This window comes from Lissotriton helveticus, chromosome 7, assembly GCF_964261635.1.
Source record: "Lissotriton helveticus chromosome 7, aLisHel1.1, whole genome shotgun sequence".
NCBI lineage: Eukaryota > Metazoa > Chordata > Amphibia > Caudata > Salamandridae > Lissotriton > Lissotriton helveticus.
Window position 1 is genome coordinate 853,186,775 of NC_136068.1, and position 72,089 is coordinate 853,258,863.

Sequence of the window (72,089 nt, forward strand, 5' to 3'; positions counted from 1 at the left end):
GCACAAGGAGGGGTGCAAGCAGTTGTTGACCCTGAAATTGCATTGAATCAGTGTGGGGGACTGGCGGTAGGAGACCAGCTATGGTTACCACACAGGGAACATCACTTTGCAGGGCGAGCAGGGTCTTGCACGAGTAAACTAACCTGTGGGGGGGCAATCGGGCAGAGTGCCTGGCTCCTGGTGACGTCCAGCCACAGATGGGCACATGAAGTACCTGGGGGGGCACAACTGGCTCCTCCCAGGCACGATTCCGTTGGTGGAAATGAGCCAATTGGAGCACAACACCGCCGTGAGTTAAAACAGCAGAGAAAGTTAAAAAACAGTCACAGTGGTTTCTAAAAATACAAAGGGAGTGACCAATTCATTGTCCTTTATGGATGAGGAGTTTTAAGAGGAAGAGTCCCTAACCAGTCATGATCTCACTCGGAATGCTTACGCGTTTTCTTGTTGCATAAGACCAAACCTAGTAATGGTTAGATAAATCCCATCTACTGGAGTCTCTGTTAAGGCTAGGTCATGATTCTGTAAACAAGATGTAATTAATGTGGGTTACTGTGCAATAATGTTTGAAATTGTGTTTTGTATAAATGTTTAATAAAGACGGCCTGGGGTCTTACAACCCCTATCCCAAAGGAGAGCTCGACTGTGCCTCTTGTCATTCAAGTAGGTATGTTGGGTCTCTTCAGGTAATCGGCGACTAACTGCCATATAAAATATCCCAAAAGGAAAGATATGAAGGGTATTAGGAAATATAGCACAATATAAGTCGAATGGTATCAGGCTCAAAAAAGAAAATGAGTTCAAGAGGGAATTTAGGCGTCATGCCAATATGGTTAATCAGAGGAGACCTTGCAGTCTGACTCCCTGGTGTAGAATATATCCTATTGTTTTGAGATGTGTATACCTTCCTGGCAGGGATTGCTTTGCTATAAGTGCATTGTCTAATGTAGCGGAAGTACTTTCAGAAAAGATGAATGCCAATCACAGTGCCATTTTTTGGTCTTTGTGTCATTTCTTTTCATTTACAGAGACACATGCAAAAGTAGGGGTTTTCTTTGGAAAAATGTAAAAAACAAAGGTCCTGTTGTGCAGGGAGCTCCCTCCAATGCCGAGGTGCCATTGTTTGCTTTCCCTGCCAGATTTGGCTAGGCCTGCGAGAAAAATCCAAAGCATGTAAAACACAAAGCATGTAAATGATTGGCTGCAGTCTTTGATTGATGGCCAGGGTGGCTCAACCATTGGTTGGGTTATTCAACAGCTGTACCAATGAGTGGGATGGTGGAACTTTAAAGCCCCGTCAGGATGGTAATTAAAATCAAAAGCTAGAGTTCAGATTTGCATTTCATATTTATTTCATGTATTATGTTTCCTTGCAAGGGAAGAATAGGAACTTCAAAAAGTGATCACTATGAGAAAAAGACTTTGGAGCTGAAAAGCAAAATTAAGCAATATCCGAAGAAGGTGATGCAGCAGCAATAAAAATCAAGATATACTTAGTGCATTGTCTAATGATTCATGATACAATTAATTTGATCAGTTATTTGATGGAGCAAAGATTCGCACGAAAAGCGACTTGCTTGAACGCATGAACCTCAAATAACTCTAATTATGTAATCACCATGTTTGTCTTATTAATTTGCCCCTTTTTCATCAATATATGGTATCCGAGTGAAGCTTGCTTATGTGTTTACTAATCCTAATATGCTTGCATTTAAAATGACTGCTGCTACACGTGAATTTCTACTGCGCATGCGTCTGTCATACCCACGTGACCTGACGTACTCGCAGCTTTGGAGGGAATCTGTTGCTTCTGCGCACTAGGGCTAATATGGCTGCTCTATGTTCTCACATGCAAGAAGCTTGTGCTGCTGCTTGTGCTAAACTGTTCGATCTGCCTAATCCTAATGCTATAGCTAAAATTAAGATAATGGGTATAGAGTAGATATTCATGGTATACAGTGTAGTCATTTATTCTGTGTTCTAAAACTGTTTCTTTTCCATTTCATGTTGCACTTTGAAAACTGACCTGTCCCATAACGCTGTACTCCATGTTTGTTGAAACTGCGACTGCGTGAGAATCGCAAGTCTCTGGAACAGTGACCTTTGGACTATAGCCAAGGAGCTGACTGACTGAGAAGATGCTCCTGGGAAAGTGCCCCCATGAACTCTAGAAAAATACAATGTATTTGTCAATAGAACATCCATTGTTAGGAGGAATGAAGACGACATGTGAACCTGAATTTGATGGGCGGGAACGTAAATTTGAATAAGAGATGGTGTAAGTCTCAAATTTGGTATGGTGTGACGACCTCTCCTCCTCTTTTGTCCAATTGAAATTGGTGATCTGATAAAAGCTCAGAAATTTGATGAGTTGTAGAAGGAGCTTTAATGTACAACCATGTACGACAGGTAGAAGTTACATCAAACTGATTCTTCAACAATTGGAATGTAATCATTCTATTAATGATGTAATCTAGTATGACACTCTTAAAAATACAGCAACATAACACATCCCCTATACATAATAAAAGAATAAAATGAATTCTTTGCTAGGAGATAGAAATAACAACAATAGAAGAAGATCATATAGTAATAGAAAATTATTAATGCACCACATAATCATTGAACTTCTTGGGAAGTTGTAAAGACCTCCTAGGAGCATTTCTCTGGTAACTAGTAGAGGGAGAATTATCAGAATTGTTGGATAGACTGGAATTATCATTGAAATGATTCCTGACATCATTGCATTTGGTTAGTTTAGACATGTTCCAAGTGCAACCATTGTTTAAGGTGACAACATTTTTTCTAATGGAAACAATGGTGAAAGGACCAATGAAGTTTGAAACACCCTTGTGACTAGATTTCGTTTTTTTCACAAGAACGCTGTCACCTATGTTCCATTTCTTATGTTTGACAACCATTCTAGCATCATAACGTTGTTTATACTTCTGCTGATAATTTGTCAATACTTCTCTCCTCCTCACTTCTCTTTCAATGCTGTCTCCGCCAGTCTTCTCTGGAAGCCAAGTAGGATTGAGTTTAGAACAAGCTAATCTACCTCTCAAGGCTTCAAAAGGAGACCTCTGCATGACAGCATTGGGGGTCGTGCGGTGTGCCCACAATGTTTCCCTTAAAACACTGCTAAACGAAATCTTGGACTCTAAAGCCCTCTGTGCGCAACTTTTCACAACTCTATTCATCCTCTCCGTGAGACCATTTGCTTGAGGAGAGTAAAGAGCTGTCTTCTGATGAATAATACCCAGGCTTTTCAAGAAACTATCCATTTCACTAGAAGTGAATTGTACTCCATTGTCAGTGAGTAAAAATTTGGGAACACCCTCCGACCCAAACACATCTTTTAAGAATTAAATTACAGTTCTGGAGTTGACTATACTCATGCATTTGGACACTACCCATTTAGAAGTGTAATCAACCAATAATACAACATATCTCTCATGTGAGGGCATAAGCTCAAATGGACCTGCAATGTCTAAGCCTAATTTTGTCCAAACAGCAACAGGAACTTCAACAGGTGACAATGGAGATTGACTGGTGGTACGTGACTTGTCATTGATTGCACACAAATGACAATCTTTGACTACAGTTTCCACCATGCGATCCATTCCAGGCCACCAGTATCTCTCCCTGATGCGAGCTTTCGTAAGATTTCTACCCAAATGCCCTTCATGAGCGAGATTAACAACCCTCTCTCTTAAAACACTTGGAGGCACAACTCTGTCACCCCTCATTAAATTGTCTTGGAAGAAGGTTTAGTCATCTCTTACGGACCAAAAAGGCTTCAACACACTCTCAAGAGTATCGTAATCTGGCCAACCATTCCTGATAACATTCCTCAGTAATTGAAAAACGACATCATCATCAACATTCCGTGACCATTCCTCCTCGGAAATGCTAGATTCCAAAACCCAATTTATACAGGTAGCAACTTCTGTAACACAATCTCTATCAATGGGAAGACGTGACAAGCAATCAGCAGGTTTATTGTTCAACCCTGGAATATACTAAACAATAAAGTTGAACTCTTGTAAACCTTCACTCCATCTTTTCAACCTTGGTGTCATATGATCACTTTGATGACATGAAAAAATTTGAACAAGGGGACGATGATCAGATTTAACTACAAATGGGATCCCCCATAAATAAAATTTGAAGTGATATATAGACCAAAATATTGCCAACGCTTCTCTTTTGATACAAGAATAATTATGCTCAGCTTCCTTTAAGGCTCTTGAAGCGAAAGGAACAACAACTTCTTCACCATTAACAACTTGGGAAAGCACAGCGCCTAACCCTTTAAGGCTGGCATCAGTTGTCAAAATGGTTTTGAGTTTGGAGTCAAAATGACCTAGAGTTAGCATCTCACCTATTTCTTTCTTAATTAATTCAAAGGCTTTCTCGCAATCACTAGACCAAGAAAAATGTACCCCTTTTTTTGAAAAGAGATCTAATGGGCTCAACAAGACTGGCAAAACCCTTGACAAACTTGGAATAAAATTCTGCCATTCCTAAAAATGACTTGACCTGATCTTTATCAACTGGAGTCGGTGCCTTAACAATGCTCTCAGCTAACTCTAATTTGGGTTGAATTCCACTCCCAGAAATGACATGTCCTAAATATGTGACAGATTCTAAACCAATACGACACTTTTCTTTCTTCACTGTAAGTCCACTCTCATTTAACTTATCTAAGACAGATCTTAACACTTTGTCATGCTCACACATATCTACACCATGAATCAAAATGTCGCCCTGAAAGAACATTACATTGGAGAGACTGCCCAAAACTATCTTCATCACTCTTTGAAAACACGCGGCTGCCGAAGCTAAACCAAATGGCATTCTTAGAAATCAATAAGCTCCCAAGGGTGTAACAAACGATGTGAAATGCCTGCAATCTTTATGTAGAATTATTTGGTGGTAAGCTGAAGAGAGGTCAAGAACACTGAATATCTTTGCACCTTTCAGCATACTAATACTCTCAGCTATGTTGGGCAATGGCTGTCGATCTACCCAGATCCATTCATTCAATCCGCGAAGGTCCACACGCATCCTAATCGATTTCCCACCATCCTTGGGTGCAAGAACCACTGGACTTAACCACTCAGATGATTCAATCTCTTCGATCACTCCTAAGTTTAATAATTTTTCAATCTCAAGTTTAAGCGGCTCCAGCATCATGTTAGGTACCTTCCTGACTTTGTGCACACATGGTTTGGCAGATTGTTTAAGGATGATTTTTGTGCTCAAATCCCTTTAAGCACCCCAAATTGTCAGAAAAGACATTTGGATAATCATCAAAATATTTGTCTGACTCACACACAAAATCTACTTGAGAAGGAAGAGAACTAGAAAGAAAATCTTCCATCAGCATGACTTGATTTTTTGGATCTTCTGCTCCTGGATTAAGAATAATCCCTAAATCATGCTGATGTCGCCATCCAAGAAGATTGTCACCTCTGACGGCTACATAAACCTTTCCAGATATACTCTTACCACTGAAGGAAATGTTGGCTACAGTATATCCCAAAATCTCTATTTTTGACTTATTATAACTAAGAGGAGAGATATCAGGAGGTAACAGTTGAATATTTTCCAAACCAACTACTTCATCCCAAATCTTATTTCCAATTAGAGTAAAAGGAGACCCAGAGTCTGCCATAAGTTTAAATACAAATTTGTCAATTCTTACTTCACAGAATGGCATAAAAATATGTTCTGTGTCAACCATTGCACCATTAACATTGGAAACAACAAGTGTACGTACAATATCAGAGGTAGGTTCACTGATTTCCCTCATTTTACCAGACCTACATACGCGTGCATAGTGTCCTTTGATACCACAGTTATTGCAAATGCTGTCTTTTGCGAAACAATGAGGAAAATTTGAAATGTGAGAAAAACTCCCACATCTGAAACAACGCATTTTTTGGTTACTTATAGGACGTTGTTGGCGAGAATCACGTTCTTTAGGGAAATTAGATTCTTTAGAAGAAGAGCGATTTTCAAGAGTGTTTTTCTGGGAAAACGTCTTTTGGATAGGTTTGCCCTTAGAACTTACACTGACTTTAGCAACTTCCTCATGACACTCACCAAATAGCTCATCTTCTTCTAACATATTTACAGAGTCAGGAACTTTCTTTTTATTATCACTAACAGTGTGACTATCATCTTCTTTATTTTTCCGTATTTCTTTGACCCATGTAGAGGTGTTCTCCATACCTTCTACAATTTCTAAAGCTTCTTTCAAAGAAGGATTTTTGGATAACAACTTCTCTTGAACCCTAGAACTGTTTGTACATCGAACAAGTTGATCTCTAACAAGAGATTCAGATAAACCCCCAAAATCACAAGTACGTGAAAGAGTTTTCAGAGCTGCAACATATGTCCCAACACGTTCACGAGAACCTTGGACACGAGTAAAGAATCTATGTCGTTCTAAAACAACATTAATTCTTGGACCAAAATATTGTTCTAACATAGTCATAGACATTTCGAAAACATCTGCAGGTTCACCATCAACCCCACCCACTGGTATACTGTCCATACTATCATAAGTATGTCTTCCTTCAACTCCTAAATTGTGTAACAGGATGGCTTGTTTTCTAAAAGCTGAAAACCTTTCTCCACCAATAGCAACTAAGTATGAGTCGAATAAGTTTCTCCATCTCTTCCAAGGAAGAATGGGTTCACCTTCCTCTGAAAGGAATGGTGGTGGTTGTGACATGCTAGATGTAGTTGCCATAATGAAGAGCAATGCACTATACAACTACTGTTGCTAATGTAACACAGAATGAATAACTTCAGATATAAATACCTCAATTATAATTAGGCTGTGGTAATTTCTATAAGATATTTTGGTCTCTAAAGAACAATTATGTTTGAATTACAATATAGTAAATAAATAATGTTTGATGGTGTGTATCCATGTAGTCCAAACCCTGAAGTGAAAGTGTAAATGTGCAGTTGTGCACAAAAGTGCTTTTAATGAATTATTGAAATATTGTCAACGTTTAGTGGTGCCCATCCGTGTGGAGTTAATAACAGAGTAGGTAAGAAAACAGAAGGTTAAAAGTAATTAATGTACATCAAGTAGTGGTCCAAAAATACACAGCTGTGTGTATCAGCGTTGTTAATCCATATGCAAAATGTTGCTGCACCTTAATGTTGTGATAATAACCAAGGGTACACTGCCGAGTGTATCAGCGTGGCGAAATCAAGTAAAATGCGCTGTCGTGCGCATTGGCGTAGCTATGGTAACGAAATGTTAATAAAGATGGCCGCTGTTTACGTGGTGACGTTGCGTGATGGCTTTGCGTGATGACACTGCACGTGAGGTCAAGGTTCTACAATGCGCGAGCAGGAGAGCGAGCAAACATGCGTTGTTATACACGCGCGATGGCACCTGCAGTACACGCGATGCTTCACCATGGAGCTTCAAGGAAAAACAAAGTGTAACGGTAAGCACCGAGCGTCGCTTTGCCGAGCAGCTGAGCGCTGAAACCTGTTTTCGATCACTTTGTTTGTTTGTTTAAAATTTGAGTGCGATGTCCAAATGAGGCTCGATGTTCTCCAACATGAAATAATCATCCAAAATAAAGAGTAAAAGATAACAGTCAGCTCAACTTTGCAAGTTCGGTCTTAGTTAAATCCACAAAGGTGCAGATGATAAAATTTTTTAAAAAGGAAGTGGAACCAAGAAATGTCTGTAAAAATATCAATCCAAATCGACCAAGACCAAAGCAAATCCAGTGTCCAAAGTATAGTTCGATACTCAAAACGAAATTTGAGCAAATCCAAAGTCCAAAACGAAATTCAAAAGATAGGGGAATTGATGGTTGTAAGTGCTTGTCCCCAATCAAGCCTTGGTCCTTGTCGCCAGTGATAAAAGCTCAGAAATTTGATGAGTTGTAGAAGGAGCTTTAATGTACAACCATCAACAGGTAGAAGTTACATCAAACTGATTCTTCAACAATTGGAATGTAATCATTCTATTAATGATGTAATCTAGTATGACACTCTTAAAGATACAGCAACATAACAGGATCCTTACATTTGCAACATTTGGGGGGTGGTACACTGACCTGGAAAATAGTATAACTAGCCTAGGTTAAGCTAGAGAAATTGTCCGACTTGTCTGAATAGCTGACCTGTCACTGACTCAACGCACTCAATAGGTGACTTAGAGCAGAGGGCTGCGGAGCACTCTGTCAGAGGATTTGCTGACCCAATTGGGGTCTGGGAAGCTGAAGTGCTGGCGGAGCACTTTGTCGGTGAAATCGATAACCCAATCGGGGTTCTAACTGTTAGCTGCAGAGAGGGAGTAGCGCAGGCGTTGCAACTGAACTGTGGATGCTGGTCTTAACCTTTGTGGTCGAGTCCTGATCCAAATCTGGTTTATCCTGTCTTGATTCTGATCTGCACCTGCTGGCCTACTGGCAAATGCAACTTTTGGGCTTTTCTGTCCTTAACTGACCCGTGGCCTGGGTTGGTCTTCTCACTATTCTAGGTAAATATAAATCTGTGTGGGTATTGTCATTACATTTCTGTGTGTCCTTTTCTTTACCCTTCCCAAAATTTGCTAAAGCTTTGGTTACATATGTTCCTTTTCTTACCCTCCCTTAGTAAATGATAAATTCATGTTTTTGCTGGTTTAATTAGCATGTTCCACTTTCTTACCCTCCTATAGATTATGCTGAAATGTTCTTATGATTGCATAGTATATGTTTCTTGATCCCTTTTCCAACCCTCCATTTAGAAAATACTAAAGTTTGGTCATTTGAATTAATAGCGTGTTCCATTTTCTAACCTTCCTCTTAGTTATATGCTCAAGTTAATTTTTCGCGATTGCATATTATGTTCCCTCTTCTTACCCACCCTTTGGTAATTGCTTAAAGTTGTGTTATTTAGCATGTTCCTTTCTCTTTCCCACCCTTAGAAAATTGTGCAAGTCTGTTTTAATTTTCAATAACATATTCCCTGTTCTTACCTTCCCTTTATATTGCTAAATGATTGGCAAAATATTTCACTTGCATAATTATACACTGCTTCTAATGTTGGTTATTGATAGTCTAATAGCTTTTAACCTCTGGATTATGACCTTTGATGAAATTTAGATAAAGAGTTTAAAACTTTCCAGAGTCTGTGTTTATTACATGAGTGCAAAGTTATTTGGTATTTGACTACCTTCTTTACATCTAACTCCCTGATCCATTGTGGTCATAGGAACCAGTGACAAGGATTGGTAAGTCAATGGTATAGGAATTAGTGGAATTAAATAGGCTGGTAGTAGAGTGTGGGTTACCTGATTGAGTAACTGTGAATATGAATTATGGGCCAAGGTGAGTATTGGTAGAATTGTAGTCGGGTGACCTGCGCGCTCTATCAGTATATAATGAAGTCTAACCAATCAGATCTGTCTAATGTGGCCTACTAATCTTTATTTACATACATGTTTGTAGCACCATTATGATTACGAGATACCTTGCTGATTAACGATTTGGCCTCCTGATCCAGTTCCAGATTTTGTTCCAGTATTATCAAATCTGCGTTAACATTTTTATGCATTTATACTTGCCTAGAGCTCATTTCGGTACAAAAACCTTTTCATATCTGGGTGTCTTGTTCGACAATCAGTTGAAATGGGGCCCTGCAGTCAAGGGGAAAAGGGGGAGATGATTCGGGCAAATGCGGCCATTTTTAACTTTGCCAGGAAAATGGGCAAACGCCCAATTGCCGCGATGTTAAAAATTTATCAGGCCAAGAGCGTTGCGGTAAGCTGCTATGGAAGTGAGTTATGGGGGCACACGGCAGTTAATGACCTTGTGGTGGCAGAAAATAATTTTCTGAAACAGCTGCTGGGGGTTCCTAGGGGAACTGCCAGCTTTATAGTGCATGAAGAATTAGGCACTCCCTTTCTAAGTGATACCATAGCACTACGACCATTAATTTGCTGGTTAAAATGTTGGCTAAATAAAGACCTGCCTCTAAATCACCAACTCCTGAGAGAAGCTTTATGCTGGGATAATTTATTTTTATTTATTTTATTTTTGAGATTTTTATTGCGCAACAATTACCCTGAGGTGTCTCGGCGCATATGTGGGCTAGCAGGACCGCAACAATAGAGTTCACTGATTGAACAACCATGTCTTTAAGAGCCTCCGGAAGCTCATCAAATTGGGGGCGTTTTTGATACTTAGTGGTAGAAGATTCCAAAGTTTTGGTGTGGCAACCAGAAAGCGTCTGTCTCCCCAAGTTGCCGTTCTTGTGCGAGGTACTGGTAGGAGGCAAGTGTTAGCAGATCTCAGCAGCCTTTTGGGAATGTACAGCTGAAATGCCTCAGTCAGAAACTTGGGTCCGACGCCATGCACTGCCTTGTAGGCAATGCAGAGGGCCTTGAATTTAATTCGGCTCTCTATTCTGAGCCAATGAAGCTGGCGGATGGCAGGGGTAGTAGGCTGGCGGCAAGGAATGTCTAAGAGAATTCTAGCAGCCGCGTTCTGTATAGACTGTAGCTTAGACAGCACAAGTTTCTGGGTATTGAGAAAAAGGGCATTTCCGTAATCGGTTTTAGAAAATACCAAGGTGGTAACTAGAGTCTTCCCAGCTGAGGTGGGGAGGTAAGGCAGCAATTTCTTAATTTTCTTTAAAATAAAGAAAGCAGAGGAGACAACCTTGTTGACATGAAGGTTGAATGTCAGCTTGCTGTCGAAGATGACTCCCAAATTCCTCGCCTTTTCCACTGGGACAGGTGGAGAACCCAGCTGGTTGGGCCACCAGATGGAGGACCATTCTGGGTAGGAATTGCCAAAGGTCATAACCTCGGTTTTATCCGAGTTAAGCCTTAGGCAATTGGAGGACATCCACATACTAACAGCAAGCATAGCCTCCTGGAAATTGGCTGCCACCGCTGTGCCATTCTTATGGATCGCCAGCACCAGTTGGGTGTCATCTGCGTAGGATGTTAATCGCACCCCATGGGCCTTTATTACCCTCGCTAAGTCAGTTACGTAGATGTTAAATAACGTGGGACTTAGCGAGGAGCCCTGTGGTACTCCACATGGTAATGCAGAGACGGGAGAGTAGTAATTACCCAACTTTACTGTCTGGGTACGGTCGGCCAGGAAGGATGAAATAAGGTCTCTAGCTGAACCGTTTATCCCCAAAGCTGTGACACAGTCGACCAAAATAGCATGGTCGACCGTGTCAAATGCTGCGGACAGATCCAGAAGAATCAGGATGGCCGCACCTCCCTGGTCCATAATGGCTCTAATTTCATCTGAAGCTTTTATTAGACCGGTCTCCGTTCCATGTCCTTTCCTAAAGCCAAACTGCGTTTCGTCTAAGAGTTGGTGAATGTCGACGAACTCTGAGAGTTGTTTATTCATCAGAGCTTAAAATCTCGTGGTTAAAATATCTAAAAGTTTGCTTCTCCGGACTGGGGCGCCCAGAGCTCTTTGTAAACCCCGACTCTATTATTACAGCTGATGTAGAGTTCGTGAGGAAAAATGTCTCCCTCTCACAGCATTTGTACCATGAGGAGGTGGAATTAAACAAATGCAGTGTCCGGAATTATGTTGTTCTGAAATCCACATCAAGTATGGAACCCTATTTGTCCTGGCCGAAGTCGGGCTACGATCGTTATTTGTTAACCAGGTTCCGTCTGGACTTTTTCCACCTATTGCTAGCTGTCCCAAAAGGCAGCCACCGAGGTCAAGTGCTACCACCCTGCGGCTGCGACAACGTGTCTCCGCAGGATCTGGTGTCCTTTTTATGATATACCTCGGAGGTTTTATCTTAAGCCTATTCTTAAAAAACTGAATTTTAACCAAGTTAGACCTGCACTTTGTTATTTACAGCTGCTAACTCACTAATGCACTTTATTTGTAACTGGCTTCTTAAAATTGGCCATAAAATTTAGAAATAGCTTGGAGGGTTAATTGCCTAGAACTGTTGTTAATGTTGTATCTGATTAACGGTGATTGTAAACTCTGGATATGTGGCTTTTAGATATCTGATTTTATTTGTTTTTTTATTAAATTGTGCTTTTATGGTTGTTTTTGTATGAATAACCGAATAAAGATTTTGACTAAGACTATGACTATACACTGCTTCTCGTGTTGGTTATTGATAGTCTAATAGCTTTTAACCTCTGGATTATGACCTTTGATGAAATTTAGATAAAGAGTTTAAAACTTTCCAGAGTCTGTGTTTATTACATGAGTGCCAAGTTATTTGGTATTTGACTACCTTCTTTACAACTAACTCCCTGATCCATTGTGGTCATAGGTACCAGTGACAAGGATTGGTAAGTCAATGGTATAGGAATTAGTGGAATTAAATAGACTGGTAGTAGAGTGTGGGTTACCTGATTGAGTAACTGTGAAAATGAATTATGGGCCCAGGTGAGCGCTCTATCAATATATAATGAAGTCTAACCAATCAGATCTGTCTAGTGTGGCCTACTCATCTTTATGTACATACATGTTTGTAGCACCATTATGATTACGAGATACCTTGCCGATTAACGATTTGGCCTCCTGATCCAGTACCAGATTTTGTTCCAGTATTATCAAATCTGCGTATACAATTTTATGCATTTATACTTGCCTAGAGCTCATATCGGTATTAAATCTTTTTATTGAAAAGTTTTGCATACACAAGAAACATACATTCATGTTTAGCCATCGTATCTTTTAACCTTGCTGAATCCAAGATTCAAAAAGGACAAGCTAAGAGGTGCACCCTGCATGTCTGAATATGTTGGCCTATCTCATAATCAGTCTCATTCTTTTGAGACTGTCTCTTTCACGGAATGAATACCATGAAGTTCAATACATCTTAGACTGTTCCAAGAGGTGTCGGTGTAAATGAGATATCATGAGCACACATTGCAAAGAAGCTGTTTTCTACCCCCAAATTGACCATATCAAGTTTATATCATGACAAATGGTGTTTCAATAGGAATGGCAAATACTGTTAGTAAAATTGTGAATAGATATCTGACACCACTTTGTAGTGTATTTTGGTCTCACTATGGGGGCTAGTGTATAGCCATATTATATTATCCAATTAATTTAGTCATAGCCAAACTCAATCCTTCTTTTTACTAACTATGATTAACAGTGCTTAATTTCAGCTGGTGCTTGCCAGTGGGGTTCCACCGGCGCTCATTTTTGGGGACTGGCACTTATTTTTCCTCTTTAGACAATTTCGAGAGCACGAGAGGGAAAACTAAAAGGCAAAGAAAGATGGAGGAAGAGAAAGATGGGAAAATTGTCACAAATGAAGAAAGCAGGAACCTGGAAGAGAGAGTTAAAGGGGAAGGGAGTGTAGTGCGTTAAGAGGCATGATGTGGTTCAAGTCAGCGCAGTCTTGGTATTTGGCGGCAACATTTTATAGGACTAGCACTGGCTTCGAAGCAAGTCTTTTGGCTTATTCTTTCACAAATTAAGCACTGACTTCTAACCTAACTAGAATTAGCTTTTCCACTTTCAGTGTGTCATCTACAAAAGTTGGCTAGTCTGAGTACGGTGTTGCATTCGGATCACTGAAATAATATCGAGTGACAAAATATCGACCTTCAAGAATATCGTTGACAAAATATAGACTGTCAAAATATCGACTTTCTATGTACAAACAGGTAAGTACAAAAATATCGAGTTTTAAATATCGTTTACAAAAATATAGTTGTAAAAAATATCGACTTTAATAAAAACAATGTTTAATTACATTAATATAAAAAATTAATTACTAAAATATACTTAACAATACTTAAAATAACTTTTAATAATTAAATAATTAATGAAAGTAAAAAAATAATCTTTTTTTATTCATATTTCCTAAAACATATATATATAGTAACAAAATTTAATTAAATAATAGCCAATATTATTAACGTACAAATACAAAAGAGTAAAAATTACTATTCCCACTCCAGTGGGTGCAACAGTAGGGAAAGCGTTGGATAGCGTAGGGGTTAAAATGACTATTCCCACTCCAAAGAGTGCAACAGTGGATATATGACGTTACAACGCAACTTTTACAACGCACTACCATTACAACATTTTTACAACGCAAAAACTATTACAACGCATGTTTTTACAACGCATGTTTTTACAACGCAGATACCTTTACAACGCATACCATTACAACGTAAGTATTGGTAAGTATATAATAATTTTTTTTATTTAAATTATTTAAAATTAATTTAATATAATTAAATTTAATTTAATTTCATTAAATTAATTTAATGTAAATTTAATTTTACTTTATTTTTACACTGTACCCCTGTACCCCAAAAACCCAAAACTGACCCTGAACCCTAAAAAAAACCCTTTACCCAAAAACCCAAAACTGACCCTGAACCCTAAAAATACCCCTTTACCCAAAAACTAAAAACTGACCCTGAACCCTAAAAATACCCCTTTACCCAAAAACTAAAAACTGACCCTGAACCCTAAAAATACCCCTTTGCCCAAAAACTAAAAACTGACCCTGAACCCTAAAAATACCCCTTTACCCAAAAACTAAAAACTGACCCTGAACTCTAAAAATACCCCTTTAGCCAATAATTACAAAAATGTACGTTAAAAAAATTATTATATACTTACCAATACTTACGTTGTAATGGTATGCGTTGTAAAGGTATCTGCGTTGTAAAAACATGCGTTGTAAAAACATGCGGTGTAATAGTTTTTGCGTTGTAAAAGTTTCGTTGTAATGGTAGTGCGTTGTAAAAGTTGCGCTGTAAAGGATGTTTCCCGCAACAGTAGGGAAAGCGTTGGATAGCGTAGGGGTTAAAATTACTATTCCCACTCCAGTGGGTGCAAGAGTAGGGAAAGCGTTGGATAGCGTAAGGGTTAAAATTACTATTCCCACTCCAGTGGGTGCAACATTTGAGAAAGTAAATACTTCATATATTAATAAATAAATTACAAAATAATATCAATATCAATTTATTTAAAAATGATTAACGATTTAATATAACATAATAATTAATATATTAAAATTACTAATTAACTATAAATATTTCAATTAGTTACCTATTAATACTAATTTATAACTAATTACCAATTATTTATTTGATAATTAAAAATTAATTTACAATTATTTTATATTAAATACAATTAAATAAATGTCATTATTTCATTAATTATTATTAAATTACTTCCCACTCTATTCCCCTATAAACCCACAACCCGCTACAGGAAATAAATAATTTAATTTAACATAATTAGCAATTAATCAATTAAATTAAATTAATTACCAATTACATTTTAATTAATTAACACATATTTTTTAATTAACAATTAATTAAATATTACTACCAATTATTAAATTTACATATTTAATTAATTATAATTAAATTACTTCCCACCCTATTCCCCTATAAACCCACAACCCGCTACAGGAAATAAATTATTTAAATTTACACAATTAGCAATTAATCAATTAAATTAAATTAATTACCAATTAAATTTTAAATAATTAACAAATATTATTTAATTACCAATTAATTAAATATTACTACCAATTAATGCATTTACATATTTAATTAATTATAAATACATTACTTCCCACCCTATTCCCCTATAAACCCACAACCCGCTACAGGAAATACATTATTTTAATTTACATAATTAGCAATTAATCAATTAAATTACATTAATTACCAACTAAATTTTAAATAATTAACAAATATTATTTAATTACCAATTAATTAAATATTACTACCAATTAATACATTTACATATTTAATTAATTATAATTAAATTACTTCCCACCCTATTCCCCTATAAACCCACAACCCGCTACAGAATAAATTTACACAATAATAAAAAAAAAATCATTAATTAAAAATAATTATAACATAAAATGACACTTTTCACACATATTATAACATGAAAAAACACTATAAATAATTAAATATTATTTAAAAAACGATATTTTTTACTATCTAGATTATATACTTGGATATTTTCACTTTCTATATTATTTACAGTCGATATTACTTCACTTACCTTAAAAACGATATTTTGGCTGTCTATATTCTGTCCTGTCGATATTTTGTCCAAACGATATTTCAAACTCGATATTCTGTCCAAACGATATTGTGGAGTCGATATTATGTCTGTGCACCGTTGCATTCCATTCATATTTGTAAAGCTCAATTCATTTTCTAACACCTATTAGTTATCTTAGGGCCGCTTTGCAATGACTATCCTAGAGAAATATGTTTATATTTTCTGACCTAGCCAAATCTGAATATGTTTATCAAATGTGCATCTTAATAGCACATTGATCAAACTGGTTGATAAAGCCAAAATCGTAATCTACATATATTTTAGAGTTTTGCTGTAGAAAGCCATAAAAGCAGTGTTCAAATGCTTCAATGTACTTTGCGACTTACCTGGCAGCCGTCAAAGACAATTATGCACGACACATATTTATTCTCATAGCGGAGCCTGTGATAATATGGGTTTCTTGAATCTCTAATTGGAAGACATTTTCTTCACCTCTCGCTAGAACAAAAAAAAACTTTCACAGTGATGAAGAAAGTCCTTCAAGCAGATGGAATGTGGTGATACAATAGACAGGCTGATTTTCTGTATCTGCTATCTCCCATGTACGGCTATGCATGTAACACTTCCCTATGAGCGGTTTTTGGTGGGGTTTTCATGTGCAGGACTAGAATCCAAGAAAAGAAACTCCTTTTCACATCAGGAGACACATTCAAGACACGTATTGTAACAACAAAAGACAAATTGTATGCCAAATGTAAAGCTATGTGTCGATGGCACCACTAGCTGTTTAAAGCATATGTACTGGTACATACTAGTTGCTATTTTCACAGTGCTACAAATGATCAACCTTGAGTTGTTTGGTAGTCCACTCTGCATAAACTACACCTTTATATCTCGTTATGTGGGCCTGTAAAATGGTAAGGAAGAAACTATTAACATCTTTCTTGCATTGCTGCCTTACTCATTCACAATGGCAGCGACCAGTGCTATGCTCCTGCTCTTAATAGGATGAGTAGCTGTGTTTCATGTTTACATTTTCCAAGATGATAGGTTATATCAAATCAAATCAAATCAAAATATACTTTATTTGGCATAAAACAATACCATAAAAGTACAGTGTTAAAAAAGTATCTCAGACATTTTAAAAAGCATGCTAACAATCTATTTACCTACAATACATAAAGTATAATTGGTTCAACACAAGGATCATCTTATGGAACTAACACAGAATGTCCCAAATTAAAAATAATACAACCAAGATGTAGTGCAAGGAGCAATTACAAAATCCCGACCAAGAAAACTCAGTCATAAATACCTGAGGGATACCCTTCCTTTCTCAAAGTAACAAATATTAGACACACAGGCCATTATTCCTCCCCTCTGCTGGTTCTAAGTTTCATCACAAGTCTTTAAAAAATTACTGTACAAAAAAGCATTAGAGGCTCTGCTGACAATTTCAGAAACAATAAGGCCACCTTAGCTTGTTTAAACTTAGTATTCCTTAAAATACCTTTTAAAAATAATCGCCTAGGGTAAGCATAAAAAGGACATAATAAAACCAAGTAGAGCGTGTCCTGCAGAGACCGTTGGTCGCAGCCGCAAGGACCCTTCCTCTCCAGATGCGTTGTATACCCTGCTGGCAGTGCCAGAATGTGATGTAACAAATTTAGCCTGAAACGGGTCATAAGAAATCTGTTTTGGGGATTGTAAATAAGGCAAAGATAAGGTTCCAGGCCCAGACACGACTTTGTTAACTGGTGAGTTCTCACTGATTGCTTAGTCAGCTCCCTGTCTTCCCTATTTGATATGGCTCTATTTAAAAATTCTAACTTAATGGGGCCCTTGTCCTTAGATGTCAATTTTGTAGGGTGAGTAAAATGTTCAGCATGACCCATGGCCATCAGGTTTTCCTTGATATATTTGAGCCATACAATCTAATATTATTTGCTGGCTTAACGCCGAATCTGGGTTAGACCATATTTTAATCCAGCATGCAAGGGGTTTCCATTGCAGCCTGTCACGCAGCTGGATTAGGCCCAGTTCCTCATGAACCACGTAGGAAGGTGTGCTCTGTGGGACTTTCAATACCTGCCTCAAGTATTTGTTTTCTTCTATTTGTAACTTATGTGGGTCTATAGAGCCCCAGACCTCACTGCCATATAGGACTTTGGCACAACTTACAGAACTGTATAGGTTCAAAATTTGATCCGGGGACCATCGGCCTAACCTCTTTGCAAAGTTCATAGTTGCCCCTGTTGAGTTGATTAGTGTATGACATTTCTCTTCCACGAGGGCTTTAAAGCTAAGGCGACTATCAAACAGGATCCCCAGGTATGAGAATGACTTGACCTTTTCCAATCCATGTGTGCCTATTGTGTACTTAGTTTTCCTGGTTGGTCCTTTCCCTATCTCCATAACATATGATTTGACGACATTTGGTGACAAATCTAGACTATCCATAACATGGACAAAGCCGTCCATAAGGCGCTGCAGTCCACGCGCAGTGCGGGCCAAAAGCACTGCGTCATCCGCGTACAATAACACGGGAATCCCTCTCCTTCCTATCTGTGGGCAGTCCACCCCTAAAGCTACCAACGCCTGAGCTAAGCCATTTATATATAAAGTAAAAAGGAAGGGGGTCAGGATACACCCCTGCCTCACTCCCCTTGAACATGGGAAGTGGTCATAGACATTTCCCTCCTCATCATATCTGACCTGGGCAGAGGTGCTCTGGTGCAGTGCTCTTAATATATTTACCAATCCTGGGTCAACTCCCAAAGCCCCCAATACATCCCACAATTTCTTCCGATTTACTCGATCAAATGCCGCAGTGAGGTCCATAAAAGCCAAGTACACCGTCCCCTCACTGGCTACAGTGTACTTGGCTGCCAGGAGATATAAGTTGAGGCATTGATCTGTAGTGGAGCGGCCATGCCTAAACCCATACTGGGTGTCCGTGATAATCTCATGTTCCTCCGCCCAGTCAATCAATCGGTTAAGAATGGCCCTACCTAGAACTTTCACAGTAACATCTATGAGTGAGATGGGCCTATAACATTGTGGGCTATTTCTATTCCCTTTTTTTTTAATATGGGGACTATTGTGGACATAGACCAGTATATTGGCATTGTTGTCTGTACTGCAGTGTTTATTACCCTTGTGAGTATGGGCGCTCAAAGTTCTTTCTGGCTCAGGAAGAGGTCTGGGGGAATCCCATCAGGGCCTGGCGCCTTATTACAGGTTAGCCCCTCAATCCAAGCCTTTATTTCTCCTAGGGAAAAGGTAATCTGAGATGGGTTCACACTTTCTGGTTCTACTGTGATCAAATCATTAGTGCTACCATGGTTGTAGAGGCCCTGATAGTGCTCAAGCCAAGTTTCTGGGAGAATATGACTGGCCAGCTTGGGTTTATTTGAATCCTGGAAGCATGGTTCATTAATAACTCTCCAGAAAGCAGTTGAGTCCTTTGTCTCGGCCGCTTCTCTTAGGTTTTCCCATGCCTGGTTCTGCAGTGCGGGCTTACGACATTTCAGTGTCTTATTGTACCTTGCCCTACAGCTCGATACCTTCACCCTATCCTTGGGTACACATTTCAGAGCTGACTTCAGAACCCTCAGGGCGAGGGTGCAGTCATGATCAAACCACCCAGGGGCGCTATATTCCTTATTGGTCTTTCTACCCCTACGTAAACCATCAATTGTTGGGCAGCAACCTCAAATGCCCTGATCAGGTCTGACCCCTCGACCTCTAGTTCCAAACACTTCCAGACATTGGATTCATCCTGTGTCAGTAAGGTTCTATAAAATGCTTCACTGTCAGTGTTGACCCACCTTAATCTCCTACCCTGGTCGGTGGCTTTGATCAGACCTCCGGCCTCCCTTCGGTGGGGTTGAATTGCCGAGTTTGGGTCTCTAATACACAAGAAGAGCGAGTTGTGGTCACTGAAAATGCTCACCTCTATCTTAAACCTTGTGACCTGACATTTTAACGTAATTGTGACAAAGATAAAATCAACTATAGAACCATTTCCCCTGCCTTTAAAAGTTGGGGTGACTGTGCTGTTTCCCTCCCCACCAATCAGATCCATGGTGTGTATAAGTGCATGACTGCCCAAGATCTTATTCAATGCTCCTCCCTCCATTGTGTGATTCAGGTGTCACCCCTCTCCCATCGGGTAGGCCGACCAGTTCCCCCCATTCATTCTTAAAAAGGGGCATGGATGAGAATTAAAGTCCCCCACTAGTACTAGCTGGGAACTTGATGCCCCTTGCTCCTCCATTCCTGCCAACCGAGCCCCCAGTTCAGTGAGACATAAGAGGGGTTGTCCTGGGGTAATAGTGTTATAGAAATTAACAAGGGTTCAATTAAAACCCTTGTTACGGTACGTAATTCCCAGTATGCAATCCGAGGCCCATCTTAGTTCATCCCATCTTCCTGATAGTCTAAGGTCGACATAGATGGTCAGACCACCTTTTGCCCTCCCCGGCCCTGACTTACGTGCTGGGATAAAAAACAATTTGTATCCTTCTATTGCCTGAGTATTGTTATGCACCTCCCATGTTTCTTGTAGGAGGAATATTTGATGTTTCTTTCTATAAGTTAGCCAATTATGATTTTTAATTTTTGAAGCTAAACCTGCAATATTCCAGGATATTATCTTAATCTCTCCCGCTATTTGGCTACCTGCAATTTCAATTGTGGGGCTAATATACATTGCAGGAGGTTCACCCAATTTACCTACATTTTCCCCTAGACCCCTCCCACCTGGCTCTGTGTCTCTCGCATTAGAATTAGAATCATCTAACTGTGTGCAGCCTGACCCGTCATGGTCTCCTGTTTGGGGCAACCCCTCCCGCATGACTTCTTCCTCATCTGACGGCCTCCCTGTCAGTCAATCTATTTCGTTTAGGGCTGAAGCACAATGTAGAGGTGCGAATCGATTAGTTAGTGGGACTATCTGACCCTCCCCTTGTGGTGCAGCCCGAGTCCGCCTATGGTCACCTTGCATGTTCCTATGCACCGTATCCCAATAAAAAAAGGCCAGGGGGAGAAATCTAATACTAGACCCTCCCTCTCCTTGGTATTGACCCCTCGATTGGCTGTAAAGGAGGTCTTTGACTAGCTCTGGATATCTGAAATTTAAGATCACGCAGTCGCCCGCAAAACTCTCCCTACTGCTTCCAATCCAGGCCACCCTCCTTGCCATCAGAATATGCCTGTGTTGTGAGATATTAAAACCTGTATTTTTAACTAACCAATGGGCTGTCTTATTAATTAGGGTGCGCGGGGTTTCTTCCCTGTCGTCCCCACCATCAGGAACCCCTGCTAGAAATACTGTATAGGAGCTTGGGGCTGGGGGGAGGTCCAGTGTCTGTAGGCCCCGGGTGCTCTGCACAGGGTCGGCCATTATTAGCTCTTTTTCACTGTCTGTTCCCCTTCTTCCCTCGGGGCACCTATGGGCTGGGTCAGGGTGAGACGTATAAGTTGGCCCCTTTCTACTTATACCTAGATTAATCCTGCTCATTGTACCCACGAAAGGGCCCTTGTTGTTGCCCTCACTGTCTTCATCAGACTGCTCACCTTCACGAGGCCCCCCTCCCTGGCCGTCATTACTAGTGGTGGGCTTTGGGTGTAATATGGCCTCTACTCCCCCCTCCTCTGGCCCCATGATTCTGCCGGACACATTTTTGCCCTGGTCACATAACAAGGAGAGTTTTTCCTCAATAACCTTGATTTTCTCCAACGCCGGTCCCAGATGAGTGGTAAAAAGTAGTTCTAACTTAGGCCATAATACATTTTCCACTCCCTGGTCAATCCCCATCTTCCCACAATTTGAGCACTGTGCACTGCCTGTGGGTCCCACTGAGGTTCTCACCCTACTCGTCTTTGCCGCACCCTTCTGTTTTGGCTTGGGTTTTGGCGGATTCGGCCCCCTCCTCCCCGGGCATGTGCCCCGAGTCCTTGAATCAGCTAAAGGTGATACGAACTGTGTGGTGCATGCAGCTTTTATAGCGCCTTTTGATCTTGTGACCACCTCTCCACCCTCCCTAGCCGTGATTCCTGCACCTAGTTTGGCCCTAGGTGCTGCTAGCTCTGATTCCCCCAATTCTGACCCGTTAATCTGGTGCGGTTGGGTTGGGATATCCCTCCGCCTCTTCGGTGATAATGTGGGACAGATCGGAGTCAGAGTCAGAAATGGGCGAATCATCAAGGTATGTGGGTAAGCCATCCTGTTGTGCCATGTGGGAAACATGAACTATGGCACTAGTACTGTTACCACTGTCTTGTTTTATTTGGCCTTGGGGGATACCTTTACTTGGTGTTTTAGACTTTGCTATGGAGCCCATGGAAGATCGCTTATGATCTAGCAGTGTATCTAGCGACAATCTTTTTTCAGTAAGCTGAATTTCATGGACTAACAGCGACTATGCTCTTTGAAGAAATGCATCGAGAGTCCTCTTAACCCCACCCCCTACCTCTGCGGGAGTCACCTTCCGCTTACTCATACTTGGTAATGTTTGAAATAAAATACCCAGAACTCCCGCAAAATAAAGCGTGGATATACTTTAAGATTTAATCAAATCTTATATTACACACAATGCACAAAGCACTAAGGCTGGGGTAGAGTCTACAAAGCACTGCCTCCGGATCCACTAATAAACAGATATGTTCTAACTTTGTTTCCACGGACTATCCTGCTATCAGTACAGGGCGCGTCCACAGTGTACATAAAACAGACCGCTTATTACCTCTCCAAGTCTAGCATTCGTCCCGTTAAGAGGTGTCCTGATTTCAGATGCAAGGGGGGTAGCCCTGCCCGGCCTCCTCTGGCCTTTGACGGGCAAGGACGGGCCCGCCCTTGGCCCCGGCTTCGCCCGGGCGAGCCCGCGCGCGTCCCGCGCCGCGGAATTTATGGGCCTGCCCCCCACCTCCTCACGCGAGACCGTGCCGCGCTGCCTCCTGGATGGTGTAGTTCGGCAGCCAGCGGTCCGCGTCGGGTGCGGGGGCAGGAGCTGAGAGGCAGCAGAAGGTCTTCACCCACACGGGACACGGCAGCAGGGCAGCAAGGGAATCCGAGCAGCAAGAGTTTTTCCCCAGACCACAGGTAAGGCGTTCCTAGGATAGTGAAAACCTTCCAGCGCATCTGTAGATAGGTTATATCAACTTAATTGTTGATTTAGTGTATGCATTTCCGATTTGCTTTATTCATCTGCATTTTAGTGCTACATAACTTGGAAGGATATAAAAATATGTATCGACAAATCATATTTTGCTGTCTTTGCTTCACGGCATAATGATTGATGTTGCCTGTCATTACATGTGTATGTCAGCTAAATATAATTTTTTTACTATAAGTGGTAAGATTTTTACCAATGTTAACCGATTACCGTAAAAGCCATAAATATTTGGCCTTTCACTGTTTGCCTGTTTTCCTTCCTGTCTGAAAAGTGCCCTCCAGTATACACCATCGGTCGCAAGGATCACAACAATGTGTTTTTTTGGTTCAATATCTTTACTATTCTAAAAAGACAACAATGTGTTTTTTTAAATCTAAAAATCAGCATCTGAACCCCCGCCCCCACTTCCTCCACCATTTGTCGAGCACTTATGCACATACAACCCAGTTAATCCATCCCTTACAACTGATCTGCTTTTTAGGTCGAGGCCTTGTCCGCACTGCTGTGAGCAGTGGGCGGAGCCGAAGATTTAATGATTTCCAGTTTGGGGCTTGAACCCGCTCCTCTTCTCCATTGTCTGGCCTCGTAAATGCTGGATAGCCATTGGAGGAGAGGGGCGTCACTCGGTTCAGGCCCCATCTTTAGCGGATTCGGGGGCGTGGTTTTTGCAGTTTTTAAGCCGTGACATCATCCGTCACTCAACTGCTAAACACACGCCCCCGAATGGCGAAAATGGCGGCGCTTTTGTTCTGGCATTTCGCCCCCGACCGCCGCCGGAAGAAGTCGCCAAGTCCTCCGCCCCAGCTGAGTGCTTGTTTATTGAAACTGTTTCCCCTTGCGTGGTAGCTAAACTTAATGCTTTAAAAGTGAAATGGATACCCGTGACTTACAAAAGTGAGCATGGCATCGGATCTGTGCGTGCGCCGGAAAGGGCGTGTGTGATACTTCAGCATTTTCGTCTGGAGCAGCACCAACTCTGGCCGTGGTCCTGCCCCTCTCCATCCCTCTCTACAAACATCCTGTGGCGGCCCCCGTTTCCTCCCATGTCCATATCGGAGGCGCGCTCCACATCACTATCAGATAACGCGCAGCCCGGGGCTTGTTTCCTGGGGATTCAAGTATTGGTTAATGGCTGCCCGGCCCATGGGGAAGTCAGCCTGCTGATGAGAGAAGAGTCGCTCTTGGCAGGGAGCACAAGGAAGAAGACAGTGTGTGCAGCGCGTGTGAGGGGCGGTGCTGGCTTCTCGGAGCTGCTCCGGCCCCCAGGCATCAGCAACTTACTGGTGCAACGACGAGGCGGGAGGAAAGAGAATAAATAGAGAGGAAGTGGGTTCCTACAGCAGATCCATCGGCGGAGAAGGATAGACCAACATCTGCTGAAACTACCTACACATGCTTACCGACCTGCCTCTGTATCCAGCCAGCAACAGAGCACCGCCCACTCATCCTCAGAGGCACCTCCAGCCACGAGGCGAACACCAGGACCCTGCCACGGAGCTCCTCCTGTCAGCTGGACACCCGCAGAGTGACAGGCAGACACCCCTCTGCCGCCGCGGCCAGTCACTTACCTCCTCCGAGCCACCCACGCAGGCGACATGGCACCTGCCCCTACCAGGAACCCAGGGAGGGCACCTGTCACCGCGAAGGTAAGTTACTATCCAGCAACAGCATCAGACCACACACCTTCACACGTCCCACAAAGAACTACTTCTCAGTGCCACAGACAGCAGCTTCTACTCAATCTCGTTCTCCCTACATCTTGTCCACTAATCCCAAACCCTACTAGTTGTATGGCTTAAATGCTGGAGGGTAGCCGTTATATGGTGAATAATCCTGTGAAGAGAAGAATGTGCCAACTACATTCATTTGGTGCTCTGTTGAGAGCTTGGTGCTGTCAGGATGTCTAAAATGTTATGTTGGGGTAGAGCAAAATGAGAATCTGAATACGATGGAATACATTTATTGGATGCTCTGTGACAGCAATCTGTGTGTCATGGTGTATCTGAACTGTGTTGCGTGTAAGAGAGCAGGTTTAACCTATTTTGCTGTTTGATTTGCCTCTGGGGCTAAATAGATGAAGAATGCAGACAATAAAGTCTATTTTCTGTAAATGTATATCACTGCAACTATTAGTTGTGTGTGTGTGGGTGGCTCTGTGTGTGTGTGGGTGGCTCTGTGTGTGTGCGGGTGGCTCTGTGTGTGTGCAGGTTGCTCTGTGTGTGTGCGGGTTGCTCTGTGTGTGTGCGTGGGTGGCTCTGTGTGGGTGGCTCTGTGTGGGTGTGGGTGGCTCTGTGTGGGTGGCTCTGTGTGGATGGCTCTGTGTGGGTGGCTCTGTATGTGTGTGTGGGTGGCTTTGTGTGTGTGGCTCTGTGTGTGGGTGCAAATGCAATAGATCTCGCATTTGCAAGAGATTAAGCTATTGGCATTGTAAATGACAAGGCCATTTATTTATGTTTTACAAACAACAAAAACATAAACAAAAATAATGTCATGAGCAATGCCAATAGCTCTAACTTTAACAATGCCGAGACCATTGCATTGTAAATGCTTGTTAGCACTTCCATTTACTGTTTGTTAGACAGTTCACCTGTAAGTTGCCTACTTGATTCCAAGCTCTTGTTGTTCATCACCGACTTTGCACTATCATCTTATTGTCTTTTCTGTTGACATCTATCCAAAACCTGGATTTCATCACTAGGTTATACGAGATTTGTTTCCCTCTCACTGCTTTTTTAATTCTCTAAATCCTTCTGAATAATTATGGTCCTCCTGGGCAAAATGTGAGCAAAATGAAATCTTAGACCTGCTGCTTTTAATTATTCCCAGCTAACTAACATTTGTCTTTAAGCCTATTAACCATTATCATGTGCACAATGTTGGCCCCTTGTGGTTTCTAGAAAGAGTGTGCTGTATTTATAGATATTCCTATCAGTATCATAGGATTGGATATGATGAATCTTTTTAAAAATTTCTGAATCTTACGTTATTCTGTACCTTGCATAAGGCTCCAATTGTGCAGCTTGTTTCCTGTCGAGCGGCCGTCCCTGTCTGGTAGTGGGGGATTCTGTCTTGCCCAATCCATTCACATTTAAAAAAAAACATATTTGTAATTAGCTTATTTGTAGTTTTATACGTACAGCGCAGCATGTAATCTGCAAACATAAGATGCTGTTATCCGTGCCGTTAATCAATACGCACCTGTTAATGACATAGCAGGAATTACAGAGGTCTGTAGAACAGTGGTTAATAGAATGCGCAGACTGCAGTGTCAAAGTGGAAAAGGCACAAGGTTACTAAAAAACTAAAAAGATAGAACCTATTTCAACTTCAAACAAAAGAACTAACCCCCACCTACACGGAGTAGAAGGAGAGCCGGTACAGTAGCAGAGCATGGAAAATGTAAATGTAAATGTGGGATACTTGTAAAGCGCACTGTTACTCTACCCGAGTGTCCTGGCGCTGTAGACCGCTGGGGAACCCGTCCTGGTTTTTCCCTGTGAGATGGTCCCTTTCTGGGTATCTCCAGGGTGAAACCAGGCATCCCCGGCGTCTGTGGGGGGCCGTTGTAGAGATGAGGCAAGCTTAATGCCCAGAGTTACCGAGTGTGTTCCCTGGTTAGAGTAGGCACTGAGGCGAGAATTATCGAGTCCATTGACCCTGGTCCAACACCCTGCCGCGTCGGGAATTGAACCCTGGTCTCGGGCCGTTGTCTGCTTACAGGTCTGCCGCCTCTAACCAGTGAGCCACACCACTCCACTAAACACATGTTACTTGTACTGGAGGGGTGGACAACATCACTCAATTCAATTCAATAAAGCTTTATTCGATTTCTTGTATAAAAATCATAAAAGCACATTAAATACACACAATAATAATAGTTAAAAGCAGCCTTAAAATATCATTATTGAAATATGATTTTCAATACAAAGTTAAAGGTGACATGCTATAGCTTCCTTCAGACATCATCACTCAGAAATGAATGCGGCAATCGGGAAAAATGAAGAACCGCGGTTGGGCAAACGGCTAGAGACGTCAATGAGCGAGAGTATCATCCTTCAAGAAAGACCAAAGATCAAACAGCAGGTCGTACCAGCTGGCAGAGATGGGGTATTTACTCAGACCCCTAATATCCTTCCGGTGTAGGGTGGTGCTCTCAGCCTGAGCACAGACATCCATGGAGTGATCCCAGGCAGAGAGTGGAGGGGGGTGGGCGATTTCCAGCTGCGAGTAATGAAACGCTTAGCTAGTAAAAGAGCGAGATCCAAGAATTGCTCAGATACTTTGCTCTTTTTGGTATGACGGAACATACGTAATGCCATAAACCGGTCCTCGGAAGCTTGTTTCCGGTCCAGGGAAGGCATGGCTTGGCAGTTCGGGCTGGACTGTTCCCATGAGGCATAGGGTCAGACTGATTTGCATATGGCCATGTCTGAACTGGGGTGACAGAGTGGGCTAAAGAACGGTGATGGATTAAACCCAGATCTTTTGACTGGGTGTAAGTGTTTGATTGGTTCAGATGCTCCGTCCATCACCACCCCCTTTTGTACCGGAACATACGTAGCAAGCACACCTCCCATGTGTTCAGGGAGTGGTTCCTCGGACAGCGGCTAAGAGAGCTGAGATACCCAGCCAGTACTGGGTGAGTGCAGGGCACATCCAGAACATATACAGGAAATCAGCTTCTGGCAAGAGGCAGCGGGGGCAGGCGGCGGGGGCAAACAGCGTCTATACAGTGAAAATGGTGGTTGATTTTGTCTGGAGTGAGGTAGGCCCTTGTGTAATATGTACTAATGAATTAAATTGAAACAAGCGTTGTGGGACACCAAGGCAGGGTATGCCAGGATGCTCTGTCACTTTTTATCTGAACAGGGACAACCTACCTCACAGTCCCATTGTTGGCATAGTGACGTTAAGAGCTAACAAACCATTTTATTAGATGACAGCCCGAACAAATGACAGGCAAATATTGAATCACTAGATGCATCATGTGGTTCTGATGAATTGCACCCCAGTGCACCCCAACACCCAGGTAAATTAATTGTATAGTAGAAGTTGACCCGGATGAAGCCCTGCATCTGTGATAAGTTCTTTAATTGGAAGGAGAACACCATCCTTATAAAGATCACCAAGGGTATGGAGTCCCACTTCATGCCAAAGGCTCACCTCTCCTATGGAAGTGACCAAGCTAGCTCTATGTGCACCAAGCCGCGGGACAGTCGGAGTATACAGCACCCGTTAAACAGGTAAGAAAAAGGCTTCTTTGGACTCAACAACATGCGACCATCATGAGACGGGAACAGGGCAATACTGTTTTGGAAAAGAGATGAAAAAGATGTAGTAGACGTGTTAATTCCCATGGGGGAGGCAGTTGCAGTATCATCCAGCTTGCAGCCTGATAACCATCTGGCCACCCACTGCTGCTGAGAGGCCAGATAGTAGACCTCAAAATTTGGGGTTCCTAAACCCGCCTGATCAGCCGGAAGGTAAAGCTTAGGGAGTGCAACCCTATGTTATGTACCATGCCAGATAAGATTTCCTGTCAATTGTTGGAGTCAGGGAAAGAAGAGCTTAGTGACATACAGAGGGAGATTAGCAGCAAAATACAGTAGGCACAGTAACATCACCATTTTTGAGAAGGCTATGCGGCATGCCACTAAAATCGGTAGGGTGCGCCAGAAAGTCATCTGTGCCCTCAGTGAGGTCACTGCCCACGTAATATTACCATCTAGGAGGTCTGCAGGGGTATGATATATTCTTATACATAACTAGCGGAAAGTGACAGGTTGCCAGCATAAGAGGGCACCATTTATTTTAAGGGAACCATTTCTTTCAAGGGTCACAGAAGTGGACAATGCGAAGAAGCATGATTAGCTCATTTCACTTTGAGACCCAATACAAATGCAAACTTACTGAGTGTGAGCACTATGCCTGATGGAGCGTCATAGATGTCCCTAAGGTAGAGAAGCATATTGTCCATGTAGAGTGAGACTGAATGAGTTTCATCCTCTAATGTAATGCCCCATAGGTGTCCCTGCATATGGAGGACATGAGCCAAAGGTTCCATTGCTAAAGAAACATTTTAAGGGGACAGTGGACAGGCCTGACGGGTGCCACTGTGAATCGATATAGGGCCAGAAACGAGACAGCACGTTTTTACCCTAACAGAAGGTTTGGTATAAAATACTTTAATCAGGTGAATTAAGCGGGCTCCCAGACCATATTTCAGAAGTACCTCAAACAAGTAGGTCGACCCCAGTGAATCAAAGGCTTTTTCTAAATCTCATACTATGGAACCTGCTTGGTGCCAGACAGTGGAGGCAAACTCCAGTATGCGAAAGAACCTGCATAAGTTGAGGGAAGTCTTTCTGGCCAGCACAAACCCATTTTGATCTAGGTGGACCAGCTTTGGGACTAGCGGAGGCGGGGGGCATACTATCTGCTAGGATCTTAGCGAGAATTTTTTAATCTGCATTGATCACTGCAAGTGGTCAATAAGACTCCAACGCAGTGGGATCTCTGCCAGGTTTAGGTATAGGGATAAGAAGAACTTTGCAAGGTGAGGGTGAAATACAAGCAGCCGACACAGCCTCATCGTATAGTGTCTTCGAGAATGGGGCGAGGAGGGAAGCTTCTTTTTTACAAAATTCAGGGAATCTCACTTTGCCTGAAGTCTTGCTAGATGCAATCGTGCTTATAGCCTCTTTAATCTCAAAAAGAGTGATGTTGCTGTTCAGTTCTTCCCTCTGGTCTAGTAGCACCCTGGTCTAGTAGCACCCGGGGGACAAGCACAATACTTAAAAAGGAGTCAACCTCCTCAGCCGATGCAGTGAATGGCTATGTGTATAGGGAAGTAAAATGCCACATGAATGCAGCATGTATATCCCTCTGCACATGAAAGAGAGCCCAGACTCTTCTCATATGGCACATTGTGCCTGATCTGGCCAGAAAAGCCAGGTAAGTAGTGCTCCCGATTTGTCCACCTCAGAGTGTGTCTTTTCAGAATAAGCTGCATAATTAGGGCACTTGGTTTAGGCACTCCTTGCCCTCTGCAGAAGATTTCTCCAGCATCTCGTAGCTGAGCCGTGCCTTCTCCACTTGGAAGATCTCACTGTCAACCTTTTGGTGCATATTCAGGTGACTGCCCTGGCAATGTCCTCTGGTCGGCACCTTGGAGGCATCCCACTCATCCTGTTGAGAGGAAGCAGTGTCGTCATTAATTTCAAAGTATTCCAATTTGCTATTTCTGAAGGAAATTTATTTCATAAAGGAGGTTCCTCCAGCGTCACCGCTTGTAAGCAGCACGTTGGAAAAGGGCTGCGATCCCAGCATAGGCACAGGTGTTGCGAGTCATGGTCGGAGTAAGTTCTTCTGAGGTAATCAATGAAAACGACTTAGGGGACTAAATCTGGTGTGCTAACAGTGTGATCTATTTGGACACGGAGGTCATGAGGATGTGAATAGAGCAAATAAGCATTTTTAAGGCATTGCACAATTGCCAGACATCTAGGAGGCTCCAGTGATTTAGCCAGCCAGACAATGTGTGTTCATTTGAAATGGCAGTAGTGCGATGGAGAGGAGTGCAGAAGCAGTCCAAAGCAATGTACAGGACACTGTTAGTGTTCCCACCAAGTAACCAACAGAGTCCACTCCAAGGCAGCAGTAGTCTGGATATAGTATGCAGGAAGTCTGCCTGTTTAGAATGAGGTGGTACAAAAGGGGGTGGTGATGGACGGAGCATCTGAACCAATCAAATACTCACACCCAGTCAACAGATCTGGGTGTAATCCATCACCGTTCTTTAGCCCACTCTACCACCCCAGTTCAGACATGGCCAATGCAAATCAGTCTGACCCTATGCCTCATGGGAACAGTCCAGCCGGAACTGCCAAGCCATGCCTTACCTGGACCGGAAACAAGCTTCCGAGGACCAGTTTCTGGCAATTCAGCCGTCTTCAGCCCGGCTTGCTTGAATCCAGTGGCAAAGTGAGCAAGGGATTCACGTCTGAGAATACCCTGCCAACTTATGGCGAACAAAGTAGTACAAAAGGGGGTGGTGATGGACGGAGCATCTGAACCAATCAAACACTCACCCCCAGTCAACAGATCTGGGTTTAATCCATCACCGTTCTTTAGCCCACTCTGCCACCCCAGTTCAGACGTGGTTCGGGCTGGACTGTTCCCATGAGGCACAGGGTCAGACTGATTTGCATATGGCCATGTCTGAACTGGGGTGGCAGAGTGGGCTAAAGAACGGTGATGGATTAAACCCAGATCTGTTGACTGGGTGTGAGTGTTTGATTGGTTCAGATGCTCCGTCCATCACCACCCCCTTTTGTACCGCTTTGTCGCCATAAGTTGGCAGGGTATGCTCAGACCTGAGTCCCTTGCTCACTTTGCCCCTGGATTCAAGCAAGCCTGGCTGAAGACGGCTGTAATGCCAGAAACCAGTCCTAGGAAGCTTGATTCCGGTCCAGGGAAGGCATGGCTTGGCAGTTCGGGCTGGATTGTTCCCATGAGGCACAGGGTCAGACTGATTTGCATATGGCCATGTCTGAACTGGGGTGGCAGAGTGGGCCAAAGAACGGTGATGGATTAAAAGCAGATCTGTTGACTGGGTGTGAGTGTTTGATTGGTTCAGATGCTCCATCCATCACCACCCCCTTTTGTACTGTTTAGAATGAGGAGCAAATATTGCTCCACGCAACATATGACGGCCCTCCAATATGCCCTATATGAAGATGTAACACCCTCCGGGTCTATTACTGTGGCTTCAGCAATGATGGCGACCCCTGCTCTTATCCACACTAGAACCCCACAATCGTATGTGGAATAGTTAATAAAGAATACATGACCCCTTCAGTGTTTCTGCAAACTCACAGCCTCCGCTCTAGTGAGATTGGATTCTTGTAAAAATGCTATGTGTGTTGCCTGATAGTGCAGATAAGAGTACACAGCATAAGTAGAGTGCATGCCTCAAATCTTTCAGGTAAGTATATTAGTGTCAGCCATTATGATGAGTATCCAAAGAATGGTATCTGGCTCTGAACACAGCAGTCGTGCATGGCTCACCTAGGAGCCCATGGTTAGGGTTAGGGCAGGTGCGGGCAACAACAGAATACTAATGGAAGTCAACAAAGGAAAACTCATAATCTCATTGACAGTGGTGGAATAACAAGTTCCAGTCTAAACTTGTTAACAGCTGATGCCAGTGACGACAAGCTGTGGAAGGGGATAGGGGCAGCATTTATAGTGTACAAGGGTGAAAAACATCCAATGCAAGGTGATTGGGGAGGTTATAGCCTTCTCAGTGTGATCTGCAAAGCAAATACACTAGGCCCAATAGATGTTGCATTAGAGGGCACCAAGAAAGCTAGCCAGCACAGGAATAAATGAGAAATGCACAATAGTGTCAGAACTCATGCAACACTTCAGGACTAGAAAAGAGAAAGTTCCACCTGCAGCCATGCCAGCATATGAGTAATAAAGGTCATTCAGCACAGAAAAGAATCCATTGCTCATGTCTGATATTTATCTGTAAATGCATTGAAGTGCTGCATCAGTACCAGTAGCAGGTGCTAAATTGCATGTATAACTCCAACTCTAGGGAAGCAATGCAGGACCTGTTGTGAAGATAGTGTAGATTACTGCAAAGGCATATGAAGGGAAAGGATAACATAGAGGTGACCAATCACGAGAAACAAATAAAAGAATATTGTCTGGCATTTGTGGAGCATTGTTGGGTAGCATGACGGAGCCCAGTGGGGGAAAACAGGATGTGAAGGATCCCTCATTGCTAGGGGATTTAGAGCCATCACAGTCAGGGGTCCAAAGATGGAGCAGGGTTTCGGAATGCCGCAGCCCCGCCGCCTCTCTTGTATAACTTGCTCCAGATTGGCCAAGCATGAAGTCTGCAATATTTGCTTTGGCCAGGTCGCCTGCCTGCACCAATGGCCTCCTATACAAGTGACTGCGACAAGTCGACATCCTTGGCCCACAACTGCTCTATCCAGGCCTCCTTTGAATCTGTGAAGAAGAGCGAGTTACCATCTGCCACATCCTGGAGCCTTGCCAGGAATAGAAGAGAGTATTCCCGAAGTCTGCATGTGCCAGCAAGCAAAGAACTCTGCTGATATTGTACTGTCAATGTATAGTCTGGGAAAACAATCACAGGATTGGCAGGCTTGTGGGCTTCTCTCAGAATGACATCACGGTACTTGTAGTGTAGCAGATGGGCCATCAGCATTCTAAGCAAGGAACCAGGATCGGGTGTCCTCGTTGGCACTTGGTGCACCCGTTTGATTGAGAAGAAAGACGAGAGGGTTGTGGAGGGAATACAACTGCGGAACCATGCTTCTAAGTAGGTCATTGCAGCCTAGCCCAGCATGCATTCTCAGGGAGGCCCACTACTTGGATATTGTTTCTGAGCGAGTGGCCCTCAACATCCTCTGCCCTCTCCTCCAAGAAGCGAACCTGATCACATAGTGTGTGCAGCTGGTGCTGCACATCCTGAGGTTGGGGCTGAAGAGTAGCCAGCGACTGTTCTGCAGTAGTGACTTTGTCGTCTAATTTTCAGTGATCATCGCAAAGTAGAGTGAGATCTGTCACCACTGCATCAATTTTGGTCTCTAATGATACTCAGGATTTTTCTGTGGCTGCCAGGTCAATGTCCGGTTTGTCATCAAAAGTAGTAGGCAAGGTTGTGTGTTCCAAAGACACCCACTTTCTGTGGTCAAGTGAGGGTGGGGCTGAAGAGTACAAATGAGTAGAATGGGCTCAGGACAGAAGAAGCCCCATGGTTGCTGAGGAAGTGCTAGCATAGCCAGTAAGGGGATAGGACTCGCCTTTAGAGAAGGGTCCACTTGTGAGCACCTTTATATGATGAGGCGTTACACAGTATGAGCAGCCAGCGAATAGAACAGACCATAGGGAGAATGCAGAAAGCCACTGGGGAGAGTTCAGGACCTGTGGGACAGCAAGGAGTCTCCAAAATGTGGGGCGCAGTTCAGTCAGGTTTATGAGCTCCGCAAACGGTCGGCAACCGCTCAGTAAATAAAGTTGGAGGCAAGGGTAACCTGGAGGGTAATCACAGAGTATACCAAAGAGGCGCCAAGGAGCGCTCAGTAGAGTACACAAGGCAGCTTGACTCTAATCTAAAGAGTGCATTACAGCACTCAATGTAGTGTTGTGCCAAGCATCTAAGAGATCGGGCCCCTTACTTACGCCTGTAAGAATTCAATTAGATGTGCAAAGGGCAAAGATGCACAGCTGAAGGGCATACAAAGATCTTAAGAGCCAACATTGACTCACAGGCATAGAGGTGCTACATTAGAGTACAGCAGCAGTATACAGGCCAGGTGACATAGTTATTAGTGGCAAAAGATAATGCAGGGCAATCCCGACAGGGGAGGACCTCAGACCCTGAACAGCAGTTGCATCAATTTAAGTGGGCCTCCATAACGGGAAGCACAGTCACTCCAGCCCAGGCCTGCTAGAGTAGATACAGAACAGGAAAAAGTATCTCTCCACAGGGGTACACTCCAAAAGACCCAGGAAGGCACATCTCCATGGCAGACCCAGATAGGTACCTCACAGGCCCCCGCCTCATGCCCCAGCAACTTTGCTGCTCTGAGGGCCTTCTGGTCAACGTCCAAAGCACAGTTGACAGGCAGTTATACAAAATGTAAAATAGTATGCCCTGGTGCCTTTCACCAGCCACTCCTCACGGGTACACTGCCTCTGCTGTTTCAGGCCCCAAGTCTGTGGAGGCTGGCACGCTGGGAACAGGTGATGACGCAGATGGGACACAGCCATACGGGCAGCACTGCAGCTGCAGGAACCCTAGGGCACACTTACAAGTATCCCTGTCCAGTTAGGGATGAAGCGCAAGGATTTAGTCTCTGGTGGCTGGTCAATGGGTGGGAAGACCATGCCTCAAATCACCCTGGGAATGCTGACTTTAGGACTGGGGTTGCTGCCTCCACCACCACACAGCGGATCTAGGGGACCTCCCAGGCAGCCTCACACTGCTGCCCCACAGTCTCACTCAACAGCACTCCCAGCCTGCAAAGTTCCACAGGGATGTAGGCAGACCCCCCCCAGGCCACAAGTCCTCAGGGCCCAACAAGGCGGGAAGGGTAGGGGCTGGTCTGTCTGCCAAAACACCATAACTAGGGGGGTGCTGCTACACTCAAAGCTGCATCGCCATCACCAGGGGAGCAGGGTACCCCGTCCCAGTCGACCATCCGGGAAATGAGGCGGCCTCACATTAAGCCTGGCCTCAGTGTGCCACAAGGCATGGAGGCCAAGACTGCTGTCCTGGCACCCATCTACACCCACCCGAAAGACCTGAGACACCTCTGTACCGCTAGAGGAGCAGTATCCAATAGAGCAGGAGGGCCGATGGCAGCCTTAACAGGTATAATTGAGACAGATAATGGGGTTTGGGCACAGAATAGATTTAGTGAGCATCCACCATTTTGGCTCTTCAAGCCATGCCTCCCCTCCATTTACAGTATTGATATGTCTTCAGTGTTTCCACTCATGCATTTGCATTCACACTTATTCAACCATCCATTTGTGTGGTTCGCCCTGTGAGCCACTGTGTAAAGACAGAATGGGTTCAATGTGGTTTGTCATGACAAGCTTCCTGAAAATCTTAACTGCTCGTTTATCTACTTGGCATACCTGTACATACATTGTAAGAGACAACATAGATTTAGAAGTAGTTTGTAACAATATGGTATCTGTGAAAAAATGCTACTTCATCTATAATAGATGGCAGACGTGCTTTAGAAAAGTGTATTAGAAAAGAGAAGTGTTGTGGCTCATGGTACTCTTCTGCTCCACTAATAGTAGGAAAAGTGGATGGAGCTGAGTATGGTGGATGAACGTTGAGGTTCTGTAGAATAAGGGCACCTATGCATCCATGTACACTCCAGCCAGGCACTGACACTTGCTCTCTCTATCCTGCAGTACGGCATGCCATCGCTGACCTAATATATCTCTCAGCAGTCCCAAGCAGTAACTTTGGGACAAGAGGTCTTTCATGGGAAGAAAACATTTCTGACTTTATTCACTTGGCAATGCGGCAAGTGGCCTGTCTATGGTTCTTTCTCTAACAGACCACTTTGCAAACTGGCTATGTTGCTTTAGATGGAAGTTGAGCTGGATACTCACCCATCAATTTAACTTTAATTGTTGGAGAAAATATGGCTAATCGCTTGACTGTAACATTTTAGCTAGTATGGAGCATTGAACTGCCATGGGAATATCACTTTCCATAATGGAGCATTGCGGATGTTGGCCTAGCTAATGTATATATACTGCCCTGGCGGAGGCATTTTAAATGCTATGTTCTTTTTCTACTGGACTAGATATGGTGCTTTACATCCTGGGGAAAAGGTATACTAGTATTTTTACAGTGCTTACTTACTAGGGCATTGAGAGACCTTACATGGGAACAGTGCATGAATGGACTGTGAGAACTGGCGATGTAATAGGGCTTTTTACATGAGCTGCTCTTTTCCACAGTGAGAAATACTCTGGCCCAATTATCAACCTTGGTCTATTTCATCATTAGTTACCCACTACTCCGAAACTTGTGTTCCCTCATGCTCAATGACCCTAAAACAAAGGCCTTTTACTTTCCCTTCTCATTAACAAATGCTTCTCTGGCTGACTCTCTTCAGTTTCCCCTTGACACTCTGAAATTCACCTTTGCTGCCAAAAATCTTGAAGTACTTTTCAGGCTGTCTATGATTATTAAATCATTCATAACCAATGCAATATCCACCAACACATTACATTCAATACTGAGAAAACACTAATCAATTCACTGATCCTCTGCAGATTAGACTACTGTATTAGTTTACTCCCATATATATACACCCAATAATAGCTGAAATGTTAGGTACATTTTTTATAGTATAAATGTGTCAAAAACAATTTGCAATAAAAAATAATCTGACATTGAAAAAAAGAGATAGTATGATAATTCTCAGATAATTCAACATGAAATGTTAATGTAATAAGACAATTGTTTTAATTTGCTGTGTATTAAATGTAACCATTTAATTGTAGAACCAATGTGTATAGCGCTTATAACTTGGAAACTGACTGGCAGAACCTCCATATAAGATTAACTTGAAGAGTTAAAAATATAGGTCTCAAGTACTAATAAGTTGAAGTATAAGCAAACAATTTGTTTCTTCTGTTGAACAACCTAATGAACATAGTCCTTTGGTTTTGGTCTCTTCCCCTTCATACACCCTCAGACTGTAAGAATGGGATATATAATAATTTGATTTAGGGAAGGTCATTTTCGGTCCTGCTTCAAGAGCACAGGCCAAATAGGATTGATGTTTCATTGCACTGTGAAATGTGTGGCCCTTTGTCTTCATCTCTGATACTATTGAGATTTGCTGGACCCAAAGCTTTCTCTTTGGATTAATGTTACCCATATTACCTGTTGTGCTGTACACCATTTACTGAAATTGCTCCTGACTGAAATTGTGTAGTTGCTTGAATCTGAAATACTAGTATTTTTTTTAATGTACTGTTACCCCAAGAGTGTCCTAGCGCTGAATATGCAGACAGATGAAAACAACTAGCTTAATTAATTTGAACAAAGTCATATTTCCAGCAGATTCAAGCTGTTGGGTAAGGAGTTCTAGCACTGAGATGCAACCCATTATTTTTTCTTGCTCTGGGAGTGAATCAGTTCACAGGTAGCTACTGATCAAAATAGTATGGCCGACCGATAAATCTTAAATTTACATTGTAAACAAGGCAGACCCTTTCAATAGACTGGCTAATTGAATATGCAAATAGCCTTCATGATAGGGTACGTTAGAAATGGTGTTCCTGGTTGGCTGAGGTATGTGCCCAGGCCAGGCAAGAACTACCACTCTAGTCAGGGTAAGCCAGATATACAATAAGATGCCCTGTGCTCATCATCTGGTAGCTTGGCACAGGGCAGTTATGCTTATATACAAAGGCAATGGGTAAAGTACTTGTGCAACATACACACACAGTAACACAATGAATACACCAACCAAAATACTCCACACAGGGTTATAAAACAAGACCAAAATGATAACAATCCAATAAGTAGAACTGGTGTTATGATTTTTTAAAGAATAAACCAAAAACCGTATTTAGAAGTCAATAGCACTTCAAGGTTACTTTAGGTCACGTGGTGGAGTGTGAGTCATATACAGTTCCAAACAGGTCCTGCTGAAGATTTACCATTTCAAGCAGAGCCTAGAGCTCTGCTCGCAGGGCAGACGGTCACTGGAAGCAAGCAATGCATTGCCAGCAGTGATCCTGTGGGCATGAATAGTCAGCCGAGTGTGGCAAGTGGCTGACAAGGCCTCACAGTCGCGGGGGCTATGCTTGTTGTGAAAACGGGCCCATTCACAGTTGCAAAGAGCCTGAAAGCTTGATTTCAAGGGCCCAGGAACTGTAGGTGATGAAAACAGCTGCAAACCCCAATTCTGAGACCCAGAGCTTGGAGGGGGCACCTCAGACAAGGGTAGGACTCACAGAACGCAGACTTCCGCAGCACCAGCAGAATTGTAGGAAGTTTTTTGTGACCCTGAGACATCAGAAAACAGGAGCCAAACCAGCAAGCCCTTGGAGATCTCTTGGAGGGAAGGCAGAGTCAGGCTCTCCTTCTAGCAGGGTCAGGCAGCAGCAGGCACCAAGGCAACAAGCAGACAAGCAGTCCTTCCAGTAAAAATGTCCAGTTGAGTCCTTTAAGCAGCTCAGCAGTCATTTTGACAGATGTCCAGTTCAAGATCCAGGAGTGTCTGATTTCAGGGGGACCCAGAACTTATGCCCAAAAGTACCTTTGATGTAGGGGTAACTTCAAAGGAACTCTCTGAACTGCACAATGATCCATTTACGTCCAGTCCTGTCTGCCAGACTAACCTTGGGTTCCAAATCAGTACTTTGTGTGGGGACAGGACATAGCCTATTCAGATTTAAGTGTGAGCCACCACTCCCTCTTCCTTCCCAGGAAGGCTATAGGAATACAGATTAGTGTAGATGAGGCCCCTGTCTCATCCAGGCCTTCTTGTGTTTGTGGCTGTGTAGAGGGAATGCACAAAGTGTAACTAACACCCAGCCCAGACACCTATTGGAGACAGACTGTCAGGCACAAAGAGCAGCAACTACAGAGAAATGGGTCCTTTATGAAAGTGGCATTTCGAAAACAGTAATGTAAATCCAACTTCACCAGTAAGGAGGATTTTTCAGTACAGTTCAAACATGAAGAAGGTACTCCTCCCTGATCAGGAATTACAGCTTAAAAGTTTTATTAAGGAATTCCCAATGCTTGCCTGTGAGAGGGGTAGGGCTCTACAGTTGTGAAAGTCGGTATAGGTTGTTTGTCACTACCAGGACATGCAAAACATAAATGTACATGCCCTACCTTTTATTTACATAACACCCTGAGGGTTACTTAGGGCCTAACATAGGGGTGACTTATATGTAATAAAAGAGGAGTTTAAGGTTTGGCAAGTAATCTTAAATGCCAAGTGGAAGTGGCAGTAAACTGTACACACAGGCACTGCATTGGCAAGCCTGAGACAGGTTTGAAAGGCTACTTCTGCGGGTGGCACTATGAGTGCTGCAGGCCCACTAGTAGCATTTGAAGTACAGGCCCTGGTTATATGGTATTCCATTTTACAAGTGACTAACCAGTACAGCAAATATGCCACTCTGGTAATGTCATTTTGCTTAAGGGAAAAGCACATGCACTTTAGCACTGATTAGCAGTTGTAAAGTGATCAAAATCCATAGTCCAACAAAAAGAATCAGCACAAATAAGAGGCACAAAGTTGGGAGAAAGCCCACCCTAAGGATGGCAGGTCAAGTGCAACGAGGGCAGATGAACAGACATATGAGTGTTAGAATGCAGGATTAAAATAAAGCATGCCCATGCATTTTGTGTAAGTTGAAGCTTTCTCATAAGATATTTGGCAATCCCTAAAAAGGGCATTGACATATTCCAAGTGAGAAACCATTATGGGTTCCTTGATAGATTTACTGTAATAAATTGGCAGGTATGGTAAATTTAGTAAAACATTAAGACGCCACATAGATAGTAAAAACCTTAAGAGGTACATTTATTGATCTGTGTGGAGAGAGAAAGAGCTTGATCAAAGGAAAAACCTAAGTTGTGTTATGCTGGGACAAGAGACAGTGTCAGACCGAGTTTGTTTAGCCTCCATATTGATATCTATGTAGAAAGGGTGGCCCAGCGGGTACAGCAATCTGGGTGCCATCTGTATATTTTATGAATAGATAAACAAAAGCTGTATTCAAGCAGGATAAAAGAGACATATCAACAGTAAACAGCATTCGGATGAGCAACGAGGGCTGAGGCACCACTGCGCACAGATGCTAGTATTAAAGAATGCAAGAGGTCTGCTAGATAGGAAAATACAGTTTAGGGCCTGATTACAAAAAACACCATCCAATAAACATCCAAAAAGAAAATTGTATGACACTGTTTCAAAGGCAGAACACAGATCAAGTGTCATCCTTTATCCACCTTCATTTTCAAATGAATTGAAGCTTACATTAGACCTGTATCTGTTCAGTGGAGTGCTCCTCCTAAATAAAATACGAAATTATATTAATGACAATCTGACAACTATGGACATCATATTAAAAATACCTCCTTAAACATTTAAGTCACACTGTGGTTATTTTAGTGACACTCAAATATGTACTGGAAATGCCTTGTCGTTTGATATTGAATACCCTGGTGTATCAGATCATCAGTTCTGATGGTATTATATTTTCAGCTACACTAGTTTATCTCACACAGGTTCAACGATATTTATTTAGTATTGCCACATTATTTACAGTTTTTGATTGCTTTTAACAAATAATAGTCCGTTCCTTTATTCCAAGTGGGCCACACTGTCTCAGTCTTGTGCTGCTTTGCTTTGTAGCGTGTATTGGATCTTTGCTATCTGTCCTTCTTGTGTGTCCCTTGTCTCTTTGCACCTATGATGCCATGTATATAATTGTCATATTCTTAGTGTTGTTTGTTGATACTCCTGTGCAGTTTTAGTATCAACATTTTATCCTCAGCAATTAAAACTACAACTTCAAGAGCTATGGTTGTATGTCTTATTATGCACTAGTCCATTGAATATTCACCACATAGCCCTTACTGGGAATTTACTTTATCGGTGTTTGTTAGTGCTGTCTTGTGATACTATTTGGCTGTCGGACTCTGGACAGTTTGAGCTTTCCGTTGTTTTTGCTCGTCTCCCTTTCTGAAAGGTTATTCATTAATATTGGATGGCATCTTGCGAGTTTAAATTATCTGGAAATAAGTAAAAAAACAAAGCTCAAAGAGTTCTGAAAAGAGGGCCCAAAAATTGTTTGCCCAGGGCCCCGAAATTGCTTAAGATGGACACGCAGTGTGCACCTTACAGACAGTGGTTCACGCCCACTGAGATTGTTCGGCAATGGCCGTACTGTAACCTAAAGTGGAAACACATGTGACCGCTCCCAAAATGGCGTGCACACATATGAGCATCAAGGTCTAAGTGGTAAAAAATTTCTTCTGCAACGTGTAATGCAGCATGGGTTCCACTGAAAGCGTTGTAGGGAAAGACCGCTCTCTGGGAGAGAAAACACCCAGAAAAAACACACTGTGAGAAATAACTACCTATGTTAGTGCATGTAAGACCACAGACCTATGCACATGGACACACACTTCTCATGCAGAGGAAGAGAACATGGACAACTTTTGAAACTATTGCCTAACTGAAAGTGTAAACCAAACTGTTGCAAACACATCCTGTGCCCTGGTCACCCCCAATTTTGTTGCTGACTGGTACTGGTGGCAATAGAGTCTGACTGTCCCCGGGCTCTGCTTAACCAGGCCCAGGGCCAGTGATACGTTGAAAACACATTTAAAATACAGTGAAAACACCTGCACATGCTACGGTAGACTATGGGTTAGTGTACCCCTACATAATAGGGCAAGGTGATTAAAACTATCTTTAACTCCCTAGTATATAATAGGGATTGGCAGTTTAGAAGCCAACAGTACTTTCTGCACTTGCATGTGTGCACTACTGAATCCTGTGGTCAGTTTAAAAGCAACCTGGTTGCAGGACTAATTTTAAAATATAAATTGTGCCCAATCTCGACTTATGTGTTTGGGGCACTTACAATTGATAAACTACAATATTGTGGTGTATTAGGTATGCCCAGGTTCTTTCCTAGGTATCCCGGGGGTGGGGGGTGGGGTACTTATAAGAAGGACCTTTGTAAAAGAGGTTTTATATAAAGTGTGGATAGTGAAATTGCACATTTCATTTCCTTCTTTGTAGTAAAGTGCTTCCCAAAATCGACGTTTTTGCTATGAGCACTGTTGAGTGAAGATCTGCATAATTTCTGTTTACTCATAACCCCTAAAGTCTCCCATAGGTGTTTCAGGGGTGGGCGTGCTGTATATATAGGCAGGATCAATATAAAAGATGTTTTATCAGCCCTGAAGTTGGAGAGATTGCCCAGTTAATTTCCCCATTGTAGATCCCCAGCCACATTAGTTAACATGGCAATCAGCTATTATTTGATAACTAATGCTAGGCTTTGCTGAAAAATATAATTCAATGACTTAGGAGAATGGTATTGATAAATCCAACAACATGCTGTTGTTTAATGTATCCTAAAATGTACAGAAATTATGTTATAAGACTTTCTAGTCTGTAAGCCAAAATTCAGCCTTCTAGTGGTCTGTTCTGATTTGTCAGAGTTAAGTGGATTAGCCTGGCTGTTTTGATGAAGTGATAAGTGGCACATGGGTGAGGAGCCATACTGGGAGGAGAGGGTTCTGGTTCTGGTGCACAGGAATACCAGAGCAGAGCAAGGGGAGGGGTAGTACACCAGGATCTTTAAAGGAAGAAGGGGATAGGCAGAAGAAGCAAGGTCCAGTTACACACATCCCCTCTGAACCCTGAATCAAATAGTGCTTTCTGGGACAGCATTGTGCCACACTTTGGAGGAAATGGACATGCTCTAAGGTGTTTCCCTGCACCTCATTGGACAGGAGTACCCCCATGTGTGAACCCATAGAACACTGAATAGGTATCTGAGAGGGGCAGAGCCTCTCATATCTGCTATTTGAAACAACAGAAGAAGAAGGGTCCATGCTGGAAGATTGATTTGCACCAACCAGACCCTGCACTTTGGCTGACTGTGCCTTTTGCACAATCTGGAACTACAGCCGTGTGGACCTAATTGACGTCAAAATGACTAAAGAGTGGACTCCCTGCAAGCTACATGTTAACAGAGCTCACCTTGACCATCACCACCAAGAATCCCCAGCCTGGTGTAACTCCAGTGGATTTGTAAGGGTTTAGTCCAAGTTGATTGTGGGAAATGAAGTCCCAAACTTTCAAGAACCATCTTGGAGCATCCAGACACTTGGAGTAAATGTTGGACACTTTGGAACCCTCAAAGAAACTTCAAGAAGAAGTTCCAGAAGTTTGAAGAAGTTTGGCGCAACTTTGAAAAAAAACGCTCCAGAAGTAGACCGACTCGACCTGGCCAGCCAAGCTGGCAACCTTCTACCACGAGCCAGCCAGCCCTCCATGTTTGACCCACCGAAAACCTCCTGAGGTCCAACTTCCAGAGTCTGAAAAGGAGATGGTCGAAACCCATTCCGGCGAACCCTCACCGAATCCGGCCTGGTGAAGAGCATCGAGGGACCCCGGTAGAAAACGTTTCTAAGTCTGAAGGTAACCGACTTGCCCAGCCCCAACTGCGAGAGTCAAGTCTCCCACCTTCAACTGCGAGCCGGCCTGGATCCATAGTTCACCTCGCTGGAAAGCTCCGGAGGGCTGACTTCCATAAGTTTGACCGGGAGCTTGTCAAAAGGAAAGCCAGCGAAACCTCACCGAATCCGGACTAGTGAAGAGCTTCGAAGGAGCCCTGCAGAAAAAGCTCCAGAAAAGTTTATAAGTCAGAAGGTAAAATCTTTGACTGAGGCCTACTGTGAGGAGTCGCCGCATACAACTTCATCATGGTAGGCCTGAAATATTTACTTTGTTCCGGTCTAGCGCAACTAGATGTCCCAATAGGCGCAATAGGTTTCTATGTGCTATATAGTGCTAAATATTTAAAAATTAATCTCTCAGGTTCCCTAAATTGTTTTTGTTTGTTTTGGTGTCATGTTAAAGTTAAAAATATTTCCTATTTGTATAAGTTGGTGTTGGATTTTTATTGTGTGTTCTGTCTTAATTATTTACTGAATTGATGTTTTTAAATGCGTTATATACCTGTCTCTGAAATCAAGCCTGCCTGCTGACAGCCAAGCTACCCAGGGTTGAGCATGGGAACTATTTTATAATACCTATTCTGAGCCCTAGACTATGTTAGTGGCCTTATTTCCAGTGGTAGATATTTATTTACCACTACTAATAATCAACTTTACAACAAAAACAAAAAGAGTAGAAAGTAATGCACCCTTGCCAAATCATGAGTACCTTGTAGATCCTTAATACATTATTACTTTACATGTCAGTCGTTCGAGAAACAAACATGAAAGTAGAATCTGTTGTCTTTTCTTTTTGACTAACACTATGACTTCAATCACCAAAAGGCCAGAGGAAACAGAAGTGACATCAAAAGTCATTTTACCTTTATGTTCACTCCAACTCATGCTTACACACACACAATAACACACACACACTCTTTCTTACATGAACAAACTCTCACCTGCACACATGCACACAGGACACTTTTAAGTGCATTTTTTACTTGCCTCAGCTGCCAGGGAAGGTAATATTCCAGCAAATTGCATTCCATATGTTAATTAGCCTGAATTACACAGAAATCTCCAATTTCCTTGCCAATTTCTTCTTCAGATCGATAAATATTTGCCACAATGTTAGAATGGAGAAAACCCCAAATACATTTTCAAATCAATCATCAACTTACAGCATTTTTATGTTTAGTCAATGCTGAGAAGTTTGTTGAAATGTAAACATTTTATTTTCTAATTAAAAGAAGAATCTGTATTTTTTTATTCAGGTTCGACAGATAAGTCTGTTTACATAAATATCATGAAAATATTGGTTATGTTATGTTAAATTATTTGTAAACTTCATGGCTGCCCCAACAACAGGGCGTCCCCGTGCTACATTTGAACATAGAATGAGGAGTCACCAGGTAATTAATTGTTGATGAAAAGCCAGGTCTTCACCAACCTTCTAAAGGTCCAGTGGTCAGGGGTGCTATAGATAGGAAGGGGTTAGGGAGTTCCACAGAGCGGGAGCCAATGCCGTAAAAGAACGGCCACCTGCTCTAGCCTTCTGTATCTGAGGAACTCTAGCCAGGTGCAGATCTGCAGAGCGTGTGTTGGTACATAATGGGAGCAAAGATCGCTCAGGATTCCTGGGCCGATGTCCAAAAAGATCTTATGAATGGTGCAGAGGGCTTTAAAGTGTATTCTCTGTTTCACAGGTAGCCAGTGTAACCACCGGAGGAGGTTAGAGACATGACAGTGCTAAGGGAGAGCAAACAGAGTAAAGGCAGCAGTGTTCTGGGTGCATTGAAACCTCTTGGTCACAGACTTGTTGGCCCCAAGGAGAGAGCTGGTGCACGCTGTGGTTGAGCAATTGTTTGCTTCTAGTTCTACTCTGAGACAATAGGAGACTGGATAACACTGTGTGGCAGTGAATTGACTTCCCAACTTGGGACTGCACTTACAAGGAGCTCGAGCCAGAGCCCAAAATTCAATTGAAGGCCACACTGTTTTCTTTTACCCTTGAACTGATGAAGACCAGAAGGAATGGGGCTGAAACGAGTTGACAGTTTTGAGGAGAGGAATGTACTTGAAATCAAGATGTAGAATTGTATTTTGGGGAACATTTAGGAAATGTTGTTTGGAGGTGTAGAAACCTCATGTGCAAATAGGATTAACTCACAGTGTGTTGCCTAGGATGAGGGCGCGAACACTGATTTGTAAAAAATGTGGGTACAAGCATCAAGACATTGAATTATGTATATGTATATAACTATGCAACCACAGTCCTGATGCCAGTACGCCTTTCCTCCTCCACTGGAGACGCGAAATAAGGAACGGACCAACCACACGGCAAGTTTTTCAAATTTCAGTGCTTTATTCCATAAACAGCAGAAATGACGCATTTTGACAATATGTGTAACTGTTTGTCATTTTTTTGTGATTGTTTCTATATATCAAAATGATAATTAATTTTTCCAAAGGGACTCATTGTAGTATGTGCGTTTTTTTGAAATGCAAAAATTGCAATGGGACTGTGTACCGTTTATAGGGCAATGTGATGTTCCCAATTGTTAGTGTTATTGATATTATTTTCTCTATACCATCTTTTTTTATAATGTGTAGGCTCCCAGAAGAAGCACAGTGGAATAATCAAGTCTAGCCATGATGGTAGATTGGATGATCAACTGCCGAGTTTTTAGAATCAAAGAGACCTAGAATTGGTTTTAGGCCACGTAGAAGTCCGAAGCATTTACCAGGTTAGAGACTGTATACAAAATAACAGCATGTTCCATAAAGGAATTAGTCCCTATCCTAATCTAAAGAACCTAACCTATCCTAGCTAGTACCCATACAGATTTCCTTTAGAAAAGAGCAAGTGATATTCGGAACAATAGTCTAATAACCATGAAAGGTCAAACTTCCCATAAAGAGTATTATTGGAAACTCAGCAAAAGCACCAGTTAAAACAAATAAAAAGAAATAATCGCAGCAGAAGCTATGATCGGTATGGAGAAAGTCTCTTAAAAGGCACCACGTAACAGAAAATCACTGCTAACAGTAGCTTCACAGTAATTCAAGAAATAATAGAACAGTCAAGTGCTAAAGAGCATGGCAGGGGAGATGTGCATAGAATGCATTAACCCTCTAACTAGGAACACATTCTATATAGAGAGCAAAAAACATGCTGCAAACTCAGAATGTTGAAATAATCTCTAGCCAATAGGAAATGATCTCCTGATGGTCCATCGTCTTCTCTCTCGATTCCCACGGTAAACGTTCTTGTCGACATGCTATTTGAATGCTGCTAAAACATATTACAAGAGCTATATTAAGGAATGTTCTCCTGAGAACCTTTGCAAGCCTACTCTAACGGTTCAGTATTCCATTGTGTAACAATGGACTGCTCTAAGAAAAATAAACATTAATATCTAGCATGTCCTGGTTAGATCATCAGACTCAAATCTTTAACAAGCATTTTCTTTCACAAATATAGTTGTTTATTATAAACATGTGGCAGAGGAAACTAATATGATGAAGCCATATGGTATGAGGGATTAAAGAAATACATTGCACAGCAAACAGTACATTTTACAAAGTTAAATCAACATTTACAAAAAGGAATTCATTTTATTAAAGGGAAAGGAAACAATAAATGGAAATACTGAGCCCTAGTAGTGAAAGAACAACAGATATGTGAGGTAAATGCAGAAATATGAAGCATTTTCTACGCTATTGTTAATGCACATTACTACATTGTCACAATACTAATGTATTTTAAAAATGTTAAACTTCCACAATAGTGAATAATATATTTTTCACTATCTGTGTAAAAAAAAATAAAAAAAGCATGGAGATTGGAGCCACAACTTATGTCTATAAGAGCGAGCTGCCCCTTTGTCCTGGCACGGATTATGCCACCTCTGAGCCCAGCTGCCGCAAATGGAATGCCAGGGATTGTAAGGGGCAAGCGAGGGATACAGCTGCAATCTTTGGCGACTCCTAAATGTTGTCCATGAGTAGCAGCATCTAGCCAACCCCTCACTTGGTGAACCCTCCGCCCACTAGCTGTCGACCTCTATAACAAATTAAAACTCTGGTTGGGGTATTGTTATGCTTACATCAACTTTGCATGCTTTATTCGAGGCGTGTCTGTTGTTTACTTCTGCCTTTTTTCTTTTTTTTGTGTTTGTCATATGAGCCACGCATGTTTTTTGTTATGGTGAAGGTTTTAGTGATTTGCTGTTTTTGACTGTTCATTGGCATTTTTGTGTTTTTTTTTTATATAGCGGGAACTAGACCCGAGACATTGGGTATCAGAACGCTTTACATGAGCACCAAATTCATTACAGATGGACACATTCATTTTTGTTAGGCACAGGGATATTAGGTGATTTGTCCAGAATCATAGGATGTTGAGTGTCATTATTTCAAAAATGAAAATTCAACTAACAGACCATGTTAGAATTACAACTTAATATGTGTTTAAACAGCTGCAGAAATGTTTTCAAATAGAAAATGACACATAAAAATATGTGCCTATTTTGTAACGTGAAAGAATCATATTCAAACATATTATTAATATTGTAAATAATTCATAGATTAATCACACGTAGGGAAAATGTGTAGTATTTAAATGTGTGCAAAATTATATAAAGAAATTGTTTTTGTACCAGGCTATCTTTCTTAAATGTGCTTCTTTGTTAGGCCTAAAAGGCTTGTCTCTTGACTTTTGCTCATAGCTTAATAGACGTTTATTTAGAACATTTGCCAAGCACCAGCACCTTGCTTAAGAATGTGCTGACTCCAAATCCATGTTTCTTTAGCTTCATCACACCATGTCAGGTCACCTATCTTCATACATTTGCTTGCAGTGATTACTTGAATAAATAATGATTTAGATATATTTTATGAATGCTTTGCAGAATATAATTGCTAGTGTGCCCCATCATATCTGACTTACTTTGTGTTCACAATGGACATAGAGCACATCTTATAGCTTAGGTAAGAAGGTTCTCATGAGAACTTTCCTCCATGTAACAAAAGTCCTGAAACAATGTTTTACACTATATCAATGAGAATGTTTACAGTGGGAATCGGGAGAAGAAGCATCGGAAGTTGACAACACCATAGGATGAATGGTTTCCAATGGACAAGATGAGCTAATGCCTAAAAAGTTTAAATACATTATTGTGCGATTTTATAATAATGAGTGTTCCTAGCTGGTTAGTATGGAAGACTCTTTCAGACTCTGACCCAGATCCCCTTTCCCTTCTTTGCTTTACTTATGTTACTGACAGCTACTGATAAGGGTGACTTTATTTTTCTTTATCTAAAGACCCTTTCCTGATCGATGCTATTGCACAGATCATTCTATTATTTACAGTTACTACTGCAGCTGTAGGGAACTCAGCTGAGTTCCAGAATGATTCTTTATGGATAGTGCTTCTTATCTTGCTCTTTTCTAAAAAGAACTCTTCATGGGTTCCATTTAGGGTAGATTAGGCTCATGCTAGTTTAGTGAAAATTTCCTTTAGGGAAAACTCTGTATTCATTTATGCTGGCACTAATCAACCTGTTCATTGATATTTCTGTAAAATCACTAATCTGAATAAAAACGATAGAATCAACACTAATCCTTTAAGATAAATAAAGGCGTTGAAGACTTTATCAACCTCTCATCATTGACTGAACATTAAGCTGCCCACTGATGATGTATAGAATGTTAAGATCTTCCTTCTAGCTCCATTCTTCAACAGAGGCAAAGGTCCATTGACCTTTTCAAGAGCCATTAGGATTTCTCAAAGGACAAAATCTTTAAGTTTTGTCATTTTGTTTGTAAAGTTGGTTTAAATATGGAAGATAATTTAAATACCTTTTGTATCTTGTTTAGGTCTGTTACCTCTCTGGATTGTATGTCTCTCTGTTTCTAAAGAGCTCACATTTTTTCTGTTAATTCAGATAACACTTGTCTGAGCTACCATCAGTATTTTCTGCTGAGTCATAATTTATGATATGTTCTGTATGTCACTGTTGTCTTCATGTTTCTTTTGAGTGAACCTCACCGTGAAATGTCCCAGTTAGACGCTCACCATTTCTGCATGGAGATTGATGTAACAATCTGCTTTTTATGTAAAACCAATATTTGAGGGTTGAACACCCAGTGCTCTGTAGAAGGGAAACAATAATTTTTTAACATATGCATGATGTCCTGCAACAATGTGATATTGCTTGTGAGTACTATGGCAGAAACTAAAGTACTGAAAAAAAATCATTGTTTCCCCTTCAGAATCTTACAGCAGTGAATACAATATAAATTGTATTGTACAATGCAAAATTTGCATTCTGACCCCACATTTTCTTTGAGGCAAACCCTTTCTGTTGTACGAGCCCCACTTGTTACATTTGCTTAGTGTAGTTTAGTGCAATTATAGGTCGATTTTGAAGATTGCTTTTGGTTCATATCACAGGTCTGCATGCACTCCATTTTGAGGGCTTAACATTTTAGACACCACTGTTTTTTTGAGGGCACTGGCAGACTTACTCTTAATTTATGCCATATGTGTAGCTTGTCAAAGGTACATTTGATGATCATCTTTATTCTTTCCCTACTAGCTGCAGCCAATTACATGTGAATATTTTTGGTTTGTCATTCTCCACAGCAGCTCTTTGTCTCCTTAACACCTGCCGGTGTTTGCTATACTGACTTCTGTAAGTAAACTGGTGTTATTTAGCACAATTTAATATGCTATTTTAATATAGCCATAAACCCCATACAAGGATTGTGCTTATCTTTGCCTCATGAACAACTAATATTTTTCCTAGTGTTATTCTATGAATTGATTTCATTTCATGTTTGGCAACACAGCTTTCGCTGCCTAACAGGTTTCATGTCATCAGACCAGTGCTGTATAAATTCCTATGGCTTCTTATGAAGAGACAATTTTATGAACCAATTTGCCATTTGCATTTGTTTGTTTTAACCAGCTATCACGATAACATGTTTGATCTACAGCTATGTTGGTATACAAGGTAAAGGTGTGTTCACACATTGGCTTTATAAAAGGTGAAACAAAAATAGTGGTCCTTTGTCAAAAGTGTGTTTTATGTAAAATATTGCTGTGTGTGCCTTTATGTTCAGTGCTTTCCATAACACTAAGCTTTGAGAATACGCTAAACCTCTTTTGGCTTTCTCAATCATGTGATATAGGAGACAAGTGTTGAGAAGTTAACGTCTTTTAATGCAGCCTGTTCAACAAACAGAAAGAAAACCCCATGTTGAAACAAGATCTTGAGTTACATTGATAGGAAAGCTGGATGAGGGTCTAAAATTGATAGGGCAGCACATACAAAACCACACAAATATTACCATACACCTCCCCTTACATAAAGGCAGATTTGCTAAACTGTATTTCTAAATGTGGCTTAGAGACAGCATTAGCTGCATGCAAGACTTTTTGAGAGAAGCAAAAACACAGTAACGGCTATAGATCAGCCTCTATTAGTCTTGGGTAGCTGTGGTTGAGCTCCATTCAATCATTGCTTAATAAAAGTGGCACTATCCCACAGGACTATTTTCTCTTTAGTGTTTGTTTTTGACTAGTAGGTTTATTTGTTTTACCGCAAGAGGGATTCTGTTCTGATACATGAATGATGAAACATCCATGGACTGCAGTGGAGGTGCAGCCAGTACTTAATTTGAGCTGGTGGATGCTGAAGGGGCCGACTGGCACTCATTTTTGAGGGCTGGCACTTATTTTCCTCATTAGACATTTCCAGAGAGAAGGAGTGGAAAAAACATTCAAATTAGAGAGACTGAGGAAGGGAAAGATTGAAAAAACACATGGCAGAAAACAGCCATGTGCAAAAATGAGAAAATGTAATGGGAGTGATTGGAAGTGGATATTAGACACCTGATGTGAATTTAGGACTATGCAGCCTTGGAATTCAATGCTCAGAAAAGTAGAGTGAAATGAAATGAAGTATTTGACATCAAAACAACAAAGATCTAATCAGTAGAACCAGAGAAATGCAATTCCACAGATTTAACTTAAGTATGGTGGCGTAAAGCACAAAGTGCCACTCGTGGTTATCTGGTCATGCAAGACCAGGTGAAAGTCACAAGTTCAGGCCGACCGGAATGGAGTGCAGGCTGGATACGGGGACAAGCTTGGTCCAACTGAAAAGTTACCTTCTAAGGTCCAGCATGAAGAGTTCCGTTCATGGTTAGTGGAGGAGGCCACAAGCAGCAGGAAAAGTGTCACAGATGGTCTATGCTGTAGTGCCAAGAGCAGGCCAGGAATAGTGCATAGATCCTGTTGGGCGTTGCAGATGGTCATTGCTGGAGATTCATGTTTGAGATCACAGCAGGCTGTCAATGCTGTCACGCAAATTGCAGATTTCAATTTGCTGGTGGTTGCTGTAGTGCAAAGAATCAGTTTCACTTCAGTTTTGCATTGAGTGCTTGTGACAAGATCTTGGCACGAACGGGTCCGTTCGTTGTCGTGAAGAACCCAAAACTTCAGGATTTCTCCTTTTCTTCAAAGAGGAGCTCAAGTGATGCCACATCAGGGGAGGCACCACTTGGGGACCAGGAGCACACTCCAGCAGATGCCAACAGGGATCGGGCAGGTCTATGGTGGTTCAGTGCAGCAGTTTTAGCTTGGCAGTAGCAGGGAAGCCTCTGGAGCTTGTTGTGTTCTGTAGCTCAGAAAAGTAGGCCAGTCAGCTGACCCTTAGAGCCACTTCAGCCTGGGATGAAGGGTGGAAGGACCTGCCTCTTACTTCTTAGGCAGGTCCAACGCAGTAGGTCAGCCTGCCAGTCCTTCTTCTGCAGTATACACGGGTCTGGAAGTGTGCTGAATAGTGGGTCTGAGGGTTCAGTTTTGCCCATTTTGAAGTGGAAGAAACTTCTGGAGTCTTCCCCATACAAAGAATTGTCTGGAATTTCCTCCCTCAATGTCCTGGTTCGAGTCTGTCTGCAGGCACAATAAGCTAGTGTGAAGTCCCTTGAGTGTGGCCTGAGACAGTGTCTCTGAAGTGCAAGTGTGACAGGTGACAGATTTGCCCCCTCATTAAGTCTGGTTGGCCCATCCTACCAACAACCAAACCCTCTATTGTGTTGCTGTCTGGGAGGAATACGGAAAGGCCAACTATGCCTAGTCACATGACCCAGTTACAGGGTGCAGACACCAAATGTTTAGAGGAAGAAAATGCCAACTTTCTAAAAGTTATAGACTAACGAATAACCAGAACTATGTCCGCAGACCTGGGTATCGTATAGTATAAATAACAAATAGTCTCCGACTTATTTTTAGATCACCAATTCAGAGACTTTCAGAATTAAAATACAATTTGTTGCTTGAATCAATCAGTGCAAGATAATTAATACAAAACAAAACATAATTTTTAAATATGCACCAGAAAAAGGAAAAGAAAAGACACACACTGTTTTTGTAGGAAACTTTGTATTTTATATTCTTCAAAAGTACCCAGGAAGTAAACACATCACCAATTATAAATCAATTGAAAAGGTTGCTCAGAGAAAGGGGTGCAAAGTAATAGTACTCATGTGTGTAGTAAATGGGAAAAGAAGATACTTCAAAGGGAAAGTAATTAAATCAAAACAGTTTCAACAATTTTCTAATCCACACTGGTTAATAGTAAAGCATGGACCAGTTTATTGTGGCCTGTCCACAGTACATCCTTCTGATATTGTTTTTGTACATTATTTAGTAGTTGCAGAGAGACATCATCTGTTGGTTGGGCGGGTAGGTAGGATAAGGTACACGCCAAGGATTGTGGATATATGTGATGTATGTTGTAGGTGTTTCATGTTCAGATTGCTCAGATTTGGAATTGGTTCTCAATCTTTTTCCTCAGCAGACACCAGCTGGCAAACATTAGGAAATGCATCTCTTAAAGATTTGAAATGGCTTTCAGTCTCACCCAGCCGCGGCCCGTGGAGGGAGTTGTGGTGGGGCAGGCAGGCGGGGCGGGGGAGGGGCAGGGGGGTGATAAACACCGGAATCTGGATTATTGCAGGTAAGTAAACAATTAAATTAATAAAACGAATTTCGTAGTGCGCCCTGACTCGCACCTGGTGGGCAATGCAGAGTGTCTAAAACTTTCGTCTCTCCTGTCATCTCTTCCCGCATCCTCCCTCTATTTTTGTCTCTCCTTTCCCTCCTCTCTCAATGTATTGAGACTGAACTATTTTGTCTGATGCCCGATGTAGCTACTTGGTTTAGCTATAGGGGAGATTGACCGTTGATTCCTGCCTCGGTTGTCACCTACCCAGTCAGTCTTTTGACAGACTTCCTTTTAGTCTCTCCATGTTTGTCTTCCCTTATCCTCCCTTTCTCACCTCCTCTGCCCCTCCACTATTTTTCTCTTTCCTTTCTCTTCTCTCCTAATTGTATTGATTATTTTGTGATTCATTGTGTAATTGTTGATGTTTTTCTGTAACATTGTTGATTCTCTTGTAAAGCGCTTTCATACCTTCGGGTCTAGCCAGCCCTATATAAAACTCTTTAAATAAATAAATAAAATAAATAAATCCCTTCAGTGCTTTCCCTATTCTCTCATGAAAAAGAGCTCATTCGGACCATTTCCTGCCCGAGTGCATGCGTCCCTGCGAAATATGAAGTAAATCACCTACAATTACAAACACTTCTAAAGGGTGAACTATTCAGACAGGCCTGCTCTCAGTCAGGGCGTCACAACCATGGACTATTAAAGAAGGACCACACCCTTCCGACTAGCAATCCTAGCTTACCTCTTCCACAAATATACTTTGTCTTTTCCGCCAGTGTTCCGAAGTACCTTGATGGTAACAAGTGGCACTTTACAAAACATACATAGGTTAATAAAGTGAAGGTCATGTTGATTCCTGGCCTCTGAGTCCACCCTACTGCATTTTTCAGGAACTTTATTCTGGCTCACTAACTCTAAGTATTATGTGGTCAGTCTATGTTTTACCCCATTCTACATTCTGATTGTGAGCACGTTATCCCCAGAAAAACCTTTTATTTATGTACTTCTTTCCTGCGATAGATATTAACTAAAACATTATTTTACCCCCATAAACAGGAATCTTTTAAGAGCTATCATTTATAGCTGTCAATGAGCTACTTAACAAGCCATAGAAGAACTGCAATGTGACAACCTCTGATCAATTTCAAGCCCAAGGCACCTTCTAGTTCAGAATAAAGCTATACTTTATTTCATTTACATTTCATGGTAATTCTTCATTCGCTGACATTTTTTGGTGGGTATTCCATGCCTCCCTAGGCAGCTACATTTGATTGGGTTGTATGTGGTTATGGGCGAGCACATGAACTAGAGCTGAAACTGCTGTCTATGCAAAGAAAGATGCTGCATTTGGACAAAGTGTGGCCTTGCACATGTGCATGGCTTATTATTTTCCTTGTGCAGGGTTTGCTCTTCTATATATGAGAAAGAGTGTCTTCTTCCATTTTGTTGCATGATGTTGCTATCTTCCATCCAACCACAACTCCCTGCTTATGAATGTCCACTCTCCTTGAATGCAAACAATTGAATCATTTCCAATCCCAAGAAGGTCTATTCCTTCATTTATTTTCAATTAAAAAGAGTTATTAGCACGGCTGGACTGGGAACAGAAACCAGCCTTGGCAATTCCGCTCCACCGGCCTGGGGGTGGGGAGGGCGGTGTGGTGGGGTGTGGTGGCAGTTGAAAGGTTCCAGCCCTGTTAAGCACTGCTGCCGCTTTTGTTACAGGGGAGGGCGATATGCCAATATTGCAGCACTGCTACAAAATCAGCAACCAGTAACAAAACCGGCCCCCATGGGTCAAAAACCGTCCCCTAGCCTTCAGGCCCACCTGTTTATTAGCCCTTTTGTTCAGGTGGATTGATCAGCCATTCATCTTTGATGATTTTCTGTGTACCAGGGTCTTTCAGGCCATGCACAAAAATTCACATAAATGTCCATTAAAATCTATGTATATAGAATAGATGAATGTGCACTCCTACCGTACACGTACTGTGCACAGTCCATTTTGAGAGACAACTCTCAGTTGTTTCAGTGTGGATTATTGAATACGCGTCATTTTGTTTGAAGCAAAGTGCTTAAGTGCATGGGCCTGGTATTATTGAGCTATTTGTCTGTGCTAAACCCAGTCCAAGGGCTTCTTTCTTTGTGGACATGCAGTGGGAGAGTCAGCAAAGAGCTTTCAAAGATGATGAATTAAAAAAAAAGCATTTTCTTGAGCTCTTTCTTGAATTTGTGCTTGTTTTGAATCTGAGAGTTTTCTTCATTTTGTTCCATTGGTCATCGCCATAAGTTCATATGGGGCAGATACTCTAGGGCAGGGGTCTTCAAACTGTGGGGCGCGACCCCCAGGGAGCCGTGGAGTGGTGTGAAGGGGGTCGCGCCTTCACAGTAACACTTCTGCCAAGGCCCCCGTCCTTTGTCTAAGCCCGGGCTGTTGCACTACTGGGGGCTCAGCCAGAGGTGTAACACAGGCCCCCCCGCAGCTCCCGGTGAATGCCCGGCCATCAGAAACCCAAGGCTGCATTCTCATGCTATTGCCGGGCGCCTCGGGTGGGGGCTAAAGCTTGAGTACCGGGCGAAGTGCAAGTCTGCATGTTCTGCTTCTCCATCCTGACAAACAAATGCGGCACTTGACCCCCTCGACCTCCTCAGGCTGAACAGGACACCGCACTGTCCCTAAAGCTGTATTCGATTTAACAAGTCAAATCAGGATTATTTTATTACTCAACGCCCCCTACCAGTATTACAAAGAAGAACATGCAATAACTGAAACAAAAAATAAATACCGGTGACTTTGCATTTAATCATTTGGGAAGAGAATGAGCCATTGGACTGTGTCTGGGAGGACAAAGTAAATGATAAAACCAGGAAACCGGAATTACAGAATATTGATTCTTAACAGGCTAAGTACAGAAAATTGAGGTTGGTACATAGCAGTACGTTTCTTAACAACTGATGAAGATGGCATGCGTATGTAAAACGTGATGTTTGTAAAAACAACGGTTTGCAGGGAAATACAGATTTTTGGGAGTTTCAACAGCCAGCAAATAAAATGCACATATAATTCTTTTTTGAGACTTTTTTAAAACAACTAATGTAGCCAGGGGCTGAGACAGATGTTTTTCCAGCAAAAGGGCAGTTTATTTGCTAAAAAGTCATAAATTATGTTCTTTAAATTAACGAGAATTAGTGCTTATGCTTTTTAGTGAAAAGGTGGTGTTTTGGGGAGTAGCAGAAGAAATGTCAAAAGGTTCATCCCTTAAAAAGACATACAATTCCTGTTCAAGAAGAAAATATCAGCTAGTTTGAAATCGGGGCTACAGGAATGGCATTGTTACAGGACTCTTAATACACCTTCTACCAAATGAATATTAATTTCACCCATTCTTGTGAGTGTTTCTAATGCATGGCTTTGTCCAGCTTATCACTCGACCCGTTTACATTCCAATAGCATTGTACAAGGATCTAAAATGGTGACCCAAACATCACCAAGGCCCTTATTACAAGTTAGCAGGTTTTAGTTGTGAGTATGCTGAGTGTGTAGAATCTTGTTTTCAGCTGGTATTCCAGCAACTAAATGTTTTTGTTCCTGGCATGGGGAGTAACTATGCGGACCAACGAGTCCCAGATAAAAAACCTGTATGTTTTTCCTGATTTGGGGGGCTGCTAAACTAACATTTTTACCTGCTTTCAGTAGTTGAAAAATGTCAAGAGAGGGGTGGAGCAAAAAGCCAGTAGCCTGGCTCAGATAGTATTGTTTAACCATACTTTGGCTCTCATTGCAAGATGGCAGAGCAACACCACAGGGACTACACAGGGTTGCAATTATGATAAATACAAACAGTGGTATGATTGCTACCCCTAAGCCCATACATGAGCATCTGAAATTAAAAAATATGGCACTTGACCTCTGACCTCCTCAGGCTGAACAGGACACCCTACCGTACCACCGTCCCTAAAGCCGTTGAAAATATATAACAATATTTAAGAAATTCGGATTGAGATTAGGCATATTAATTATTATATCCATACACATTTTAACAGTGCAAAAAAGTTGGGGGAGGGTTTGGTTCCGAAACCTGGGGTTTTTACATAGTGGCCCAATTGCAATCCAAAACAGGCCAGGGGGTGGGGGAAGGCATTGGAAATTCCAAGGGCAGTGACTTGGCTATGAGAAATAAAAGGGTTTGCGTTGTTGCTTTATTTGGTGAAGGGGATAGCTTCCGTCTCACTTGACTTGTGGCATTGCATCATGTTCGGTTGGAGATCAGATCGGTAAAATAGCTATAAATATACTCTCACAGACATGCCCCAGTGAGATGAAGGGCCTGCACCGGAGAATACTAAGAAGTGCAGGTAAGCCTTATTAACCTTCACTTCCGGGTGAGTGGAGGGAGAGCAGGAAACTACTTCTCTAAATAAAGTGTAGATGAGTTTTTTACACATACGGCGGAGCAGGTGAGCCAAGGCCAGGGAAGTGAGCCAAGAGTGTTAGCAATGGAAATAAAACAACAGCCCAGGGAGGGCACAGACCAGCCTTGGCTGGTAATCCGTACCTGCCATGATACACCAGTGCAGAGGACTCACTACCTGTGCTAGGGTCATGCACCCGGTCATTGGTGGAGTGTTACTGTGTGTAAAAAATTTCAAAATAATGAAGCAATGCTATCCTAAAATACGTGGCATCACATAACATCTTTTACATTTTCTTCCCACACCATTTAGTCAAGTCTGTTGCATAATTTAGTCCTCACCGCCTCATAATTCCAGCAGCCCTGCCCAGAGGTTTAGATATTTTTGTCAGGAGGGGGTCCTTACGCCTCAAAATGTTGACAGGGGGGTCCCGGCATCCAAAAGTTTGAAGACCTCTGCTCTAGGGAATTTTCATGCAACGCAGGGCAGCAAGCAAAGTTGCTCTGTTGCTCCGCATGAAAGGGAGACAGCATAAATGCGCCATATCAACTAAGATATGGCACATTTCTGCTGCCTCCTAGCACTGGTGCAATGTGTGCTGCCTAGTGCCAGCACAGGCAGGATTGTTTTTGTGCAAAAAGGTAATCCTTCCTGCGCAAAAGAAATCCTTAATAGAGTTTTCCTCTTTCTGCAGCAACAGGAAATAACAAGGAGACATAAAAATGCTATGACTGACTGGGAAAGGTACAACATTTTGTTGCATTTCATGGTATACAAGTCGCCGTAAATCTGGGAGTGTGCCAAAATCCTTGAATCATCTTTCCAATAAAAGGTAATGGAAGGCAGCCATTACTTGTATTTACTGAACCATGCACTGTGATTAAAAGCGGCTTTGCATGGCTTAGTAAATAACAAAATTGGTTTTGCGTCGGGGCTGTGCCACAAAAGTGACACAACCCCTACCGATAATCATAGTAAATTTGCCCTACAGTTTGCAGCAATGCAGCACAGCAACCAAAGTCACGGCGCATTATTCTGCCAATGGGTGTGATACAAATTGTGCCACATCTACTAAAATATGGCACCATTTTTATCCACCCCTAGCGCTGGTGCACTTTAGCCTGGCATACACCACTGCACAGTTGTTCTGTCAGGCCTATGTTTGTATTCTGTTAAGCTTATGTTTTGTACTGGAAATGATTCTTCCAATAGAAAAACTGTTTCAAATTCTATCACACCGTATATGTGTGCTGTACATTGCAATATGTATGCAAACTGAAAACGTTGAAGATTTTTAAAAGTTGCTCCACTGTTAAATATCCCTTGAGGGAACATAGGGCCGTATGTATGAAGGCAATTTTGCGATCGTGATTCAATATATTTCGATTGCATTTAAGGAATCGCAAATTGCGATTCCTTAAATGCAATGTAAGAAGCACCGAAAAAGTGCAATTTGGACTTAAGGAATCGCAAATTACCACCAACTTCAAGTTGGTGGTAATTTGCGATTTCTTTGAAAAATGCACTTTTTTGCATTTTTCAAAGTGCCTTGTGACTCACACACATGCCCTTAGGGCATGTCTGTGCGCCACATCTGCACCCATGCTCATTTCAGGGGTGCAACAGGGTGTCCTTTTGACACCCTTGCACCCTTGAAATTGCATTCACAATTTGCGATTCTCTAAATGGGAATCACAAATTGAGAATGTCTTCCCATTCATTCCTATGGGCCTATAGGAGTATGTAGGATTCGCAAAATGTATTGCAAATCCAAAGTAAATTATGGTCCTTAGTGTTCTTCTTTGTCTGACACACTGACACAGTTTCTGGTGGATTTTGGCCAATTTGCTAGGTCATAGGCCCCTCATGGTGACAAAGTAGGGCACCACATTGTGTTGGTTGCGGGGCCAGTTTGTGTCAGGAGGCTCTGTGCGAATGCATTTTGAATTAGAAATGGTCTCTTGATGTCTGAAGTAAATTAAACCACCACGGCAACCCCTTGTAAAAATGTATTGGGAGGTCTTGTTAGCTCATTGTGTAGTTTGAAACACTTTGTTATATGTAGCTACAACCTGAGAACAACGAAAGTGATGTAATTGAACAAGACATGGGGCGGTCAGTCCAGAATATCACCTGAAATGTTTTCTAGGCAGGGCTCAAAGAGTCACATGGCAAAATCTTATTTGTCATACTCAGTGTCAGAACAAATTAAGAATTCATGCTCATAAAATGGCTATTGATCATTAGCAGATTATTTAATGACCTCTTTCTTCTATTCCACCACATGAATGCATCTGTCTGTTGTCACCTTTCCATCATCTACATACCCACAGTCATGTGCTCAACCACCCCTATATTTGCACTTATCCTCTTATGCACTGATATAAAACTCGAAAATAAAAAAAATTGTAAATAATAAAATCAAACAAAAAAAGGGTTATTACAACAAATAATCTATACACCTAAAAAGGCAGATCTGTTGGCTTTGCAAATGTTTTTTTGTCTTATGATAATAAATAAGCATAAATGATTTGACTTAGCTAGTGGTAGGCAGTGGATGGGTAGGTGTGGGGCAAATATTTAAGTAAAATTGTGGGTGATTAATTTCTGTGGTGCACAGATCACCTCACGAATCCTGCCCGTAGGCAATTAAAAAGGTTTATCATTTTAACAAATACTTTTCTCAGAAATTTCGCATTTATTATGATCAGATGAAAGTCATAAAAACGTGTAGCAAAGGATTTGAGACTGACAACTAATTCTAGGGCTAGATGTTCAAATATCTGTTAAATAAAAGTAGGTCACACATTAAAAGAAGTATTTTGTGACCATTAAATATTTTTAAGAATTGACTTAAGTAACAATAGGTTGGTAACTAAAAATAGGAATCATAGTGGTTCACAATCTGGCCTAGCTCTTGAACATTTATGATGTAAGTCACAAGTTACAGCTCACTATGGTTGGAGGCCATCACAGGGATGGTGGCCTGCTGCGACCAACACACTGCTATGTCTGTGATTGCCTTTCAAAAAAGTAAACGTGTTTTTAATGCAGCCAAAAGTTGAGCTTTGTTTGTTTGTCATACAGTTGGTAGTGGCCCATGGAACACAGACATTGTAAGGCATGGGCAAAGTGGGATCTGGCTCAGGGCCCCAACCTTTCAGGGGGTTCAATAGAGCCAGCTTAGTTCTGCAGTGAGTCTTGTCTTGATGACCTTCAATAATTCTCAAACAGATTGTTTTAAATACTGTTTTCTTTTAATTTATTTTTATTATGGGTAATGTGTCAGAGTCTATTACACTCATTATGCAGAGAAATGTTGTGTTTAGGTTTCATGCAACATCCATAAAAGAAGTTTCTTTTCAATCAAAACAGAACCTCTCATATGATAAATGGGAGAGTGTGACATAGATTATTTGCAACAATACTAGTGAGCTGCTACTGTATTACAATATTGTCACTATCTCTGAATATTAGATGTAAACACACTTAGAATTTGGACGAGTGTGCCTGAGCATTGTCAGTGACCTGGTCAAAAAGGGCATGAAACAGCTGAAATTGGATCATACATTCAAAGCTGTCCCAAGGGGCCCCAAAATGCATCTAGCTCAGGCCTACAAAATCCTTAAGATGTCCCTGTCGTGGAACACTGCTTTTTTACATTCACAAAAGAGAAAGGGTCCCAAGAGGACCACTTCCCTATTATGAAAGCATTACCATTCTTTTCAAAGATCAATGATTTGTGACTGTATTTCAGTCGCAGAACATTGACTCATTAGCTATAAATTAGGTATTTGGAAAGGACAATTACAAAAATGACTCTTCCATTGAATCAGCATCTATTGGCAGTACCATTTTAGAATTCATAAGAACGTTTCTGGGTCCCGCAAAGGGATTCGTATATAAGAAAAATGCATTTTAACTGTTGCAAATGACTAAGTGAATTTCAATTGATAATTATCAGCAATTACTGAATATAGTGGGGCGGCGCTCGAAATACAGTAAGACTTGTAACATATGATTTACTTTAACAGTGAAACGTGGGTAGGACAGGAGAAACCCTTTTAACGTAAAGTTTAAATTGTTATTAAAATTACACAATGACCAAATTACTTTGTCATCAGACTGACACCTAAATTAATCTTTCACATATTATTCTCGATCTTCTCCCAGCATTAATCAGCCACGGGAAATCTACCTTCTTAGGCAACTTGCAAGCTCAGTCCAGCAGCACTGCTGTTATCTCCTTTATCTGTAACTACACTTTGCACCTGCGCTGGAGAACCAGGAGATTTATGTTGAGATAAATAAGCAATATTGTCCAATAGTGGAGAAGTCTTTCAAGATAGATGATGACCTTTGAGATGCATTAGAAGGTAAATATTGACATTGTGAACTACTTTTCATGTCTGGGCAGCTCACTTGCATGTTGCTCGTCGTACACATCAGCCGATAAAAGCAATGGAAGCTTAAACTGCCCTGCATTTGCACTGCCTCCATTAACGTATACAAAATATTACCAGTCCTGAGTACCTGGGAAGAGCTGGGAAGATGTGCAAGCTGTTGTTGTTAGCCGTCCCAGATACTTTTCATGAGAGACCCCTGGTATCTCAAGGGACATATCCTAGGACCCCCTGTTCAACCCCAGGCACAGAATTCCAGAATCTGTCCTAAAACAAAGCCAGATATCAGGTATCATTTGCAGATTGATGAAAAAAAGCTATCCATTACATACCTGACAGGTCACTAAGCATTTTTTGCCGTTTACAACTAAATTCACAATTCACTCTAAATTAAATATACAATTATGGTGCAGCATTGTATTATCAGTGCCTTCAGTAATGTACATAAACATACTCTAAACTACAACAATATTCCCAAGACAGAATTCCGTAAGGCCCAAGACCCATGTTGCTGGACAGACCAGAACTCTTCTTCTTTCCCGAACAGAGATAGAAACATAAGTGATTTAGGGGATTATTATGAGTTTGGCAGTCTCGAGAATCGCTGAAACCTGTGGTGGCTGTCTGACCCCCGTAACCTAGGTGGTGCGACCTCCTGATTACGCGTCTGGCCATAGGACAGCCACCACCCCGCCACAACATCGCCTGCACCGCCAGGATCCTGAATCCCGCGGTCGTGGCGGTGCTCAGAGTGGGGAGGAATGGAGGTGGTGCTGATCCCGGCACTGTCATCCATATTCCGACTTGCCTTTTCGCAAGCCTTTTCATGACAGTAAAGCCACCATGAAAAAACTGGCAGAATGGCAATGCCAGGGTCCTAAACAGGGCTCACGACTTCCGGCTTTGTTGCCCATTTTGTTATGTGACATGGGGCACATGTTGTGCTCCTCCACGGCTGCACTGTTGTGCATTAACTGTGTGGCATGCATGACATGGTGCATGCCAGCAGTGCATGTACAATAGTGCATGTGCTGCTGGGCTGCTGCATTGGCTTCCGGCTCACTCAGTGAGCCGAAGCATGCAGACAGCCAAGACCGCAGCCTGCACACCACTGGCCCGGCGGTCCAGTCATCATGTGGCCGTCTGAAGAACGCCGACATGTCCGTCTTGTGGTGGATGCGTCTTTGGCGGTCCAGCAGTCGGACCGAAGGAGTCGTAATAAGGCCCTTAGGGTTCCATGTAGATTCCAGTGTTGCATTTTTTAAATAAAGATGTCTCAGTAAGAAGTAAACATGCATCAACATTCCATTCTGGGCTTCTCAAATGTGTCAAGGTCGGCCAGTTATGAGGGACGTCTTTCAGTGCCTGGCCACTATGAACTGTACTAATACCCTTAATTCATTGTTGGACTGCCGGGAAGCACTGCCACTGCCAGCGTGATTGACTTGAACTAACAAGTTTATTGGATGGGTATTTTTTTTTATCCTGCCCCACGCTGGATTTTCCAAGCTGGCTTATTTGGCAGTGCTGAACTGTCCAAAAAGTCATTTCAATACCACTCTAATTTATTTAAATAGGCTTGCGCAGAAATAAATGTACAGAAGTTATTGAATCATTATAACTTGGTCATATTTAAAATAGCAACCATTTGGTAAAGATCTATGCTATGGTTTATGATGTGCCAAGTTGTATTACATCACTTGTGTAGCATACATCATCCCATCATTTGACTTGTATCGCTTGAAGTATTTGTTTTTGCACAATTCTGGAATCTCCCGTTGGATGAGTGTATTATTGACTGGTGTCGTTTTTGGCCAGCAAGGATTACCTTGTTTAAGGTACTAGTTTGTAAAGGGGCAACTTGGTTGTGTGTGGTAAACATGGTGTGCCTGGTCCTGAAAGAGTTTCTTCTTGTGTACTTTCTGTAGGAGGGTGTACCACTCCACCTTTTTATTGCATTCTGCATGAATGAATGGATGTGCATTTCTCCGCCTTTGGTGCTAGTGCTGTTCTCCCGAATAGTTTGCTTAATAAATAGCTCTGGTGCTGTATTTGAACATGTTTAAGTGTGCTTTAACTAATAAGTACATTAGGTACTATGAAGAATATGTGTGCAAGGATGGAGTCCACAAGATCAAAACAAAACAAATGAAATAAATGCATATCGTAAGGAATATCTCAGGTCACGATATTCCTTTGTTTTTATTACTGAAGTTGAAAAGCCAAATTAAACAGCTGATACAAGTGTTCAGGTACCAGAATGTACCTAAAGGGATACATTTTAGAGAGTTACTGAGGTTTCCGATGTATTTTTGCATCAGTTCTTGCAGGAAAGCACACGTGAGGTCTGTTCATATACTGTTTACAAGAAATCAAAGGAAAATTACGTTAGGGTATCGCCATGAATGATGTGAATTACTAAGGTGGCAGGTATACAGTTACAATACGTTTGTCAGAAACATACCTGTGTGGTTAACCCCAATGCAAATCTTTAGAAGATAAGGATTTAGGGGGTTATATTGCGCTTGTAAATATTGCCCCTTCTAACATAACACTTTGCATGTAAGGGGCGTGACATAGGTGTTGCTGTGGGTGTTCCCAGGCAACACCCATGTATTCTGATGCATTTCCAGATTTACGAAAAATCGTTAAACCTGGAAATGCATCAGAATGCTACTCCACTCCAGGGGTGGCATAGCGAGGCATAACGAGGAGAAATGTAAACACCGAAGTACCAAAACTTACCAGAGTGCCAGGAGCCGTGAGGGGAACGGCGGAGCTGCGCCAAGGACCACTGGGAGGAAGCGCGACCCGCGCACTACAATCCCCAGCAGCCCCTGGGGCGGGGCACGACGCTGACGGCCTGAGAGCGCCCGGAGGCGCCTGTTAAAAGGCTGACCCCCCGGGAGCCCAGTGGGGGAACACCGAAGTGCCAAAACTTACCAGAGTGCCAGGAGCCGTGAGGGGAACGGCGGAGCTGCGCCAAGGACCACCGGGAGGAAGCGCGACCCGCGCACTACAATCCCCAGCAGCCCCTGGGGCGGGGCACGACGCTGACGGCCTGAGAGCGCCCGGAGGCGCCTGTTAAAAGGCTGACCCCCCGGGAGCCCAGTGGGGGAACACCGAAGTGCCAAAACTTACCAGAGTGCCAGGAGCCGTGAGGGGAACGGCGGAGCTGCGCCAAGGACCACCGGGAGGAAGCGCGACCCGCGCACTACAATCCCCAGCAGCCCCTGGGGCGGGGCACGACGCTGACGGCCTGAGAGCGCCCGGAGGCGCCTGTTAAAAGGCTGACCCCCCGGGAGCCCAGTGGGGGAACACCGAAGTGCCAAAACTTACCAGAGTGCCAGGAGCCGTGAGGGGAACGGCGGAGCTGCGCCAAGGACCACCGGGAGGAAGCGCGACCCGCGCACTACAATCCCCAGCAGCCCATGGGGCGGGGCACGACGCTGACGGCCTGAGAGCGCCCGGAGGCGCCTGTTAAAAGGCTGACCCCCCGGGAGCCCAGTGGGGGAACACCGAAGTGCCAAAACTTACCAGAGTGCCAGGAGCCGTGAGGGGAACGGCGGAGCTGCGCCAAGGACCACCGGGAGGAAGCGCGACCCACGCACTACAATCCCCAGCAGCCCCTGGGGCGGGGCACGACGCTGACGGCCTGAGAGCGCCCGGAGGCGCCTGTTAAAAGGCTGACCCCCCGGGAGCCCAGTGGGGGAACACCGAAGTGCCAAAACTTACCAGAGTGCCAGGAGCCGTGAGGGGAACGGCGGAGCTGCGCCAAGGACCACCGGGAGGAAGCGCGACCTGCGCACTACAATCCCCAGCAGCCCCTGGGGCGGGGCACGACGCTGACGGCCTGAGAGCGCCCGGAGGCGCCTGTTAAAAGGCTGACCCCCCGGGAGCCCAGTGGGGGAACACCGAAGTGCCAAAACTTACCAGAGTGCCAGGAGCCGTGAGGGGAACGGCGGAGCTGCGCCAAGGACCACCGGGAGGAAGCGCGACCCGCGCACTACAATCCCCAGCAGCCCCTGGGGCGGGGCACGACGCTGACGGCCTGAGAGCGCCCGGAGGCGCCTGTTAAAAGGCTGACCCCCCGGGAGCCCAGTGGGGGAACACCGAAGTGCCAAAACTTACCAGAGTGCCAGGAGCCGTGAGGGGAACGGCGGAGCTGCGCCAAGGACCACCGGGAGGAAGCGCGACCCGCGCACTACAATCCCCAGCAGCCCCTGGGGCGGGGCACGACGCTGACGGCCTGAGAGCGCCCGGAGGCGCCTGTTAAAAGGCTGACACCCCCTCTCGCCCCGCGAGTCGCGCGCGGGAGAAGCCCGGGACAAGGGCGGGGCCGTCTGTGGCCGTCAGGGGCCAGAGGAGGCCGGGCAGGGCTACCCCCCTTGGCACGAACAGTGAGTACCACTGAAGGACATTACGTGTAAAGACACCGTTACCCCTTGTATTTTTAACCTGAGTTGTACGGATATTGTCACAGTAATCCCAAAAATGTCTGTTCAAAGTACATTGCCGGATAACTACTTATTGAAAGTGGTGTCTAAAATCAACTGCGACAGGAGGAAGTCACTGGGAAAAAGTACTATTGCACATCCTCCTTTGCTCGCCGACGCAAACAATCATGTAAACCCTGTAAATCTTAATAATACTGTTAATGAGATGGTCGCTCCTGTGGAACTTGATAATAGCACTACTGGTATTGATGTCGAAGCTACCAAGGCTTTAGACCAGTCAATAATGGGGGAGGAAGACCAAGGTAATAATCTCGAGGAGACACCTCAGGGGACACCTCAGCAATCTGGGAGGGCCTCCAAATTTATGCACGCTTGTAGAAAACCAATTCCTAAGCGAGGCAGCCATATCTCTAGAAGGAAAAAAGATACGACCCAAGTGGAACACACCGATGACTTAGTAACCCCGATCTTAGATAAATATGTTTCCCTGAAGCCTGATCAAATTGACTCACTAACGAGTGCAATTCTTAGTAAACTCAGTACGGTGGTAGAGCCACTGTTAACTAAGATAGGAGATCTTCAGGAGGAAGTAGCCAGGCTAAGGGGTCTGGTGGGTAAGCATGCAGACAACCTGGAAAAGTCCTTAGCCGACATTAAAAAGTCAACTGATTTTGTTACTGCTCGCATTGGGGATAAGGAGCAGTCACAAGCCTCTACTAGTGCCCCTCCCACTATTGCCAGGAAACAACCCCTTAAAGATAAGTCGAAACAACCGAAACCGCCACCGATATCGTCACAGGAGGGAGGAAGCTCATCAATTTTATCTAATCATGGGGTCACAGGCAACCCACTGAGTGTTAAAGTATTAGCCCCCTTGCAAGCCCCTACACAAGTATCAGCACCTACGGTGACAGTCCCAACTGATACGATGGGAGGATTTAACGGGGAGCCCACAAGGATCTGTAGACGCCCTGTTGATCTACCACCCGACTGTGTACCTTACGTGGTGGTTTTAACTAACGTCCCTATTCTGACTCAGTCGCCAAGAGAATATGAGACATCTGATTCTCTGAGAAATAAAACTATCTCCTGGCTAAATAATTATTGTGGCTATCCAGTTGGCTATGCCGACCAAATTATCTCCATCAGAAGAGTGAACTGGATAGGTAACACCCAAAAAATCGGCGGGGAGACTGCGTGATTATTAACTTTAAGCATCCACAACATGTGGCAACGGTCCTGCTTAGAGCAGCTTCAATTACGCAGTCGGAGACTGAAGTCGTTGCCAGGCCGTTGGGCTATTTTTATAACCATCTCGGTGGGCAACCGCCTTCTAATCGTAAGGAGAAGGCTTCGAGCAATCCCACCTATCCTCATATGGTAAATAGACCAACGATGCCTAACTTCTTCTTTGGTCCACAACTTGGTCCATTCATTCCAACGCTGCATATGGGGAACCCTATGTTCAGGGGGAATGCTCCCTTAATGCATACCCCTAACCCATTTGTACCATTTGGCAACACCCCTCCGTATGATAATGGAATGGTTTACCAGGTCCCTACCCAGAATAGGTTTCAGTCCCTGAGTCACCTAGATCAGAACGATTGACATGAGATTGAACCCCCTAGAGATCTAGAGTTTGAAGCGGCTGTTATGTTAACTAAGGAAACGAGTAATGTATGTTTGAACTGTACGTTGAATGAGGGAGACATCCTAAATTCTATACCTAACATAGAGCTTTTTAATATAGATAATAACATGTCCATACCTAGTGTGGAACTGCCAAAAGCCAGCAATGAAAGAGAGAATATAAGTTGTCATATTGCTAGCTGGAATATTGCGGGAATTGTGGCCAAGGAGGACGCCTTAGGCTGGATTGATTTTGTGCATTTGTTTGATATCCTATGTTTTCAGGAAACATGGAGTAAAAAATTCAATGGCATTGAGGGGTATGTGTCCTATGAACTCCCAGCACTGCCCTCACCTCATGGTAGAGCTAAAGGCGGTCTGTTGGTGTTAATTTCTGTCAAATTACCAATCCATGTGAAAAAATTTGTTAACGTGGGGGCACATTCGCAAATTTTATGGCTCACACAGGAACCCGGCAGAAACATTCTATTGATAAATTTCTACAACAATGTATTTGACAACACTAGACATGTAGTGATTAACGAATTAGATACGGCGGTGAATAATTTCGTGAGGAATTTTAACAATGTATTTGAATTTATTTTTGTGGGGGATTTTAATGTACCCGTGTGCCCATTATCCACCCAGAAATTTTGTGGTGTATATAACCGACAGGGGGAAGCTGAAGTCCATTTCCCTCACCACACCTACGGGGAAACTTTGAATAATTTTATGATTGATTACGATTTGGAAATTTTGGATAATGCTAAAAATGACACGGGTGGAAATATTCCAACTTTTAAAGGAAGGGGCGCTAATACCGTTATTGATTTTATATGTATGTCATCAACCATTGCCCCATTATGCCCGATGCCCAATGTGATAGACATTATGTTGAGTGACCATAACTGTTTGACTACTGAACTAACCTTCTGGGTAAAAAATCGTGTCTGTGAAAATAGTATTATCAATAATATTGAACCTCATAGACAGAATGGTTATAGACTGAGGTGGAAAGGAGAAAAAGCCGCTATAACCTCAGACTCAATTATATTAAGTTGTTTGACAGATATCACGGCAATTTTAGAATGGGAAGACACCTCGTCTGACAGTATTGATCATTTTAACAATATTAACTCCATTATTAACAAAATGTTTACCAAAAAGGCAGGATCTAAAGCAAGGTGTCCAAGGGGCTGGTTTGAATATGCTTGTACCAATGCCCGCAAAGAACTCAAAGAGGCCCTTGCAGTTAAACCAAGGGACAAAGTTTTGGTGGTCCAACTCAGACTAGGATTTAATAATACCCTGAAACGTAGAAAAGCCGAATTACAGCAAGAGGCCTGGGATAATCTCACCCTAGCGGCGGACACGAACAATTGTACCCTGTTCTGGTCCACGGTAAATAGCCCATTCCTAAAAGATGACAAGGTTCCTGAACTCACTTCTCACGTGAGCATGGACTCATGGATCGAACATTTTTCTAAAATCTTTGATTCTTGTAATCTAATAGATACCAATGGGGATAGATGGCCCATCCTTGCATTAGATTTAACAATCAGTGAAACTATGGCTAGTATTAGAGCTAGCAAAGGAGGCATGGCTCAGGGGCCAGATGGCGTTCCCATAGACGTGTACAAGACCGCTCCAGATATTTGGGGGCCATTGCTCACCAAAATCTTTAATACAGCTATCAGCGGTAATATTCCGTCTACATGGGAAGAGTCAATAATCATCCCTATATTCAAAAAAGGAGATCGTGGGGATGCAAAAAATTATAGACCTATATCCTTATTGGATTCATCAGTTAAAATTATGAGTAGGGTCCTCCTTGTAAGATTAGAAGAGTGGGCAGAATCTAACGAGATTTTAAGTAATTGCCAGTTTGGCTTTAGAAAAGGCCGTGGTACTATAGAACAGTGTTTGAATTTAGAGCTATTGGTGGGAAAATATACCAAGGCAAAAAATGGGTCGCTCTATCTTTGCTTCGCCGACCTTAGTAGTGCCTTTGATCTGGTGGACCACGCAATACTATGGGCCAAATTATTGGAGATGGGTGCCCCAGAGGGAATTATTTATTTCTTAGCCCGATTGTATGAAAAACTGCGCACCAGTGTTCGCTATGGTCCCAATGGGGAGTGTACCACTAAGTTTGGGATAGGAAGGGGCATTAGACAGGGGTGCGTTCTTGCGCCCCTGCTTTTTACTCTTTTCATTAATGAAGTTGAATTTGCCCTGCAGGCAGTCGCTGCAGATGCCCCGAGAGTTAATAACTTTAACATACCAGTACTACTCTATGCGGATGACGCAGTGTTACTGTCTAGGACACCCTTGGGCCTTCAACGCTTAATGGATTGCTTTGTATCCTTCATTAAGAACAGGAAACTGGTGATCAATAAAGCTAAGACTTATGTAATGGAATGCAGCTCTGGAAAAGTCAAACGTAAAGGGAAAACCCATTATGTTATTGATGGTGAACCGGTGAAAAAAGTTGATAACTTTTGTTATTTGGGAATTACCTTTTCTCAAAATGGGAGCTGGGCAACTGAACATAAGGTGGTCAGAACTAAGATGATCAGGAGCGCTAATGGGGTCTTTCTGTTTGCCAAGAAACTTGGGAATAGACGAATTAAAGACATGTTAAATATTTATCAATCAAAATGTCTTTCTGCTGCTCTTTACGGGGCAGGAGTCTGGGGGGTGTCAACAGCCAAGAGCTTACAGGTAGAGGAGAACCTTTTCCTGAAAAGGCTCCTATGCTTACCCAGGTCTACTTCCAACTCCTTGGTTCACAATGAAACAGGGATCCAAGCCCTAAATGATCTGATCATGTTAAGGCCCATACTTCTGTGGCGCTCGATCTGGCTCAGTGATGGTACCACACTGAACAGAGCAATTATTAAGGACTGCCTTTTATTGGACCAACATTTGAAGATCCCCTGGATCAGCTACATTATTGATTGTGTACAAAATCTATTTGGAATTAATGTGGTTATGGACCCTTATGGGCTTTCGGAAATCCCCAAATCTGATGTGAAAACAATATTTTTAAATCACTGTAATGAAAGGCATCACTTAGAGGACTCTAAATTAACCACTTGTGTACTATACAATAGCCTGAATGAATTTACCGGTTTTAGACCATATTTATC